At 39.4% G+C, this 72,089-nt stretch overlaps 3 protein-coding genes across 12 annotated transcripts in view; 1 reads left to right on the plus strand and 2 right to left on the minus strand.

Annotated features, from left to right (window-relative positions):
• Positions 1-205: 205 nt before the first annotated feature.
• tnk2a (tyrosine kinase, non-receptor, 2a) lies at positions 206-29,273 on the minus strand. Of its 3 annotated transcripts, XM_063874046.1 has the most exons (21): positions 29,078-29,273; positions 26,541-26,644; positions 21,380-21,542; positions 21,218-21,288; positions 20,831-21,037; positions 20,496-20,645; positions 20,313-20,408; positions 19,084-19,265; positions 18,838-18,964; positions 18,527-18,673; positions 17,529-17,623; positions 16,904-17,098; positions 16,126-16,217; positions 15,480-15,524; positions 15,153-15,388; positions 9,031-9,234; positions 8,337-8,956; positions 6,696-6,831; positions 3,830-3,925; positions 2,700-2,827; positions 206-1,476 (listed from the first exon to the last, which is right to left on the minus strand). In XM_063874046.1, exons 3-21 carry the CDS (start codon positions 21,540-21,542, stop codon positions 1,470-1,472), a joined length of 2,997 nt encoding a protein of 998 aa, XP_063730116.1. In that variant the 5' UTR covers positions 26,541-26,644; positions 29,078-29,273; the 3' UTR covers positions 206-1,469. The 3 variants fall into 3 exon arrangements, with proteins under 3 accessions (XP_063730116.1, XP_063730114.1, XP_063730115.1); XM_063874044.1 differs by lacking the exons at positions 26,541-26,644; positions 29,078-29,273 and adding an exon at positions 22,593-23,093; XM_063874045.1 differs by lacking the exons at positions 3,830-3,925; positions 26,541-26,644; positions 29,078-29,273 and adding an exon at positions 22,593-23,093.
• Positions 29,274-30,012: 739 nt separating this feature from the next.
• On the minus strand, positions 30,013-42,096 carry tfr1b (transferrin receptor 1b). The gene is given in 20 exon segments (XM_063912856.1): positions 30,013-32,095; positions 32,097-32,129; positions 32,549-32,698; positions 32,795-33,028; positions 33,265-33,355; positions 33,828-33,895; positions 33,989-34,056; positions 34,135-34,198; positions 35,014-35,099; positions 35,285-35,404; positions 35,499-35,668; positions 36,480-36,619; positions 36,742-36,837; positions 36,951-37,073; positions 37,223-37,307; positions 37,848-37,985; positions 39,061-39,259; positions 40,415-40,616; positions 40,772-40,806; positions 41,978-42,096. Coding segments are annotated over 19 exon segments (2,280 nt in total). The 5' UTR covers positions 40,805-40,806; positions 41,978-42,096; the 3' UTR covers positions 30,013-31,915.
• Positions 42,097-47,301: 5,205 nt separating this feature from the next.
• The window catches only part of sh3kbp1 (SH3-domain kinase binding protein 1), a 31,494-nt gene continuing 6,706 nt past the window's right edge, over positions 47,302-72,089 (plus strand). The window contains exons 1-15 of one of the 8 annotated variants that reach the window (XM_063912759.1): positions 47,303-47,531; positions 53,517-53,674; positions 59,267-59,381; positions 60,565-60,671; positions 62,227-62,365; positions 62,478-62,557; positions 64,065-64,154; positions 68,041-68,110; positions 69,135-69,229; positions 69,471-69,566; positions 69,679-69,730; positions 69,829-69,900; positions 71,265-71,400; positions 71,513-71,583; positions 71,726-71,832. In XM_063912759.1, coding sequence (XP_063768829.1) covers positions 47,528-47,531; positions 53,517-53,674; positions 59,267-59,381; positions 60,565-60,671; positions 62,227-62,365; positions 62,478-62,557; positions 64,065-64,154; positions 68,041-68,110; positions 69,135-69,229; positions 69,471-69,566; positions 69,679-69,730; positions 69,829-69,900; positions 71,265-71,400; positions 71,513-71,583; positions 71,726-71,832 — 1,392 coding nt within the window. In that variant the 5' untranslated portion in view covers positions 47,303-47,527. Of the gene's footprint in view, positions 47,532-53,516; positions 53,675-58,333; positions 58,425-59,266; positions 59,382-60,564; positions 60,672-62,226; positions 62,366-62,477; positions 62,558-64,064; positions 64,155-68,040; positions 68,111-69,134; positions 69,230-69,470; positions 69,567-69,678; positions 69,731-69,828; positions 69,901-71,264; positions 71,401-71,512; positions 71,584-71,714; positions 71,833-72,089 lie in introns of those variants that run through there. The other 7 variants (XM_063912758.1, XM_063912760.1, XM_063912761.1 and 4 more) reach the window with 7 other exon arrangements.

The following is a 72,089-nucleotide window of genomic DNA, read 5'->3' on the forward strand; positions in this document are numbered from 1 at the left end:
TGGTGAGCATGACTGTTCTAGAAACTGATCAGAACACCTCGGTAGGACATGGTCTTTCGGGGACTTGAACCGGTGATCTTCCAAGTCAAGTCAATAATAATAAATCAATTCATTAAACAAGATATGAAATTAAAAATAATGTCCAACATGATTACTTCAATTTAGCAGTTTGTTTATGACAGTATGGAAATAAACAAAGAACACATTTGAAAAGAGAGACTCACATTTCATTTTATTATAAAATGTTTGAGGCCATACTTGCAATTTCATTAATAAGCTGCTCCAATGTTACAACATATTGCTGTCAGCATCACATAAATCAAAAACACTGCAATAGCTGGCAGCCGAGCACAAAAGAGAAGGATGTCTGACACAGACCCAAACACAGAGAAACACAAGCATTTTTTAACATTTTTGCAATAATGGATTTGACATTTCTACTTTTATTGTCCTAATTGTGTCTGAGAAGAAGGCCAGCTGTAACCGATGGCCTCTGACATGCAGAGCTGTAATAATGGGAAATGTGTTATCCATTCCTATCTGTGTATTGTTCCTTATCATTTGTATGTGTATGATCTATATCTGCACAGACACACACGCACGCACACACACAGTTAAGTTGGTGTTGGCTGCTAAGCAAACATGCACACACTCATACATAGCAGTTGCCTACTTATTCAGTTGAATTGGATTACATGCTTCAGTAAGTGTGTATGATTATCATGCAGCTTTATTTTTCAAAGGAAGAAATACTCAACATCAATTTTAAAATGATTAAATATCTAACTTGTTCATAATGAGATGGTAGATATCTTCACATTTTGACTCAGGCATCTTATTGCCTATAGGGTTCCAGCTAAGATTCTCGCCTTTATACAGCCTTAAAATCTCAAATGATACAATAATAATTCCTGATATGCTAATAATCCATACCGGTATCTTATTCACTTCACAAACAAGACAAATTTTAGTCTGACCAGCAGTTATTGTGTCCTCAAAAATATCAGCTAGTGTGAAACACAGTAAAGTGCGATATATAATACAGCATCTTTACATAAAAACATATATCAGTAGCTGACATTTCCCTGATTTTACATCGCTTTACTAACAGCAGAAAGCATGTCCATATACAGTGTTTGTGTAAATGTAATTCTCTGCATGCACACACACACACGCAGTAGAAATTTGAAGTAGCTACCAGCAAAAAACAGCTCGTTATTCGGGTACAGTAATCACAAAAAGCATAGATAGCAACGTTTCAAGTAAAGTTCATTCAACAAGCTGCTCCGTGAGCAAATGATGAGCATGTGTGTGTATGACGCAGGTATTCACAGTACATTAGGTGAGGCACATACACGGCTTTATGTACCTCCATTCATTAAAAAGCATCAGTATGTCTCAAATGCTTGGAGAGGTGAGTCATGTGAGTCGGATAGTTGGTGATAAGCGCTCCGTTTGTCCTCCTGCTGTCACTTCCTGTGAGACACACAGACAGAGATGGAGTCATATGTGCAGCGTGGAAAATCTAACTGGAAATCTTTGTCTGGGGGAAAGTTAAAATTAGTATTTATTTCCCAACCACATTTGGAATGACATAAGACATCACTTTCAAAGCACTGATAACAGTTCTCCTTTTGGTTGGATTAAATGAAATGAAAAAGATTAATTTATGATGAAACGCACAGCTGGTGAACACAGTTAAGTTACATGTAAATAATATCCTGCTTTATTTTGTGTATACTGTAATTTCCCTTCAATAGTTTATAGATTTTTTAAAATTTCTATTTTGAGATGCTTACATTTTAGAATTGTTTATTTCCACTTGTGTGCAATGCCTTGTTTTTTATGCTGCTTCAATAAAAACATTTCCCTCTTTCGGATCAATAAAGTACATCTTATCTTATCTTAAGTATTTAGCATCCTTCAAAGAGACAAATATTTTCCTCAAGTGTCAGTCGAGTACCAACAATAGTGAGCATTAGATATTAGTTACCACCACAGACCAAACATGGGTCAATATTGCCAAACCACAAGCCTTTTTTTCACACAAAATAAGGCATTCAACAAATGATCTTACGAAAAAAAAGGCCACTCAATCGCCAACAGAGTGTATAGATGCCTCTGCAGACGCTTCATTCCTGGATTTAATTAAGGGTTTAATACATTGTTCTGAAGAAAATGAAATACAATTATAGTTGAGATAACTATAAGAGATCACATTATATTTGAACTTTCACAGGATAAGGCTGATTGGAAGAAATGAACACACTCACCAAGCCCACACATCCCCGACCTTCATCGGAAAAGTACGGTATGCAGTCAAACAACCAAAGATCTAAGTACTTTAAGTTATGTCTGTCTGTTAAAATAATTTAGTGGGTAAATTAAAAATAAGAACTAGTTTGGGATTCAAGGAAACGCAGTTATTTATTCATTTTCTGTCAAAAGTGAGATGAGAACATGTCTGCACACGTACCAAAACTGACTTCTGAGTAAGCTGAGTGCTGGCACAAGTGATCTCTATCTTCTTATCCAACTCTCAATTAGAAATTGAATGAGGGGTATTACGCAAACTTCCAAACTACTTCTTAAATAAATGCTATCAATTTAAATTAAGATTGTGTTACCATTGCTGAATCAAGCTTGGCAATATATTTTTAAATAAAAACAAAACCATAAAACAGCTTCTAAACACTTACTTGTTACGGTGTGGTCCGTACGTGTTGAGCATGAGCGTGCTGGCCTGCTCCAGGTTCCCCCGGCAGCGCTGCAGAAGCTCCTCACACTCAGATCTCGACCGCAGGCCAAGACGAAACAACTGCTCCACCTAGAACACAAACAGCAAGAACATGAACTTTAGGCGAGTAGATCGGCCAGTTGTTTGGTACTGACTGCTATTGTTTAAATACTTAATGATTTGCACTGTGTCCTATGTATTTGTATAGTCCTATATTCTCATTCTCTCAGGTGCGGGAGTACAGAACACATTCAAACTGGGCCGGATCTACCATATGGGCGACCTGGGCAATTGTCCAGGGGCCCTTGAGCAAAAGGGATAAGATTTTGTATTGTTCATTAGATGATACGGGCTCACAGTTACAGTATGTCCTTTTTTAAAAGCGCTACGCTCTCGAAATATAATACATTCTTATGATTCTTCTTGCTTTACTAACATGGTTTTATTGTTTTCTTTTGCACATCTTTTTATATTGTAACCTATGTCCATGTGTTTCTGTTTGGTCTATAACAGAAAGTTTTAATTCATTATTTCGTATTGTGTATTCTTTGGAAACTCTCTTGATATATTTATTTATTTATTTATTTCGAGAAGGAGGGAATAAACAAAGTGATCAGTGAAGGAGCATTTATGGTAAGAATCACACACAATTATCCAATAGTGCAGACTTTTTACGTGGTGTTACGTGTGCAGGCTTGGGGGGGTCCATGAACTCTCCGTGCCCAGGGGCCACTAGAGGTACTAATTCGGCCTTGCATACATAGAATACAAATACAATATAGTTCAACCTCCTATCATGAATGTCCTTGAAATTTCACAAAAAAAACGGGAGTCCATATAACCATTTCTTTTATCTGTGTTCATACTGACTAACTGATCTGTAACTCGGGCAGGTGGCTTTGTGAGCTAAATTACTCTGGGTCACATTTGCTTAAAGTATGGAGTCCAGATCAGTTTCAATATCATTAAAGGCAAACATAAAGCTTCACAAATGTATTCATCTTAGGTTACCTGGTGACAATATCTACTCTACAGGTGGAGTTTAGCTTTCAAGGTTAACAAAGTATTTATAAAACTGAAACACATGTGTACCTTTAAATAGTTTACTGCAGGCGGGATGCTCCAGTTGTGACTTTCCAGAGCTGCCTGACACTCTTCCAGCGTGACACCGTGTACTGCTCCTTGGACCTGTTAATAATGGACCTTTATAGTCATCAGACCATTTTTCCAAAGCCATTTTTTTATTAACCCGTTTAGGCCTAAAACGCCTGGAAAAAATGCCTGTAAAACCTATGGGCGATTTTAGAAGAACCCCCTAAAACCTGAAGTTTTTCTTGAAACTCAGCAATTGTGTCAACGCCTACTAGATTTTCTCAGCCTCTGTAGCAGATAGAAATTCTAAAAGTATTTGAGAGCTTACAGCTGTGGCTTTCATGAATGGCTTCTGCAGGTAAATCGACTTTCACCCCTGGGGTGCGGATGAAAAAACTCTGTGCATTAGAGTGGTAGTTCTCCGTCCTCCCCTCGGTTACAAAACCTTCAAACTCATGGTCATCATCGTTGTCGTCTTCAAACATATCTCGTAACCATAAATCCCGGTCGATTGATTCGACGGGTTCAAAGTCGTCAGCAATAATGTCATTAGCGCTGTGCAGATCGTCAATATTCACTACCTTCACTAATTTCAGAATTCCCTCCTTAGTAGACTAAGTCTGCCATAATTGCTCGAAAAAAATCCAAACAATGCCACGTGTATATTCTGATGCATTTCATTGGCTAAGAGGGAGATAATTAATGCAAAAACATACCAGAGAGCTCTTGTACCAGAAAATGCCTATCCGCTTTCCCGGCTTCAATGGTAGAATGACGCAACAGCGCCCCCGGTTTTAATGGTGGAAATGTCGCAACGCTTTGCTGGCTTAAATGGGTTAAACTGCACCACATTTACCCATTCACACACTGATGAAAGGTCTTCTGTACGAGGTGGCTCCAAATCTAATCTAATCTAATGTTTATTCACATACACTCTTCAGGTTCAGGTTATTTATTGGAAAAGACAAGGATCCATCCTGACACACATTCTAAAATCAACACAGACAAATCTCTAAATAGGCATCTGTGTGACACTGCTATGACGTATTCCTTTGTGCGATAGCTGCGGGAATAAAGCTGTTTGTATACCGATTTGTTCAACACTTTGGGACAACTTCCAGCACGAAGGTAGAAGCTTAAATTCGGAGTGCATCATTCAATATAGAGCTGGACAACTGCTATGAGGTACAGGGTCTCCAGGTTTAGCGGTCTGCTAGACCACTTTATGATCTGAGTTAGTGTTCCTGCTCTTGAAAAGGCACATTACCAAACCATGACATTAAAGAAAAGGGCAGAATTGACTCACTAAAAGCACGATAAAACATGATCATCATGGTATTGTCAATGTTAAAATAGGACTATACAAACGCTGGTGACCCCTTTGGCACACAGCTTTATAATTTCTCTCTGACATCGATGACTATGCCTTGAGCATTTTAGGGCCCAAAGACACGGACATGTGACTGGAGGAGCCTGGGAAGGAACTGCTGATCTTCTGAGTAATGGACAACATGCTCTATTTCCTATCATCAGATGTCACACCGGGGAATATTTTGTTAGGTATCTAACCTTTATCCCAGTCCATCACTTTCTCCTTTAATTCTCTCTCTCTTCCCATGGCACAGGGCTACGGCCTTTGGGCATTGAGGAGGAGCTCTGGCTCTTTGTTGTTGCCAGTTCATGACCGAGCACAAGCTGACCTTAGATGGTTTGTTGACCTCTGGGAGTCCCTCTTAACCTGTGCGTAGGTCCTGCTGGCGTACATTATTTGAGATCTTCAGCATTGGTCAGGCAACCGCTGTGTGACCTCGTGGCTGCACCACATGTCTTTGTCTACTCTCCGGCCGTTAACTTCATAATAAACCTTCAGTGTTTGCCATCAAATTCCAGCTCACCCGTGTTCTAATTGTGTTTCGACTCCATTGCTCCAGAAGTTAACATTACACTATGAAGTTATAATGAATGGAGGATGAAAGTTTAAAGAAAAAACATTATAGGATATGTAGAATGAATTGTCATTGCAAGTATTTAAAAGAATAGACAGTGAATAGGCTAATGTCTAAAAAATGTACTTCTCAGGAAGGTAACATGGTATAGCTTGTATTCCAGAGGTGAAGTTGTCTCAGATAACTCAACGATGACCTGCTTTCCTCACATTATCTGAATTTCTGTTAGGACTTATGTGGTCTACATTTCAATTATGTTTCCACTTGAGGCAAGGTACACTGAGATTACATGAAGCATGGCTGTGAATGTGTTATCAGGGTTCAATCCAGTTCATGAGAGAGGTAATCAAACCATTTATGAGAAAACTATTTTAGCTAATGGTCTAATATTTAATAAGAAGAAAGAAGAAAGAAGAAGGAGGAAGGAGAAGTCTGAGTGGTGGGATAAAGCCTAAAGGGTTGTGTGTCTATTATGTGTCTATCTGACAGGTCTATTAGGTTTAATTATTTGTGTGGTACAGAAACTAGTTCTATGGTTAACTACAACACTAAAAGGAAGTGTTGACGAGATGTTGGGATGGACTCATAGTCTATAATGTAATTATGCCTGTGTGGTTTGGAAGTCAGTTCAATGTTCATGGACAAAAGGGGGAGTTAGAATAAAGAAGTGTTGCCTAAAAGCTATTTCTTTTACAGAAAGGTTTACAAATATGTCTACAAAAGGGACAGCAATAACATGAAAAGCAGATGTGATGTTGCTTCACACAGCTGTATTATCATAAGGAGTGAATATGGTTAAAAGATAGTAAGTTAAAAAAGCCAAAGTGGCAAAGCGCTTGATGATTCCAACATGTTGTCTGATTTGTCTGCATGTGGCATTTCAAATAAATGTGTGCTTTTTATTTCCCTCTCTCTCTTACCTGTGTGACACCCTGCTCCTGTAGCATGCTGGGAGCTGCAGTTCGCCCATTGTTGTTGTTGTAGGAGGAGTTTGGTTTGGCTCCGCTGGGACGCTGAATCATTGGTTTGACTGCCGCCATATTAGCTGTTCCATACCTAAACACAAAAAGAGAGACAGTTTTTTGTTATTATAGATATATTTTTTGAAAACCATGCTATATGCATTTTCATTTCATCATCAGACAAATATTTAACAATGTATAGACTTGTTTATTATCCATATATATGAATTTTGCTTATATAATTGTGTATTTCATATATATACTCTGTGGATTAACTGGCTGCCTATGAACATTTTAGAATATAATCAAAAGCTCCAAATCAGCTTGTAAACGGACACTGACATTGCTTTGCCAGTTGTTTCTGTTTGAAAGGTTAGGTATAAACTTTGAATCTCAATTTAACCTTTTGATCTTGTTGAAAAAAACCTATATAAAGATCCAAAACGGTTTAAAAAAACGCTATTAATAAAAATATGGTGTATTTCTTTTATTGGAATTACACCTAATAGTAGAATACAGTTGCAGACTATTATTTTTTGTGTTGATTCTAATGATCTATTTTAAAAAACCTGGCAAAATAAAATACTGCATCTAAATAGTCTCTGATCAGTCTTTTTTTTTTTACCTTGTGTCTATAAAATACTTTTAATCATTATTTGTTGTCTGTTTTAAACTTATTGTTTGATTTAGTTTTGATTTTGTAAAAAGCAGTTGTAATAGGTATGATTTCATTTTAAGAAAAGGGAGAAGCTAGTAGCTGTTAGAAGCCAAATAAACAAAATAAATATTTCCTCTGCAGACTAAAAAAATAGGACACCTGGATAGATAACCTCATACTGTGAGAAATAATCAAAATTGTTCAGAAACTGTGATAAGACATTGTGGTTAAAGTGATTAAAGGCTGCTGGAGAGATGGGAGTGGCTCGGCCAGAGATTAGACAGCTGATCAGAATCAGGTAATAAGTCACTAAATAAAAGCATGGTCGTAACCTGGTTCTGGTCTCTTGCAGTAGGCTGGGTCCTGGAGGAGGGAACACCAGCCTGGAAAAGCCCTACCTGGCGAGCATTAGCGTTGACTCCTGTTCATATAGTGGACTGTTTTATGTTGCTTTTTGTGTTTCGTTTGGGACTGATTAGACCGTTTTTTGCACAACCTACCTCAACTCCTTCCATTTTTCCCCTGGGTGAGCAGAGTATACTCATAGTGGCGCCTGAACCGGGACAATGTCGGAAGGAGATGAGGTAGGTTGCTAATGCTCAACAGGTAGGGCTTTTCCAGGCTTGTGTTCCCTCCTCCAGGACCCAGCCTACTGCAAGAGACCAGAACCAGGTTACAACCATGCTTTTATTTAGTGACTTATGACTTGATTCTGATCAGCTGTCTGGTCTCCGGCTGAGCCCCTCCCATCACTCCAGCAGCCTTTACCCACACCCCGCTGCCACAGACATGTTTTGGGGTTTTTAATAATTTAGGAACAATTGGAATGAGCTAAGAGCTAAAGATTTAAAAGGTAAGTGAACTCAGAAAGAAATCCCCCTAAATGAGCAATTATAGCTAATAGAGAGCTAGTTGGACATTGTTTGATATCAGCAACACACCTTTCCAGAAAAGCTGGTCGCTCTGGCAACGGAGCCGGAGCAGAACTCTGGGAGCTGTCAATCAGTGAGGACAGGCCCCGCCCCTCGCGAAAAGCAAGAGGATCCAGTATGGAGCTGGATGAGTAGGAGGAACCACTAGCTGCCTGCCGTGAGGAATGTGATGAGGAGTGAGACGGGGAGGACACAAGGGGGCCCAGGAGTCCAGAAGCCCTGCGTGGGGAGCTTGAGATAGGAGGAGGAGGCAGGGCCACGGGGTAGGAGGAGAGCGGCGGCACCAGGGGGAGTGGAGAGGAGGAGCGAGAGCCTGGCTGAGAGAAGGCGTGGTCTCTGGGAGGGATCTGAGGAGGTTTGTCTTCAACGTCGCCCATAGAGATGGAGCTGGGGCGCGCCTGTGCGTGGGAGGTGAATGTCGAGGGGATGCGCTTAGACGGACGCAACGGGGGGACCGGGCTGCGAGGAGGAAGTATGGGACGGTCCTCCAGGCAGGAGGAGGTGTAGGTAGGGGATGGAGGGGGCAGGTAGATTTGTCGGTGGGGGCCAAAAGGAGCAAGGGTCATCGGGAGCGGGGAGGAGGGGAGAGAGCGGCCCGTTGACATGGGAACCTGAAGCTTCACCATCACCTACACAAAAAATAGAAATATTAGCCTGTGTCCACAAAGCTAAACTGAGACAATGTGTCCATCACTGTCTCTACCTCTCTCTGCAACTCTTGGAAGAGGTCAGCTGACTGCGACTCGCTCCTGCCCATCATACCAATGCTGGCCGTGGGCGTGGTCTCCTCAGCGAATCCCTTGTTAATAGATAGCACCTCCTGGTCCACTGATTGATCCTCGAGCTCCGTAGTCACCTCGTCATAAGATGGCTGAGGGAGAGGCCAGTCCAGGATGGACGGAGTGTCCTGTAGAGGAGAGGGAGGGATGATTGCAGATTCTGAGAGTCAGTGCTAAAGAGTCTCACAGAACTGGGTGAAAGTTATACAATATAAAAGCCGACATTGGAGTAGAGCCTCAACAGTGTCTCATGGGGCCAGCTTCTGTCACGATCTTAGTTTTTGTATTTAGTTTCCTGTTTTATTTAGACATTTAGGCCCGATTCCAAACCACACCCTACCCACTCCCACTCTGTGAACTCCGTCTGTAGTCGCACTCGCAGCTGAATGAGGCTCCTTTCTTCCAGGTGGAGGATGTGAATACAGCGGCAAGCTTTGGAACAAACTCCTCTCTCTCAAATCAGCATCTCTTGGTCAAAAAATAAAATATTAACTAAAATAAAACTCTAAAAAATCTTTAATACATTTTTAATAATTTTTTTTAAATTAATTAATTTTTTTTTAGGAAACTAAATACAAAAACTAATTAATATTTTTGGGTTATTACAACCTCTCAAATGCCCCTTCGCTCCAACCCCCCTCCCTCCCCCACATTTACAAGTAAAAATGACTTTTGCGACACATTCATCACAAGAAGTGTCGCAAAAGTCAAGGCCGCAGATTTGTCGATGTATACTGCCACAGAGCAGACTTGTGAAGTTGTAATGACTGATTTGAGAGGTTGTAATAACCAAATTGCAGTTGTAATGGAAAATATATTGAAAACATATATATTTTTCTTTCATCACTAAATTCATTGTTTTTCTACAAGCTACAAAACGTTTTTTTTTTCTGTGACTTCAAATTTCTTTTCACAGATGCGTGGATATTTTATACAAGTGTAAATGTATGCACACAAGCTCAGATCAGGTTTAACAAGCTCTCGCATTTTGCACCATATCTACCTTGATAGCTTGATATCCCACTCCCCCTCCACACTCGTTGGTTTGAAGCGGCATTTACTGTGGCGGACCGCCCACAGGAACGCACAGGCGGAGGGGGAGTGTGTAGGGGTAGTGTGTAGGGGGTGGTTTGGAATTGAGCCTTAGCCACAGTTTCTCCTGGTGTTGTTACTTCCTGTGTTTGCCCTCCTGTGTCTGATTGCCTCATTGTTGTCACCTCATGTTTCTGCCTCCCCTCCCCAGCTGTGTCTTGTCTTGTGATTAGTCCCTGTGTATTTAGTCTTGCTTCCCCTTGTGTTCTCTGTCATATCTTGGATGTGCTTTGTCTGTTCCTTTGACCTCCTGCATCCTTCTGGTTTATCATAGTTTTGTTTTCTACTTTTCCTTTTTGTTGTACTTTTCCTGCTTCCCCAGTATTATTTTTTTTGTAACAGCTTTTTGTAAATAAAATCTTGCTTTTTTTATACGTAGTATACCTCTTCCATATTCTGCGTTTGGGTCCTCTTAACCTCCCTAAAACCTGACAGCTTCAGACTGTATGTCGAAAAAAAAAGAGAACAATATCAACTTAACACAAAAAGTAAGGAAATCTGTGTTTGGTAGCTTATTTCTTTAAACTAACAATGCTTCTTGGCAATAAATCTTATACTGTTGGAAAGCCTGTTTTCTTACCTTTCAAATGGTGCCACAATTGTGAGGAACATGCATTTGTGGGAGGAGCCCATGAAAAATGTGATCTCCTCTGCCAAACAGGTTTTTTTGCTGTTGACTCTTTTGGTGTTGGTTGGTCGATTGGATGATTGAAGTCTGATGAAACAAGACATATTGGCAACAATATATTTAATAGCACTCTATTAATTTAACAAGCAGCCTGAGTGTGTGTGGAAGAACCACATACAGCCACAACAGCCTCTCCTCCTCATGCTGCTCACCAGCCTGGTCACACACTGCTTTGGGATGGCATCCCATTCTTCAACCAGCATTTATCCCAAGTCAGCCAGCGTGGTTGTGTTGGTCACTCTGGCACGGACAGCACGTACAAACTGATCCCACAAGTGTTCAATGGGGTTGAGGTCACGACTGCAGGCCATTCCCTCTTCTCAACTCCAACTCTATTGGTGCAGCAATCAGCAGAGCATTCTCCGCGTCCTCTCCACACTGTGACTCATTGCTGAACATAATGTTCCTCCACATGTTGATGCACGACAGTGAAGGGCAGTCAGGGCTGGCCAGCATGAGGAGGAGAGACTGTTGTGGAAGTGTGTGGTTCTTCAACACACACTCGGACTGCTTGTTAAATTAATAAATGGTTACTAAATCAATTGCTGCCAATATGTCTTGTTTCATCAGACTTCAATCATCCAATCCACCAAACAACACCAAAAGAGTCAACAGCAAAAAAAGCTGTTTGGCAGATATTTGCCACATTTTTCATGGGCGCAACCCACACACTCAGCTCTGCTGCTCCTCCCACAAATGCATGTTCCTCAAAAATGTGGCACCATTTGAAAGGTGAGAAAACAGGCTTTCCAACGCTATAAGATTTATTGCCAAGAAGCATTGGTACAACAAAGAAATAATCTACCCAACACAAATATCCTTACTTTTTGGGTTAAGTTTAGTATTGTTGTTGAATTAACCTTGGTGAGCACCATTAATCATATACCTAGAACATAAACGTCACAGCTCATCAAAAGAACTGGGTGAATTCAGACTGTGAGAAATAACAGCAGGACTGGGAGAAGCAAAGGCCTCTCCACATTACATAGTGACATATTTATGTAATAAACAAGTATGAACAACATATCAATATTGCACCCAAACTCAAACTTAGCTGAGATGATGTGAAAAAGCCTAAAAGTTAAGCGGGAATTTTACTGTGAAAAGTAAGCCAGTAAATCATGAATGTGCACCTGATTAATCAATGAGCGCAAATCCATTTCACTGTACCCACCTTGTACTCAAGGACAAAAGTGTATTCAAGACATTTCTTTGTCAAAAGCTGGAACACATCCATGAGAGAACACAAAACTGATCACATAGAGTGGGAAGGTATTTTAAGGTCATGTAAAGCCGGGGGAACAATTGCTTATTGTGTGGGATGGCGTAGGACTGGAAACCAAAGGGACTAAAGGTAGTGGAAACACGAGATCAGATGGCGTGCAAAATATAAAACCTCTCCTCATGCTATGATTACAGCTGTGGAAATACATTATGTGAAAGAGTACTGTATGTGCTGCTTTAGAAAAATGCAACCTTCGTTTCTGTCAAAGGGCGGCAGCAGTAGGAGGTGAGAAGCATGGATACTGTAATAAAACCTGGACTTACAGTGGGGCAAAAAAGTATTTAGTCAGCCACCAATTGTGCAAGTTCTCCCATTTAAAAAGATGAGAGAGGCCTGTCATTTTTATCATAGGTACACTTCAACTATGAGAGACAAATTGAGAAAATAAAATCCAGGAAATCACATTGTAGGATTTTTAATGAATTAATTGGTAAATTACTAAGTAAATAAGTATTTGGTCACCTACAAACAAGCAAGATTTCTGGCTCTCACAGACCTGTAACTTCTTCTTTAAGAGGCTCCTCTGTCCTCCACTCGTTACCTGTATTAATGGCACCTTTTTGAACTCGTTATCAGTATAAAAGACACCTGTCCACAACATCAAACAGTCATACTCCAAACTCCACTATGGCCAAGACCAAAGACCAAAGGAGACCAAAGACTAAATTGTAGACCTGCACCAGGCTGGGAAAACTGAATCTGCAATAGGTAAGCAGCTTGGTGTGAAGAAATCAACTGTGGGAGCAATTATTAGAAAATGGAAGACATACAAGACCACTGCTAATCTCCCTCGATCTGGGGCTCCACGCAAGATCTCACCCCGTGGGGTCAAAATGATCACAAGAACGGTGAGCAAAAATCCCAGAACCACACGGGGGGACCTAGTGAATGACCTGCAGAGAGCTGGGACCAAAGTAACAGAGGCTACCATCAGTAACACACTACGCCGCCAGGGACTTAAATCCTGCAGTTCCAGACGTGTCCCCCTGCTTAAGCCAGTACATGTCCAGGCCCGTCTGAAGTTTGCTAGAGGGCATTTGGATGATCCAGAAGAGGATTGGGAGAATGTCATATGGTCAGATGAAACCAAAATAGAACTTTTTGGTAAAAACTCAACTCGTCGTGTTTGGAGGAGAAAGAATGCAGAGTTGCATCCAAAGAACACCATACCTACTGTGAAGCATGGGGGTGGAAACATCATGCTTTGGGGCTGTTTTTCTGCAAAGGGACCAGGACGACTGATCCGTGTAAAGGAAAGAATGAATGGGGCCATGTATCGTGAGATTTTGAGTGAAAACCTCCTTCCATCAGCAAGGGCACTGAAGATGAAGCGTGGCTGGGTCTTTCAGCATGACAATGATCCCAAACACACCGCCAGGGCAACGAAGGAGTGGCTTCGTAAGAAGCATTTCAAGGTCCTGGAGTGGCCTAGCCAGTCTCCAGATCTCAACCCCATAGAAAATCTTTGGAGGGAGTTGAAAGTCTGTGTTGCCCAGCGACAGCCCCAAAACATCACTGCTTTAGAGGAGATCTGCATGGAGGAATGGGCCAACATACCAGCAACAGTGTGTGAAAACCTTGTGAAGACTTACAGAAAACGTTTGACCTCTGTCATTGCTAACAAAGGGTATATAACAAAGTATTGAGATGAACTTTTGTTATTCACCAAATACTTATTTTCCACAATAATTAGAAAATAAATTCTTTAAAAATCCTACAATGTGATTTTCTGGATTTTTTTTTCTCATTCTGTCTCTCATATTTGAGGTATACCTATGGTAAAAATGACAGGCCTCTCTCATCTTTTTAAATGGGAGAACTTGCACAATTGGTGGCTGACTAAATACTTTTTTGCCCCACTGTAGCTCCGCAGTCAGCCTTCCTTCTATTTGTGACCAAAAAGTTTCCCTTGGAAGACCATTCTAAAAGAGACTGTTAAAACCGTGAACTGCAATCAAGTTCATAATGGCTTTGTACCAAGTTCCTAAGCAACTTAGTCTGCAAGGATGTCTTCATTGTGATTTGTGTTCCATTAAATTCCACACCTTTTGTGAAGACACAATGTAGGCTACTCAAGGCAGGCATGAAAAACCTGAGCAAACGTTTCTTGTAGGTAATTACAGCGTCACAGCAGCATTCCATCTAAACTGCATCTAGACAAGTCCATCGATTTAAAGATTCAAAGGTGGGCTATATGCTATGAAACTAAATGCAGCAACTAAATTACAAGAATTAACATAATTACAAAGTCCAAAAAGTTGTACCGATCCAAACTTGCAGACGTTTAGCATCTAACTAGCACACTTTAATGTGTCATAAAAAAAACCATAAATCGAGGAATATATCATTTGCATGCCAACTAAGAGTCTTCACTTTTAGTTTTGATAATTGCGGAACTTTTTTTGAACCATAAAAAAGGGATTCAAACATTTGTCACGTCACAAGTCGAGTGGGTTTTTGAGGCCAAGGGGACAAAACACTGCGCATATTAAATGAGTCGAATACTGGAAGTAAACCCAGAAGCTAGAAATCTGTTTTGGTTTGGGCTTGCATATACATATCTCACATCCTAACTACTTTTCGACCCATTTCAAGGTTATTACATTGGCTCCCCATCCGTTTCAGAATTCATTTTAAGGTTATTGTTGCTCCAACGCTATGGAACTCTCTCCCTCCAGATATTCAGTCTGCGGTCTCTGTAGAAGCTTTTAGTAAAAAACTGAACTAAATTGGCCTTTTGGTCTCCTTTAGATGTGTGTGATGTGTTCTGTTCCTTCAGTTTGTATCCTTTTGGACTCTTCGTTCTATGTGGGTTTTTTTTGTATGTAAACCTTAAATTCTGGCACATGTTTTTATTTTATTCGTATTTCTGTGGTCTTATTTTTTCTCTTCTTCTTTGTTGTGAAGCAAACTGTAAGAGGTGCTATACTAAATAAACCTATTATTATTATTATTTTATTACTATTTCTCTCTCACAGTACCTTCAGTGTGTCCTCATCCGGCTGCCGGATGTCAGTAAGTGGCGAGGGCGTGGTCGAGCTGAAGCTGTCATCAGTGAAGTCGATGAGTGACACTTCACTTTTGGCCGAGCGCACACCGGACCCCTCCCACGGTCGCAGCTTGAGCCCCAGGGACACTCCGAGCTTCCTCAGGCCAGAAGAAGTGCTGGTGTCCTCTTCGTCGTCGTAATCGTCGATCACAGAGTCGTAGAATGGCTCTGGGACGCACATTCAAACACCAGTCAGAAAACTCAAGGATGTATTTAAATGAAAATTGTTGGTTGTAATCAATCACTGTGGAACACTTACTCTTCAGCAGGACAGCAGGTTGAGGCGGACGAGGAGGAGGTTGCTCTAAAAAAAAAAGAGTTTATACATTAGCTTTCTTCACATAGTGACTTAAAATGACTAAGAATTATGAGATAATTGCTCTACAGTAGGACCATTTTAAGCCAATTAAAAGGAGGTGTGAAAACACTTACTAAATTAAAAGTCCAGCAAATGCTCAAAACCTCCAAAAAGTATCACAATTAAATTGTATGGCATAATAAATCATTTGTTTGATATGTCACTTTCATGTGAAATCCATGTATTTCTTCAAAGTCCACCTTTCATGCGCTTTTTGACTATATCTTTCAAAGCTAATTCAAGATAAGCTTTCATAAGATGTAGGATATTTTTTCAACCCATAAAGAAACACTTAATACCTTAAAATCACAACATTTGGAGATACATGGCTTTTAATTAAAGATATAAATAAGTTGTAATTGGAAAAGTAAATAAAGCTGGGGGGATACAGTACAATATTTCCCTCTGATTTATAGCGATGTAGATGTATAAGTTGCATAACATTAAATATACTACATGAATCTGATGCATACTAAAGTAAGGCACTTGAGTAAGAGTTCTTAACATGCCACTAAATGTATGTTAAAAAGGTTTTGGATGAATGTACTCTTTGCACGGTTAGGAAGTTTGGTCGGCCTTGCGATGCCCGAGTCCATGCCAAGGACGTCAGGAGGGTCCATGGGGTTCCCCAAATACAGGCTGAAAGAGAAGAGAGGTAAATCAGGTTTAATGGAATAAACCTGTAGCTGCAAATACATTCATCTTTAGTTTATAAGACCAACTGTTTAAACTGCTATGGCCAATAAATATTTTTTTTGTTACCAATATCGACACTTTGCTAGCAGTCAAAATGCTTGAGTTTGACTTTTTCTATTATCGCAGCAGATGTGAGTTGCTCTGAATGTCAAGCCTGTTCCTATAAAAGCTTAACAAGTACATCATCTGTTGCTGAACTGACGCTCTGCTGCACTCCAGTGGAGAGGTACAGTAAAAGCAGTGCTACAGAATCACATACAGATGGTTCAAGCTTAATAGCATTGCAAAACATTTAGTGATTACTATTTGTAGTTTGATATGGTCCACTCTATCAATTGAAAAGTCATGATCTAGATCAGGGGTTCAAGACGCCGGGGAGGGTAAAAAGATGATTAAAAGGAACAAGAAGTAACAATCGATGACTTTTACAACATGCTTTCTAGTTTATAAGCTATTTTTTTCAGCTTTTTCTCACAAATATTGCCATTCAAGCTTCTAAAATACTTCAAATTGAACATTTAGATAACCAGATTGTTTCTCTGCTAGTATTGAACCCTAAATAAAACCATTCATCTATTCATTTACGTTATTATTTCATGTTGTGTGTGAAATATGTGTGTATTGTTAACCTGTCTATGCGATCTGCATGTCCCCAGCTCCTGTGAGGGTCTGTGTCTCCGTGTCCCGTGTGGATGAAGGAGTGTTTGAGCGGTTTGCTGATGTCGTGGACGGACATACCGGCAACTGACGTCACCACGTGACGAGGAAACTGACCGATACGCAGCGTCCCCCTGTTCTGTCCTCGCCACCAGTAATGCTCTGCCCTGAAAACACATACAAGGACATACAGAGACATAAAAAGGAGGTCTTTGTTTACCACATGACTGTAATCTGTGTCCAACATCATTCAGAAATAATGGGACTTTCCTAAGTGGAGCAGATTGTCTGAGTCACATGAATCTAAATGACGGCAAATCTAAAATTGCTTACTTGTGGGTTTTGATTTGGGCATCAATACCCACATAGTGTGTGTCTTAAATGAACCATTAACTGGCCAGCATTATGAAATGTTCAATAAAGCAAGGAATTCAATATCAACAAAAGCTGCATTTGTAGTCTTATAGGAAGGACCTTCATTCCACGTTAATGACACACACATAAGCATGACTTTCCAAACCACTCATTGTGTTAAAATACTGCTCTGTTAATGAGAATGAAATGAAGGCACATCCATGTGTATTATAACACACTGACCTTCCCTCGATGATGGTGATGACATCGTTCATTTTAATTTGGAGCTTGTCTTCCTCCTCAAAGTCCTGGAGCGCTTTCATGTCTGTCGGCATTGTCTGCGGAACACACACTTACAGTTAGAGGAAAAAAAGCTACAGAAGTCTGATGATTTATTACTGTCATCAGCAGGATCATAAGAGACACACACGGCCTGTCATTTTTATTAAATGGTGATTTATTTGTTTCCACTTGCTTTTCCTCTCTTGTCCTTTATTTGTCCGCTGCATCACTTTGGTGTCCAACTACTTTTGGAACTTGAAAATACATTTAGCGGAAATATGAGATGAAATGACTGCCATAAGGTACTGAAAAAACTAATGTGTAATTTAGTTTAATAATGTCAGCTAGAAGCCAACTTTATCTCCTCTACAAACCACAAAAACTATACAGTAGTTGTAGGACACTCTAGCTGAAAAGTGTACGTAATTGTTCTGGTAAAGCGAGCTGACTGATTCTTGTCAAACTGCACTTACATTTCAAATGTTTGCATTTTTCAACCTCTGATCTACATCATCGTCATAAATGTCCATTTATCTGGAACGTTTTAGGATGCTTGGGTTGCTTGACCAAATATAGGAGTTGTAGTGTGCAAGTGATGTTCATGTTACTTGAGTATCTATAAAATACTGAGTATATTTTAAGCTACGTTAAACTCCTTCTCTACTAAATTTCTGAGAGAAATATTGTACATTTCTCTAAATTCATATGTACTTCTTTAGTTATTAATTACTTCTCATGTTGAATTTTTTTGAGAGAATTTTTAATATTCTTAAAATTATATATTTTTAAAGGTACCAGAGCATTTGAAGTATTTTTAGTTAAGGACCTGAGTAATAATCTCCCTCTAATCTTATTTTGCACATATAACTACCTTTCTGAATGCACCTAAGATCAGATTTTAGTACCATGCACGAGTTTACATTATCAGTTTGTGCAAAGGGCTTAAGAATCAGTTTAACCTCCAGCAGGAAGTCTCTGAGGGCGATGAAGGTGGGTCTGTCCTCAGGTTTGGGGCTCCAGCACTGCAGCATGACGTTGTAAATATCCTGAGGACAGTCTTCTGGTTTACAGAGCCTCTCAGCGTCCACGTCCACCTTGTGGAGAATCTGCAAATGGACACATATTTAACATAAATAGTTATTGTGTGGGGAATTTTACAAATTGTGAGAAGCTAAAATTGTTTTTTGGGGTCTTTTTCAGAAATCAGCATATGCAAGAATTTGTTTTTTATCCAAAACTTTAATTTATGCGAGTGTGTTTACGCATGCACCTGGCTCCCATTAAGGCCCAGCCACGGCTCCTGTCCATGGGTGAACATCTCCCACAGAGTGACCCCAAACATCCAGGTATCCGACGAATGAGAGAAACTACGAGACTTCAGAGACTCTGGAGCACACCTAGAGAGAAACAAGGACAAAGATAAGAGAAACAGACACAGAAAATGTCAGAGAGAAAGAAAACTATGAATAAAACCCCAAAACTCTTTCAACCAGTGCGACCACAATGCTCCTCTCACCATGGGAAAGGGATTTTGTGGCCCTCCTCCATGATGTATTGGTCGGTGTGCGTTGGCAGAGCTCTCATCAGGCCAAAGTCCCCGATCTTTACTATTTCATTGGTGGACAGCAGGACGTTGCGGGCGGCCAGGTCTCTGTGGAGGAAACGTCTCTGCTCCAGGTAGGCCATGCCGCACGCCACCTACCCACGGACAGAAAGAGACAGTGGTGGAATGTAACTACAGTACGATCATACGTTTACATTTTAAGTGCTTTTTCTTTACTTGTTTATATCTTTATTCTTCTACTTCACTTTATCTCAGAGGGAAATAATGTACTTTTTAGAATAACACACAACAAACGTATATTGGTAGCACTGCTAGAGATGTAAAACAGTAAACAAAGAAGATAATACCCTTAATCGTCCCACAGAGGGGGAATTTACATTTGACATTTGACCCATCCTAGAGTTAGGAGCAGTGGGCTGCCATTATGTACGGCGCCCGGGGAGCAGTGTAAGGAACGGTCCTTGCTCAAGGACACCTCGGACACCTAGCATTTGGTCTTTCGAGGACTTGAACCGTTGACCTTCAAGTTCCCAAGCCAAGTCACTTGGCCATCAATATGAGCACAACTTAAAATATCTTTATCATATATTATAGCCACACAATAAAAGGGAAAATGTTATGACGACTGTTCGTTTTGATAATATTTCTCTGCTAATAGTTTCATTTTTCAAGTGAAGTGTTTAAATGCAGGACTTTAATTATCCCTTCATCAACTCAAGAAGGTACCGATTATTATAAGGGATGGTAAAATCAAGTCCTATGAGCTCAACTTTTTCTCTAGTTTGAGTTTTTATGTGTTCACTTTGACACATTCAATTAAAAGGGTCCGTACTGAAGTAATAGCTTTAACGATGTGTAATAACTCAAATAAATCAACAACTTAAAGGGGACCAAACAGTCAACAGAAAATGTCCAAGCCAGCTCCCCCTCTGTGTCATACTAGTTGCTGGCAAACATCAGGTGGACTAAATACAAACAAACCACACCCACTTGACAAACACCGGAAGTGATCATTAAATACAAATGTGTGCATGACCTTAAATAACAATAGAGACACATAAGTTGTCCTACAATATTTTCAGTGCATTTTACATGTATCTCTATATCATTTTCTTACTGGAATTGAGGGTTTATCACTTCCATTTCCCCCTATTCGTGTTTTTCTTTGGTGTGGAACTGACCTGTACAGCGTAGTTGCACAGAGAAGAGATGAGGATGTGACCCTGTCGCTTCCTTAAACGATCCAACAGAGAACCCAAAGGTGCCAGCTCAGTCACCTACACACAAACACAGACGGTATTCTGGAAATAAAACACTCTGCTCATCAATTTTTCTACTGTTTTGAGTAAGAGTGTGTGTTTTACCATCTTCATGGGCTGCGTGAGGACGATGCCGTAGAGCCGGATCAGGTTCTGGTGGCTCAGTGAATGCATGGCGTTCACCTCTCTGATGAAATCGTCCAAAGCATCAGGGTCCAACACACTGGCCTTCAGACACTTCACTGCCACCGACAACTAGAAACACAGAGGGGGAGAAGCATTGTCAGCTGGACAAAGAGAATAAACTGTCTTCAAATGTTGCCTTTGGACCTGTTTTGTTGAAATGTTGAAGAAGAGAACCAGAATCAGCCAAGATGAGCTTAAATTTCATACATTTTGCACACTTGTTTCCTTGTTTTTTACACTCTTCTGTGTCTCACCACTCTGCCGTTGGGTCCGGTCCACTCTCCTCTCCGCACCACCCCGAACGTGCCATCTCCCAGCCGCTCAAACAGCTGCAGCTCCGACTCTCTGATCAGGCAGGTGAGTGAGGCTGCCGGCTCACTATTGGCTGAAGACGAACTGGACGATGCCCCCTGAGGGAGGGGCTGCTGGGGGTCGGTGTCAGGTCGTTTAACAGGAAACACCTGCAAGCACAGGAGAAGAAACTGATGAGGGGTTTAATTGGATGTGTCATAGAGAGATAGATTTTTTATTTGATTAATTAATGCATCTAAACAAATCCAAGGAATTACATATTCAAGTAAAAAAATATGTATGTGATTATGGTTGTGTGTGTCTGTTTGCAAGACGGAGTGGTTCTGCACCTTGCTCATCCAGGACTTGCGTTTATAGAGAGCTCTTCTCCTCTTGACTGCCTCCCAAAGCCTCCGCTGACCTAACACAATCAGGAAAAAAAGATTTTGATGGAGATTTACAATCGTATTCTGTTCTAGAGTAAAACGGGAACAGGTGATGATGGGAAGTACCAGGGCGCCCCATGCCAATCTTCTCCAGGTCTTCATTCTTGACATAGTCGAAATGGGAGAGCCGCGTGACGTTGAGCTCGTCACGGATCCGCAGGAAGTACTGCTGCAGCTGCACGTCCGTCAGCAACTCCAGCAGCCACTCTGTCCCCTCCTCACTCTGCATCTGCACACACACATTTACCTTGTATCACCATATAAGATGCATTGACAAAAAGCCAGTGTTGAATACACATGGAGTGTGTGCCTAAACATGACCATTTTTGACATTTACAGGCGCTGGTAGATAGATTTATTTTAAGGATTTTTTATGTTTCCATACTCAATGCTAAGCTTTTCCCTTGAATTTATCTTTTTAGTCAAGTCCAATTTTTATTTCCACGAATCTGGATCCAAACATGATGTCCTACATTATATATCATAGGAGGAATTGATCAGAAACAATAAAATGTCCAATTTTTATTTAAAGCTGTCAATGTGTCCTTACTTTCGGGGATCTAGAATGTCAAAAATAGATCAATCTATACAAAAATCTATAGCATTATAAACGTTTATGCTCAATTTTCATTTGTATTATTTAAATGTTAAGAGTGTTATGTACAGAGAAGGACATTTTACTAAAGAAAAATGACATGTCATAGTTCTCTGATGGTCAAACAATTGAATAAAGACCATTAAGAATACATTGACATACTTTACAATTTAGGAATACATATAAAATTAGACTTGTGTCCACTAATATGATGCTGCAGTGCATGCTGGTGGTTCCCTACACAAACATCTCAATTGCTCACCATCACATGATCAGCACTGACTTAATTAAATTACCTCTGATCCTGGTTTGAACTCTCTGCTCATGTAACCTTTAACTCAAGATAACCTCCTTAAGGATTAACAAATCAAACCGCTTTAAAAGAACATAAAAAGATCGGATAAAAAAAAAGATTGATGATGATGCGGGTAAAAACATGTTAGCCTGGATTGGTTTAGCAGCATTTGAGGAGCTGGGCCCTAGTTGTGGAGAGTTGAACTAAACGATTGATTTGAATTAAAATCAAACTATAGCCCTGCAATCACAATCAATACACACATGATCACAAACACACTTGGATCCTAACACACACACACACCTCTTTATAACACTGATTAGCACAGCATCTGCAGACAAACACACAGAGAGAAGAAGCATCATGGCATGCCACAACTTCCCATTTACCATTTGTCCCCCGACACTCTCTCTAATCCTCCCGGCACTCTCCTCTTCGTCCTCATCCTCCCCCTCCTCCTTTCCTCTGGTGTAGGGGAGACGCTGGTACATATAGCTCTCCCCCATAGTGTGGCAGCTCCTCTCGTCCTTCGCCTTGTCTCCTTTTTGTGTCTAGCTGCTATTCAGAGGAGGTGTTAGCTCTGCTGCCGTGCTCTGAGGCTAGTTGGCTAATCTCCTCTCGGCTCCATGACCTTCTCTGCTAAATCGATACGCACATGCACACACACGGGGGCATCTGACGCCACTGTCTCCAGCCGTATCACCTAAAGCTATCTATAAAATCTTCCCTCCCACTGGGTTTTTCTCTCCCTGCTGACTCACGGCTTCCAGCGGTGTCGGACACCTCCATTCTACGCTTATTCTCCGCATCTCCTCCTCTCTCTCTAGCTCTCCAATCTCCTTCTGGTTCAGTGGCAGAGCCCACTGTCTGATGATAAATAATTCAGCAGCTCTAACAGGAGGATGAGAGAGAGAGAGAGAGAGAGAGAGAGAGAGAGAGAGAGAGAGAGAGAGAGAGAGAGAGAGAGAGGGAGAAATGGTTGAGGAAGGATGGGAGAAAATGCAAGAACAAATAGGTGCACAGATGGATGGGTGAATGGATGAGTGGCCATTAGCCAGGCTGAAGAGGAATAATAGGGAGACGGTTCCCAGCATAATTTGATGGATGCAGACGTGCAGATGGTATCACAGCTATGCTTGGCACCAACCCAAACAAGCAGAATATTATGGAGTACATTTAAACAAGGGAAATCAGCGTTGGAAGCATTCAACTGATTGCACAACCATTTTTAATATTGGTTTCATTTAGAAATATTTTTAGTTTTGTCATGCGTAAGTGGTTCTGGTCTGTGGTTTTGGTCTGTTGGTTTGACAAAACATGTCCTGGTCTTTCTTCGGATCTTATTGTTAAATAAACAATAAAACAATTAATTTAAACACTGTTCTATTTTATTTGAAGACCAAACAACAAACTAAAAAAATTAAGCCATACTGAAACGATTTTGGGGGGAAATCCATTTATTTAGCTAGTAGCTAGTTATGCTAAAAAATAACAAAGGCCGTCTGTTGTTTGGTCCATGTCTTGGGTCCAGACAAAGATATCTTAGCTACTATGGGATAGATGGCCATGGAAAAGCTACAATCAATCAGCGAAAACAATAAATACAAGGTCAACATAATATTAATATAATATGAATTATCCACTACGCTCCCAAACTGTGGAACACCCTACCAGGAAATATCAGAGGCCAACTTAGTCGACATTTTTAAACGACAGCTAAATACACATCTTTTTAGAAAACATTTATATTTGCGACACCACCATTTTAAATGGTCTTTTAGTCTTTAATATGTACTTACTTTTATACAATTTGATTTATTTTATAGGTAGGCTTAAAGGGTTTTAACTTATATCATTTATTTAACAGTTTTAATTAATAGCAACATTTCCTTTCAAGTTGGTCTTTCAATTTTTTAAATGTTTGACCGTTATTATAATTATGAAGTTTTGTTATTATTATCTTTTTTATTTTACATGTATTTTTACTTTTATTTTATAGCGTTTTATATTCGATTTCGAGAGGAATCATTATTTATTTTATTGTATTTTATTGTTACCTCAATGTGTCTCTCAACCTGTTCAAATGTTATATTTGGTTGCTATGCTGCATGTGTCTGAAAAGGTCTTAACATCTGATTTGAGGGGAATTTCTTGTGTTGCATGTGCTGTATGAAAAGTGCTATATAAATAAAGCTTTATTATAATTATTATTAAACACAGATTAATGCAACAAAAGGATATTTTGGCACCCAGATACACTTTCACAGTCAGACAACAGCAATAATGTGTTTTTTGTCAATATATTTTGTAAAAGCTGATTCACTGCTACGAATGCCCTCTAGACACGGCCCAAAAAGGCACATACAAATTGATCTGCCTGTTCTTGTGAGCTTTATTTGGAATATAATTATTTTAACTGATTTACTGTGAAAAATTATATGAAAAATGTGAGGCTTTAATTTTAAGCCTCCACTGGGCATTAGAATCAAGACATTTTAAATATTGAAGGCAAAGACAGGGTAACCCTCGCATATATATAATATATTCCTGTACATTTCACATGTGTGTTTATGTATGTGTTCATCCCTGGCCTAAATGAACAACAAAATCACAGCTTTCACTTTTATCGAGGCCAACGCTCTAAATATAGGAAAGCTAAATTTAGATCCACAGGCATGGGGTGTGGAGCACAACTGCTAATCTGTTGTCATCAAAGCATCTGATACCTGAGAGTCAGTCAGGACTGTTAGATACAGTAATGTGTTTCCGTATGATAAGGATGACGATTTATTGTGCATCCAGATTCCTGTTTTTCTTGGTTCACTGTCCACCCTCTTTGACCACTGACTAAATATAGACACCAAGCCGTTTTAGGGCCACGTTTTGTACTTTGGTTATATTTACAGTTTAAATATACAATCAAGGACTGTAATATCTCTGATATGCAATAACACTGCCTGAAGATGTAAAACGTTGTTCAATACACACTTTTCTTTCTTTCAATTTATTTACAGTTTGTATAAGGATTACCTTCTACTTCAATATTTGATATGGTCTAAAAATAAATAAAACGAGTGAGACAAATTGAGAAAGTTAATTAAGAACAGGAAGAATATATATACATGTATTTATTTAACAATAATGAAAATATATCTATGTTATGAAACAAATCATGTATTGCTAACGCCCTGTGCATGCGTAAATTGAATTGACACGGTAACCCCCTTCCCTCTACCCCACACGTTATTGTCCTGTTCTGTTATGTGTGTGAACATTGTCCTTGTCCTTATGTATGTGTTTGAAAAATGTACAATTATTATTTTATTTTTCGATATATTGTCATTTCAATAATATGTTAAGTGTACTCTTTTCACTTTAATCAAAACTTTACTTTCTCTGTTGTAATGCCATAAATGTCCCCGTGGCGGAACAAATAAAGAATTTCTGATTCTGATTCTTGCCAATTCATTGCCAATCGGGCAATTTTAGACTGTATTCTTAAAGGTATCACAAATGTAAGTTCAAGCACTCTACTTCGATTGGTTTAGAGACAGAGTTGTTCATGTTTAATATTTTTCGACTGAATTAATTAATTTAGAAAATGGTGTTTGTGTAACATTTGAGAAGCGGGAGTCGGATAAAACTTGGATTTTTTTTCTCCAGATAATTACTGAAAAGTGTAATAGATTATCAAGACAGTGATTGATTCACAAAGTTCAGTCAATTGTCTAATCGAATGGCCCAAAACATTTTGATTAGGAGAAACGTGCTGCAGCTTCAGAAACTATGCAAACTTTATAATCCCCAACTGTCACTCTCACAGAGTTTGCCTGTTCATAATCATAAGTGTTTTGTTTGTATATTACAAATGAATGTGTTTTGAATTTTCTACAAGCATTTTGTATTTGCAGAATTTTTTCATTAGCAGCATTTTGTTTCTGCAGCGCTTTTTGCAGAAGCTGTGCATGTTTTCATAACTGCATGATTCCTGTAGCTGCAGTGAGGCTTTCCTAATAGAACTGTTTTGGGCATTGTAGCACGTTTGCACCCGTCAGCCACCGTACAAATATATTGGTTGACTATTTGAGCCAAATTGGTTATTTTAAACTATTGATTAGACAATTAACTGAATTTTAATCAACCACTGTCTTGATAATCCATTGCACCTGTAGGCCACCGTATATCTGTCACTATAAGAAGAATATTCTTATAAAAAATAAATACATTTAAAAAAAGAAAACGTCTGAGGTACACTTATGAAGGCGTCAGTGTAGCCAGTACAGAAATGCATTCTTCTGCGATAATCTCTTACAGTATGTGTGTTTAACTGGTCCTACCCTGCAGAAGTCTGCCGCTTGATCAGGGTTTAAAGCTGCAGTCAGGAGTGACTGAGGTCACTGGAGGTCACCTGGAGGAGGCCATGGATGGAGAGAACCCGCATCTACATACACACATAAAACAAGCAGGGAAATGAGAATGACAAGCGCTCACTCAAATGATAAATAATTCAAGTAAACTGCTTGAAATATTCAACATACCGTGGACCAAATTTAAACAAGCTGAACCCAAGTCTCTATTCAGTGTCTTAAAACAACAATGTGACTAAAGAGTCCATAACGATTTTATCACAATTAATTCCAGCAGTGGCTCAGTATTTATTGACTGCAATCGCATACCGTTAAGTCAACCAACAGACAAATATAAATGACTGCACCTAGATTGTTCTCAATTACACTACTGCCCTCATGGTGGCCTCACATTCAACAAATCCGCCGGTCACCCATTGCTCCCCGGGCTGCCAATAGTGCAAACCGCTCACTGCGTACAGAATGGTTACAATGTAGAGAAACCATTTCACCTTAATGTGGCATTGCTGTTGAGCGGTCACAAGAAGAGGCTCATCGCCAGCAAAAAGAACAATTTTAGCATACATCCTTGTAGAGGTCGTTCTCGTATCAGGTCTGCACAAAAGTCGAGATGTATTTTTTTAGGACTTTCTGGAGGTCGAGATTCGAGTTACTTACTTCTGTTTCATTTTTAACGAATTTCAAATGTGTTTAGTGAAAGCAGTTTTGAAAATCTGGTTATCCGCGCCATCCCTTCTGCACTGTTCGTCCTTCTTCACAGCAACACAAGGGAGTGCTTTAACTACTTGAGTTTATGCAAAGAGGATAAAGCAGCCTCACTCATTTATATCTTTAAAACATTTTTCATAACTTTGGACTTTGTGAGATTCATCTGATTGCGTTTTTCAGTGAAAGACCTTGCTACAATCAATGGTAAAACCTTATAAGTTATACTGGCATGTTAAACTGCCTGCCTTAGATAGATTCACTATTGTGTTGTTTTGCTCGTCAAAGAATAAACATGTGACATCAACATTAAAACAAACATATTGTACACCAAAAGTCGCTGAAATCCAAGTCAGAATTTTTTGTGATGTTATATAAAGAGGAATCCCACGAATGATTTGACCTCGTAAAACGCAACTGCTCCAAAGTATAGCCAGAGTATTGTCATAACCTGACACATTTTCAAAAAACAGACTGTAAATCAAGGTGTTATGCAGTGAGTCCATTTAATAACGAAAATTGCAGGCATACCAAAGATGTCATATGTTCTTGCCAATTACAACCGCAGGTGGTCAGGTCCGCTGGAGGCTTTCCTGGACGTTAGTGCCTCGTTCTGTCCCCCTCGACTGCAGTCACGTGAAGCGTGGTAGTGGACTCTAATTGGAGACGATCCCCGTTTCCATCCTCCTAGGCCCTGCCTATGAGCGCCCTTGAACAAGCTCACGACGCATCTCCAAATCACCACAATAATTGCCTTCCACGGGCGCTGCACTAAAGCCGTTCACGCTTAGAACCCAATCGGCCAAAAGCAGGGTCAATTTCACTGTTGACATCTGTGTTGCATTATTGACCTTTATGAATAAGTTTCACTAGTGTTCCTTTTGATTCAATCAAAAAATAGTTTAATGTAAAGCTAAATATCTGTACTGTATATAAATTGACAAACAGAGATTGTGTATTTTGTCTAGGAATTTGTTTGGGGTTATAGAATCATTACTTTATATTCTTTTCAAGGTTTTGAGACGCCAATATTGCTAAAGACACAGCAGTGTTGAAACATCAGAAGTATTATCCAGCTGCACATTGCTGCACAGTGTTGTTGTTGTTTTTACACCAACACTAAGAGAAGTCATTTAAATACTTTTAGATTCGCATGCAAACAATTAAGGATTAACCCTGACACACATTTATATCTTAAAAAAAACATCTTTCATAACTTTGGGAGCTTTGTGAGATTTCATCTATTCGTTTTTTCATGATGAGAAGACTTGCAACTAAATCCAAATGGAAAGAACCAAATAATAGAATCGTTTAATACTTTGTGTGTGAGAAAATCTTCCTGGGCTTGAGATAGGATTGACATTGATAATTATGATTTGACTCCAGGTCCGAATAGAAACTGAAACTCACGGTGAAAAACATATTACACATTACAAACAAAACAATATCAGTATCCAGCAATAAGCATCAAGCTAAAAACCAGAGTACAAAATTGTGTCCACTGGGATGTTTATCATGGTAAAGAGCTGTAATCTCCACTGAATGGATTTGAATTGATTCGGCTGCTGCTTTACACTGTCAATGTCTGCCCTCCAAAGCTGATTAGCCTCAGCTCCATTATGTGTCAGTGAACATCTCACCACATCAGTTTATCTCCTGAACAAAATAGATCTATTTTATGGATTCATTTATTGTGTTTTGATGCAGTGCAACATGTCGCATTTATCATGTATCGATATCAAGCTGCAAAAGACAACCCCAGCATACCAACGATTGTATAGGTTTCTTGCAGAATTACCAACCTGCAAGGTGAAGACAGGTCCGCTGGAGAACAGTCCCCTTTCCTGCGGTTAGTCGTTGTCCTGCCCGCCGCTCTCAGCAGCTGCAGTCCGGCGTGAAGCCGCTGTGTTTATCGGGGAACCTTTTAAATTCGGCGGAACCGTTATCTCCCTCCTCCGTTTACTCCTGGATGCTCCTCAGTGCGCCTGTCCAAGTTAATGAGCGTCACTGTGCGTAACATCATCACGCTCACATAGAGCGGCGGAAGTGCTTTCCAAATCACCACAATAATTGCACTTCCTATTCGGACTCAGCCTTCAGACTAAAAGCACGAGTTCAACGCGATTATGAAAAGCCTAATCGGCACCAGAAACAGCACAGGTGTCATATAATTAAATATTGACACTTGTTTTATTATCTTCTTTTGATATAAGTTTCACTAGTGTTGCCTTTTTTGATATTAATGTCATAAAATGTAGTCTTAATGTAAACTAAATACTGTACTGTATATTTAAATCTTGAACCAACAGAAATTCGAATGAATACTTGCTCTTAAAAACATACTTTTACCTACTGATGACAATACATACCATTAGTAAGAAGTAATAGAAGTTTATAGCAGATACAGTCGGTTCAAAAATGTGTATAAACAGCGCTCCATTGACATATGGGACACATTAGCTGCTTCAGTTTACCACTTTTTGACACATTTTTTGCTCAACATGGCCTAAAATCCGTTTTCAAAACCACATCAGGCTTTTTCCCCCCACAAAGGTTTACGTGGCTGATATTTGTAAAGCAGCAATACTTACAAGACTTAACAGGGGGAACACAGCAGAGCTTTTGATATTCCCAACTTAGTCTAGTTTAGTACATGTTCACTTAACCAAAACACATTGTTAAAGTAGACAACATTTTTAAAAAATCTCTAAAATCAGAAATCAAATTAGACATTGACTGGATGCTGAGCCAAAAGGGTTTATTAGATTGTTCCGCTGAACATGGAGAGCACAGAAACATGAAGAATGAGTGATGAAACTTACAGTTGGAGTTACACAATGAAGCGAAAACTAATTTCCCAACCTTTCAGAGTTCAGTAACCTTTGTTTTAATTCTTGTAACATCTTGCAGGAAAGAAAAACAAAGGCTGCAACAATATCAAGCTGAACAGAAGGGATGCGTAATAATTACACGTAATGATCTAAATTACCCAGCTCTTGACGTTTTGTTTGCTCTTTAGCGTATTGAAATAAAGAAATTGGATATGAACTACATTTCATTGTGTTGACTGACTCATAATATTCTTTTTAACACGTTTCTTCTGTTAAATATCCCCTATTGCCATTTCAAAGGCAAGAAAACATTGTCAGAAAACAACTGTTATGGGAAGAAAATGGTCAAACAAAAAGTCATCAATCTGCAGCTTGGAAACCAAAGTGATTTTGCGGCTAAACCCGAAAAAGTGTGTACTATAGAAATGATGTACAACTACACCATAATAAGCAGTACAGTAACATGGAGTAAAGCGGACATATGCCATTGAGAAGCATGCAAAGAGAGTTGCGGAGTGAATTCACATGTAGGTGCACTTGTTGTACTTTTAAAGTCAGTAGGTTTGTTGAAAACTGTCATGAATTCGCATTGATTGGATGTAAATCAAATCTGTAATCCAGTTAAATCAGAAACACACCCACATAATCCAAAAATAAATGACAAACAAATAAATATATCAAGTATAAAACTCTGGGAAACACTGTCCCCGACAAGTTGTTCCACCGTCAAGTGAAATATGAGAGACACTGCTCTCGATAAATACACACACACACACACACACACACACACGCACACACTGGTAGGCAAAAACTACCATCACTGCTTTACATTATGGAAGACACTGCTCCCGATAATGGTTTTAATTATGGAAGACACTGCTCCCGATAATCGGTTTCAATTATGGAAGACACTGCTCCCGATAATCGGTTTCAATTATGGAAGACACTGCTCCCGATAACTTTAACATATTATACATTGTTCCAAAGTAGACTGTGCAACATAAATGGCTTTCTTGCAAATTAACTAATCATTACTCGTGAGGTTTAATAATATTTTTCCTTCAAGCGTATTATTTTTTTAGTCCATCCTGCATCAAAGTGCAGAATAAATACAAGTCTTAATTCATTTCTAGGCTAATTGTTCTATAAACAAGAATTTCCCAATATTCAGAGGCTTTAAGTTTTCACTCTGATACGAGTCTAGCTTTTGACTCTCAATACTTAATTTGAAATATCAGGGGAAATTTGTCATCACGCTTTATTTTTTCCTTTTAAATAACCTGCGGGGGGGGGGGGGGGTTGTTCCATTTTGTCAGCAACAGTTGAGGAGTCATTTCTGTAGCAGATGCTGCCGGGTGTTTAGACAGTATAACCGTCATAATTATGGAAGGCACTGCTTCCGATAACATCGTATAAAAAGACAAAATAATGATTTTATAGTGGACACTGCCACTGATAAATAACATAAGTATAAATAAGGTTTCTCAGTGTTTTGATGGCGAGAGGTCACAGCAAACGGTTTGACTTGAATGATGTGTCAGGAGAAGAGGAGGCAGACTCGTCAGCAGCATTATTATCAAGCATTTCAATTTGTTTTACATTTAAGAACGTGTTTCGTACTGTTCTATTACCTCCTGAATCTTTGTTGGTTTACAACTCTGACCCTCCTGCCTGTTTTTAGGGGTTGGGCTTAGACCTCTGATTGACAGCTTGTGCTAAAGTGCTGATGTTGGAGCTCCTTCTTCTTCTCCTACAGTAAACTGCATTTCAACAACACACACCACAATCACAACTTCCAGACTTTTTTCTTTAGATTTCTTCATCGATGTCCCAGATGTTTCCCACCATGGCGTTGGCACACCCCTGCAGGTTCCAGGTGGCGAGGGCCAGCTGGGTGCGGAAGTGTTCCATGTCGGTGGTCTCGGCGATGGAGGCCAAAGTGTGGGAGCCTCGACCCAGCAGGAGATGACGGAAGGGAGTTTCGACGGGGGGACACGTACGGAGAGAGGAGGCTGTGCTCAACCTGGAACGATAAACAAAGACTGTGATATAGCAGTAAAACAAAGCTACATTTTTACTGCGCATAGGAGAATACAATAAGCAAAAAATAAACGTGTTAGATTGTTTGATAGCAACAAAGAGAAACCATTTCATATAAGATATAGCACAATTTACAAAGCTCTGTAGACGGTGTAGCACAAAATCACCCAGCATGGAACCATCCTCATTTTACAATTCTCCATTGAATGGTGGCAGAGATTTGCACTTTTTAAATATCCTTTAACCCAACCCATTAATTAATTTGTACATTTGACCAGTTTTGTTACATAGAAATATATCCACAGGAAAGTAGTGCCGTCAACCAAAGCATTGAATTTGGTGAATAACTTTTTTAAACATGCATGTGACTACACAGCCGATGAGTCCCAGTTTGCGTCTCACCGTCATGATCCTGTCGTTGAGGATCCGACAGGCCTCCTTGTCGTTCATGTCAGTGTTGGCGATGTCATTTGTAATGCTACTAGCGGCTCGTGTGAAGGAGCTACATGCGCGGCCCAGCCACTTGGAATTCACTTCCTTCAGCTGACCGGTCTACAGAATAAAAAAAAGGTATCGAAATAAACACATTTCTAAGAACATAACATAAAAGCTTTAGCTGGATGGCAAAAGACAGACGGAGACACTGACCTGCGAGAGCTGGTTGATGCGTTGGAGGACCCGGTACCCAGCCTTGTTGACGACGCTGCTGTAGCGGCTCACGTCCAGGCTGGGATGCAGCATGTGGTCGTGAACCAGTCGCAGAGCCATCTGTCCGGCAAACTGGGCCGCCAATGCCGCCATTTCACTGGTGCGATTGTTGGTTTTGTAATCGAGGTGGTCCTTGCTGTCCAGGTTGGTGCCATAGTAGCAGTAAGCCTCCTCCTTAAGACATAATGTACATATTAAAACAACAAAAACACCAAGGAAACAAGATGTAACAAATCAGAATAAGTAGAGTCATCAGTAAATTGCGAAAAGCACGATTAAAGAATGTAGTGAACTTGTGCATGTGGATATAGGAGGTTTTGTAAATCTTAACAATGCCATCATACTTGTTGTGGGTAAATCTACACATATCCACAGTAATTATCCAAGGATTCTGTTGTATTCAGACTCACGTTGAGATTGATGAAGTGGAAAGAGATGGAGGGAATCCCCGAAAAGGCCAGGAAGGGATAGGCAGGGTCGTCCATTGACATTGGCTTTAGTCTGCACATATGGGAAGTTATTGTAACGTACCCATCTTTTTACAACAAAAAGTATCACAATTTCTTCTGTCTACAGCAAAAACAATGTGGTAGGGCTGAGGATCAAACCGGAAAGTTTGGTATTGGTAATTAAATAATATTTTGCTAAGTTTAGAATCCATTTGACTTAAGTAGTCTCTTGTCTGGTTGCTTATGTTCAGAGAAAAATTAACATGTTGGATTTCGTCATGAATTACAAAGCAATGTTTTACATTTCTCAACTAAAAGGCATTTGTATTTGTACAGAAACTCAAGTACACTATCAAGACCAATATCTATTTCCTAATAACACCCAGATTTAGACTTCTGTGGTTTCAAATGAGCTGTTAATCATTGTATTTCACAAAACCATCCTGAAACATGGATTGCATTAGTAAGCTTTTGGCTGATCACTGAACTAAAAACCTGGCTCTACATACTGCTCAATTACTTACACATTGGCCACCCATTTAGTTTTTCCCGCCATATCGTACACCGTGCCAGATCCAATAGGACTTTTCACCTGCATCGACGAGGCAAATAAAAGTTAGTATAAAACACAACTTGTTTGTAGAGAACTGCATGAACATTGAGTGAGTGGAAGTTGTGCCGTTACCGCTTTCATCGTTTTCTCAAGGAGGCTGTAGAGCAGCGGACTTGCTGAGGCCATAAAGCTCCCACTACCTGGTGAGGAGATATACTTGGTCAACAGACTGGAAAACAACTTGTTCCGTACAGAGATATACTTCAGGCTTTACTTACCCATGATCAGTCCGTCCAGGCTGATGTAGGTGAAAACCCGTTTGTCAATAGAAGACATGTAACCCTAGAAAACAAACATGTTAAAACACGTAAGTAATAGAGTGGCGCAGGAACGAGTCCTAAGACCTGGAAGTGAGTTAGCATTGAACCACTTCCGGTTCCCTCGGAGTTAATGGGATTTTTGGAAAATAACTCGAAATAAGGTCTGTGGTTGACACAAATTTAAGAGACGGATCACGTTTTGATTTAGAACATTAACTACATCAGCAGTGACCCCACTGGTTATTTTTGAAGAGTTTACGCGTCTGAACGATGGTTGTTAACAAGTGACTGAATAGGACTACAGAAGTTGCTGAGTACATTGCACGTCATTACGCCGAACACGTAAACACTCCCGCTAAGTTTGTCCCTGTTCTGCTTGAAAGCAAGTACCTGCGCTCTTGCAAACTCTTAAAACAAACGCTTCAACTTGTACAATTTGGAATGTGTATTTTTGAAAGTCAGTTGAAAGGATCTTAAGTTGGCGTGACGTTGAAGTCGTGTGACCCTGCTGTACTCGTCTGTAGTTCGTTTATAGCATACCGTTAGCATTTTGCTTCTGGCGATTCGATTTTTGATTCGAAAATTATAAAAAGTAGGGTAGACGTGGAGATTATCCGGCTGAACAAAACGTGCATTTATCAAACAGGTTCGTTTTCCACAGATCTTATTTTTAACGACACTCCAAAATCCTACGGAGAAACCGCGTGGCTTTTTTATGGAGGGAACCCATGCGTAGCTTACTTCCGGGTCGGCCTACAAAAATACGTCACCCCTGCGCCACTCTATGCAGGATAGATTTTATTTCTGGACGTCCACATAAAGGAATTTAGTTTCTACCTCCAACCACTCAGTGGCGCCAACACTTCCGTACTCTCCAGCACTCCAGCTAGCAAACACCAGGCTTCTCCTGGGCCTGAAGCCATCTGGGAAAGAAAAAAAAAACACACAGAGCATTTCATTTATTACACAGAAGAAGAAGCTGCAACAAAAACACCAACACTGTAACTGTTGGTCTACAACATTAGCTACAGACTTATTTATATTTCGGCTTAAACCTAAACATTGTAACATATCTGGGTATAGACATTTTTTGTGAGATATTTGTTACCTTTCTCCACCATCTCGCGAACCGCCTTGGCCAGCTCTGTCAGTACGGAGGTGCCAACGGTGGCTTTGGCATAACCTTCACCCCAGGCGTCCCTCTGCGCTCCCAGAACAACGTACTTATCTGCAGATTCACACACAGACAACCACAGATGTTAGACGTATGGTGAAGAAAAAATAATCCATGTGTAGATGGTCAGATAAGGATAAAAACATACCAGGATCAATGAATCCTTTGATGACTCCAAACACATTGTGGATTTCCTTGTCGACCAGCACGTTGTTCACCTCAACGGTAATGTTCTTGCTGCCTCCCAGTTTATACTCAACTGACAACAAGCTGCCTTTAAAACCGCTGCTTGCATCCGATTCAGGACCTCCTATATTTCTAGAGAAATCATAGATAGAGAAATGTGTGAGGAAGTGCTGTACAACACTGAACTGTGCCAGATTTTACTGCAGTATCTGTATTTAGTTAGCCAATTTAAGGGTGCTGCTAATATAACCTTTACGGCTGCTAACTGTAGCGTCAGCTAGTTAGCCGTTAGCTGTGCCAGGACTGGGAGCTTGGAGCACTGGCGAACTGTTGGTGTTTATAACGCAAGCACAGGAGCTATGGCATTTTTTTTTTATGCCTGGGGTCGGTGGGAATGCTGGGAGGGGGCAAGGCAGTATTGTGCAAGGGAACAAAGCGGGGCATGCCTGCAACACAACCCGGTAAGCAAATTTAGCTAGCGTGCTATTCCTGCGTAAATACACATTCTTGATGTTTGGTGGTGTCAATAAAAGATTTTTATTACGAGTAATGTATTTATAACCGAAGCTCGATTGACACTACAGCTGTCACTATTTATGACAGCAGGGTACAAGTGAGTTGAACTCCTAAAACGTATGAGCGCTAAACTGAATTTTAAATTGTGTTGCTTTAGCTCACCAAATAAATAGAAATGAACCCAAAGCAATATATGGTCAACATCAATAGTAGCTTTACCTTAAAAACATAAGAATATATGTATACTATCAGTACTTGGGCACAGGGAGAATAAATGTAAAATATAATGTAAGGCACAGTCCTGTATGTCCAGCATATTCTAATGAATAACCAGTGTGTGTGTGTGTGTGTGTGTGTGTGTGTGTGTGTGTGTGTGTGTGTGTGTGTGTGTGTGTGTGTGTGTGTGTGTGTGTGTGCGTGTCCTCACTTTAGAAGAGCTGAAGCCATGTTGGCGGTGATAGTCTGGGCTGGGATTTTAGGGAGGCCGGACGACTTTGTTGGGGGGAACTGAGTATGGTTGAAGGAGGGGAATCCAGGGGTGTAGGGGTCACCTGAACCCAGATGGACCTGAATAGGGACAAACACAAAGTCAAAACATAACATGAAGTGGTTTTAAAGAGAGACTTCACTGGAGTCTTGGTTTATTGGCTTTCAACTGCATACTATGTAACTATTATGTGCAAACGTACATGTCCGTAGAGAGCCGTATCCACTGGATAGCTGTAATCTTGAAGATCAGGATAGATTAGCACAGCACAGGCTCCCTTCATTGCACCATTATCCACCTGAAGAGAAACAATACAAATCATGAAAACAAGCTTGAAGTAAAGTTCCCAAGAATAAAAAAGACAAAAAATGGTAGAAAAAAGGTCTGTGAACGTATAAATTGTGCCGTCACCTGCTCTGCAAAACTGATTTTTCCAGCTCGGAGCAGCAACACACTGTCTTTCAGGTCAACGTTCTTCTTCTGCAGAACTTCCAGATCCTCCTGACGACCGTAGTTGCCATACACCAGCTTGCCCTGAAAACACAGTCAGATTGGCCGCTCTATTTAAAAAGCTGGAAACTAAAACCCTAGATTTCAGGCCATTTGGGATTGAAATGGGAGTAAATGTTAAAACGAAATAGGACATTTTAATTGACTTTAAAAGTAGGACCATATCAACTTACCTGAGCTTTCCCAGTAGCACTGTAAGCCAGATATCCTGTAGGCTGGAAGTCCTCTGAACCAAAAGTGACACGGTTTGGATGCTTGCTGCAGGTTAGAGGATAAAATATAAACAATATTTAGTTTGTCTTAGGAATCAAGAGCTTTCTTTCTACTGAGTTTGTACTAACAAAACATTCATAAATGTCTACCTTCTTCTGCCTTATTATCAAAACAAATGGTAGCTCATGTGCCTGTTTTGCAGTTATTTCAAGAGAGTAAAACCTTAAATTGGATTAAGCTGCAGCTTAAACAGACAGGGAAACTGGTTTTGCACCATAAATAAAAAGAAAAAACAAAACAATATCTGGAAATAGAAAAGCTGGAATCTGGCATTTCAAAATTGTGAAAAAAAGGGAGACGCAGCGAATAATTATTACATTAAAACAATAAAAACTTGAATAAAACATTTTGTAAGATTGATTTTTTTGATCATTATCACCTTAAGTTTTGGAAAAAACACAATACTCATAATTATTTGACTTCGATTAAAAAAGCATCCTAACACCAACTTCTTTAAAAACACTTTAAAATAAATATTGCTGAATTAAATTAGCACAATCGGGTAATGTATGATAAAGGACCAACCTGTCTGGAGTCTGCAGCTGAACATAGTGGATGCCGATCCAGGGATCCATCTCCTCCTTCTTGAAAAGATCAAGGATGGCGTTTGCCAGACTGTTGTCTTCATCACTTCCCGCTGAACGTCTGGGCCGATCAAAGTCGCTGCAGAGAAACAAAATCAAATTTCCTGCTAAATTTGTCTCCCCTCATTCTTCTACAATGACCCTTTCATGAATGGATCAAACACTTCTGAGAAGAAAAAGGCCGCCACATGACTCATCAAAAACTGTGCACTACTTGAGCCGTCAAATATTGTGGTACACTACCAGAAAGACTCTTCCAAGAGAAACGGAAATGTGTTGTTCATCTTTTTCCATTAACCTTCATTTGTGGTTGAATTAGATAAGATAAGATAAATGTCACAAACAAGTTGGCGTCGGTCATTTAAAAAAATATGTGTAACGTTTTTAAATCAACTTTCGTACGTGGTGACCTAACTTAAGACTTTACCATTATACCTTAGGCTTGGTGCAATTGTTTCCATGCATGAGAAAGACATTTCATTTCCATGAACATATCATTCAGCCCTGGCTTGGAGCTTGAGTCACGTGGCTTATTTTTCTCCCTTCTGATATGTCGTGAATGTGTTTAGACGAATATGGTTTGAGGGACAGCGGTAGGAAAGAGTAGAGCCCTCAGTTACTGTGGGTGTTTCTGTGGTGTGCTGTCATCCATTATCTTCATGGAACTGGTAGGGCTTTATCCCGGACACAATTAATCATTATGTGCCATCTTCAGTGGAAAATCAAATGTATTATTCCTCACCCTCCCACTGGAAGCAGAAGGCTTTTGTGACCAAAAAATAACCTGGCTGGAACAAACCATCAACACAAGGGCTCAAAATATAGGTCATTTCATATCTTTATGACTATCACAATATAGCATGGTTTCAGTAATGCTATATAAATATAAAAACATTAAAAAAAGGAGTTTCTTATTTAAAGCTTTTATGGTTTGATATATAGGCTACAAATATTCTACATTGTTTTAACTATATATTGTGATATTGCCCAATAATATGTACCACTAATAACAGCATAGCTTTGGAGGGACAATTTTTGTATGATTAGCAGGTTTGTTTGGTTGTTGGGTGTTATAATGTGTTCTCTTTTGTCTGTAACTTCGGAATGATGACGTTAAATCGTGTTTTAAATAGTGATGCACATGATCCGGATACCTCAAAGATTTGTCAAAGGCCTGGCTGGTGAGTTTCTGCGTGAGGAGTTGGGTCACTTGTTTCCAGTTCAACTGAGGGTCTGGAACCGATGCCACAACGGCTGCTGTTTCTTCTTTCGCATTTTCTATCACAGGCTCTGCAGCACAGTTCACCGGCTGCAGCTGAGTGTCACGGTGGCTGAGGTAACCGAGCAGGCAGCCTGAGGGAGGAATAGTATCGAGGCATGAGAACCGGATTGTGAAAAAAGTATCAAAGTTTTGAAGCAGCTTTCTGACTCTACAGCTTAACGGAATAGGACTAGATAAAATAACCACATCGACCTAGTTATCAAAGAGTTTGCAGACAACGCAGCTAGGTTGTTTGTTCCATAAATAACTTCTGCGGTTAGTGGTTGAGCTGAATGCTTGTCCTTTACTGCCTTGATGATACCCGAAATGTAAATGATCCCCCACTTGGTCTCTAAAATCAGTTAAAGATGTCACAACAAGGAGTTCAGGAGTGTTATTATTAGCATACAATGGAGTTCAGTGGTCTAGACCAGTGGTTCTCAACTGGTCAAGCTTCGGGACCCGTATTAAAAAACCAATACATCTATCATTATGAATAAATCTATTATTACCGGGCATATTTAATAATATTTAATGCCAATTATCTTTTGCTGCTTTGTTCTAACCTCTGAAGCTGCTGCTCCTCACAGAGAGAATAGGTAAGAGGAGAGTGGCTGTGTAAATTACTTTAAATTGTGGACAGCCTACACATGTTTTTCGTTATTATGAAAAGAAACAGAATCTGATGGGTCATCACGGACAAAATGTTACTGGCGACTCGTTCTGATAAGAGTCGCCAGTAACATTCATTAAACCGGGGTTCTTATTTCATTGCTTGTTCATTTCTATTTGAAATATGTATGTATGTTTTATTGATAAGATGATCATTACGTGACAGCAGTTTTCCAAACCGTTTCTGGTCTGACATTTCCAGTCAAAGGGCTACTGTGCACCATTAGACATTTCGGCCTTCAAAATAAAAGTGGACTTCAAAATAAAAGTTTGACCTTTTTCCGTGATGTTTTTTTTTCCTTGCATATCTGCGACCAACTGACCCACCAGTTGAGAACAAGTGGTCTAGACTGCTTTTTGATTATGTATTTTTTTGCAGTAATTCTTCAAAAGTTTCTGCTTGATTCAAATATTTAAAGAATTAAAGCAAAAATGGCAACTGATTCACTGGTATAAGCTTTTCTTTACATTAAAAAAATCGTATTTTTCCTGTTTTAATATATTACAACATTTAGAGAATGGATGAAAAAAGAGCAGCATAGTAACATGGGATGATAATAATGAGCATGGCCTACCAACGAAAAATATCAGCAGTATCCCCAGGGCCAGGTAGCAGATAGTCGCACGGTTTTGGAGTTGGGGTGCTGGCCTGAAACTCGGTGATCCCCCCTCCTGGTCGTCGGCCTCTGTGGCATCATCTGACAGTTTGACCTCAACATGTCTTTCTCCGTCCTCCGATGGCTGCAGAGTAAACCTGCTGTACCGCTCACTTTTAATCTACAACGAGGAAAGACAGGAGAAGATAAGAGTGAAAACTATGAGAGCCATGTGTTCCTAACCAACAGCTGCAGGGAGACCAAGTGGCTACAAAGATCTTCCTATTATTGAATCAAAGGGAGGGCCCTTCTAATGGTAAAATAACAAATACTTACCATTCGATTGAACGCTGACCTCACTCGCTCCATTTCTGGTGTTATTCCAAGAGAGAGGGGGACAGAGAAAATGAGTTTGTGAGTGGTAGGAATAAGAAAGGAAACAGAAAGAGAGAGGGAGGGAGTGGGGAGGAGGAGAGGAAGTGAGGCGGGTCAGGTTGCCATTCAGACGACCTTGAAGGGTTGTGATGGGTCTTGAGGGTAAAGATTGTTTTCCCTGTAAACAGTCTGACTGATCTACACAGTTGAGAACATTATTTCGTATACAGTATGTTCCTTTCTTTTTTTTTAAAGTCATAATAACTATATTATGTGTTTTAACTTTACTTTGCTGGAAATCAACATTCCTTGAGGCTCTGATTAATTGTTCTATTCTATAAACCAAACTTTTAGTTAACAGACTCAATGGTGCATGTGACCTTCATGTATTCTTTCCTCATCACAACAGAAATCTTTGTTTCTATTATAAACATGTCAGATGCAGACTTCAGAGAGTTGTCAGAAACAGCTTAAAAAGAAGTGTCTGTTCCAACTGACAACCCCCCCTGTTGTTTGAGGTAAGACTTAAGCAACATGATTGTGCCAAGCTTACCGGTTACCCAACCAAGTTCCTTATCTTCTGTAAGAGCTGAAGTGGGAAATAGCTTCAAATTCAAAATGAAGAGTTAGTATTCTAAATATCGTGACACCATGCAATCTCAACTCACTGATCTTAAAAGAGAATAAAAGGAATCCTCAAAAAACTCAAGACTCAATTACATATATTTTCCTTAAAAATAAACAGTGGTGAAAGTAAAATAGACAGCAAGTAAACCGTCAGGGAGAAGTGTAGGCTATTAAGCTAAATGCTGTCCATGCCATGACTCCACATTTCTTCTCTTGATTTCTCCTCATATAAATATTTTGGGTGTGGTGAATTAGGTGTTACATGCAGATGTGCAGAAAAATATATACACCTCCACACAACGCTTAAAAACCAGAATATAAACAAAATGACCAATATCTGTTCTGTTGATTCATAAAAGGGAACATAGAGGACAAGTGATATGTGTAGCATCATCTCGGAGTAAGCTAGTTAGCTGCATGTTTTGTGTCCTCCATCGCTTTTCGTTTGAGGGGGAGACGCGCTCAAAAGGAACAGTAGCTCAACATGGAGTAGACTTTGAAATGCATGAAAGAATATAATGCGAGTCAACGCAATCTCACCTTATTGCCGCTAAGAAAGCCCGCGCCCTCAGTGATCCTCTCTACCGTGTCCTTATGGTCATTAATAAAGCACTTCCGCTAACGTCATCTCGGCAGTCAGTTACGTACACATCCTTAAAGGTAAACCTCCTATAAAACTGTAGAGATGAACATGAACCCAAACAAGTTATTACTGAGGTACCGGATATTATGATACCATAAACTTGACCCTACAAAATTCAGGGGGAATGGTATATTCAACTCATCAGTTAATAAAATATAATATGTTCATCAGAATGCAAACCTGCTTATATAGTTATTTTGTTCAAATGTATAAAGAATGGTGTTGTATAACAAAGGACAGCTATGAGTACAACATACTTTATACTTTAATCTAAGTACATTTTGTAGGCAAATGTTGTACTTTTTACTCCAATACATTTATTTTACACATTTAGTTACTTTGCAGGTTTAGGTTATTAAATGCAAAATAAAAATCGACACACATTAAATTATAATATTATAGGTTAAGTTAATTAATTAAAATAAACCCCATATTTATCCTTTTCAATTTATGAACACATTAATGCACCAATATTTAAAAAAAAAAAACATGTAACTGAGTATTTTTACACTGCAGTATTGCTACTTTTACTTAAGTACTTCTTCCAACTCTATATATACAGTATACATACTGTATATATTCTATTGATACTTGTAAATGTTAAAGAATATATGCTGAAAGCAACTATTTACTTCTATTTTTATAGTGTGGGATTCATACTTTTGCTTAGAGGCTGTACGCTCATGTATTTGCTCCTGTTATGACTGGCCTTGACAAGTTAATGATTAAAATAAAAGCACATTAAACATTCAGTAATTTAATTTGAAAAGAATAACAAAAACACATGTGTAATATGATATTTCCCCCAAATACATTTCTATACAAATGTCCCTAGGAATCTCTTACAAAGTGTTTTAACATTGACTCTGCTGCAGTGTGTAATTCTGAGTTATTTAGTGGGTGGAGTGTTAGTACACAGTGTTTAATCCTGTTTGGTTTTCTATCTTCCATTTATTACCTGTACCTCACTCCTTTTTGACAAACAAGCAAGACAAGAGATTGTTGACATTAGCGTCGCCAAATATTAACTCTGATATGATGTATGATTAGAGGTGAATACATTCACCATGTATGAGGTGAATACATTCAATAGGTGACTACATTCTGCTAAAGAGCAACATTTAAAAAATACAATAAATCTAAATCCCCCAGGGGAGAAATGTCACTTCTAAATGCAGAGGAAGACATTTAGAGTAATTTGATCTCACTGCCATTATAGATGATTTCTTACCAGTCAGTTCAGAGCAGAACTTTGATGTAACACTTCAAGTGTGGGAAATAGGTGATTCAGTCTGAATACTGTAAAGTATGAACAGGATTTTTTTTATATACTTATTGAGACAATGCCCCAGGTGTCCGTGTATTTGTATAGTTTTCTTGCAAAATCTACTGAAACAATATCAAGTTAGGTTAAAAAATAAAACCGAATAGTAACATCAATTAATGGTTCTTGTCTGTTTCATTAATCAAAAAAGTTGCATTGTATAAACTGCAGAGACAAACAGTAACAGTCTTTTTTTCCTGCAAGGTAGATTTGTGTGGATATTTATTCCAATTTCAGCCCAAAAATAATCATTCAATGAAAAAACACTATTTTTCCCAACAGAAAAAGATACAATAAAATCAATTCAAGCAGTATCAGGATTTAAGTAAGAAACACATTTTTAACGTATCATTCTTTCGTTTGTTGATCATTTATTGTGAGGGTTTTGCAATCATGTTAGCAGCGGGAGTGTCTTAACCAAATATTTTAAACCAACGAGGGTGTTTGCGCACTAATCATTTTCATGCAGTCCCCAAAATAGCTTAAATGTAATGTTTCAAATGCTATCAAACAACAGCCATTTCCAAGCGAGGATTAGAGGTGCTAGACATAGTGTCAGCACTGCTGAGAGTTCTCACTGTGAGTGTGGTGGTGTGTTTCCACATGTACAGTAAGTGGCAAAAATTAATTGGGACCTACTGTAGAACATTGTGCAGTAGCAACATTGTCCCAGATGGTGTCACCTTAGTACTTTCTGTTAAATGTACCTTGCATCTCTGGAGACATCCACCTCCATCTCTGGATGTGGAAACAATTCAGTTTAAAGCTGCAAATACAACAGCACAGATGGTATGTAGGCTATGTAGGAGACTGTTCATTACCCTAGGTAGTAGCATCATACCATATATTTTGCATTTGAGGCGTTTTATGTAGAATTGACAGTAAGATCTTGTGCCTGAGTGGTTCCCTTCAAGAGCATGGCTGGTATATCTATTTGTTGGCTCTTGTGGGATCAAACCTGGGACAATGGGTGACAGGTTGTTTTATTATCACTGCAACCAAATGGTGTAAAAATTATAAACACACAACCATAGACCTTGGAAGGATGTAGTCAACATGACAAAACCCGTTTGACGAAAGTCTTTAGTTTGGCATATGGGCCATCACTGTTTTTTGGTGTGTATGTGTGTGTGAGTGTAGACACACAAGGATGGAGATACTGTAAGTACAATCCAAATGTATTTCTAGGCATCTAACATGTTTACAATAATTGTTCATGAACTGAAAAGAGTGTAAATGGATTAAAGTTCAAAGACCAAAACATGGACAACACCCAAGGTAGTAGTTGTCCATAACGTTGTCGAACTGTCAACCAAAGTACCATTTAAGTAAAAACGGATTGTCTATTTCACTTTGAATTGGACCATCATTTACAATACATGAAGTAGCAATTAAGGTAATTAACTCTGTACAATGTTTACAGAGTTAATGAATTGAGTATTTTCTCATAGACTTCCAATAGGAATTCCATTTGCAACTAAAACAGGTGCTTGCCTCTTGCTGTCAACGAGAAACCATACATGCTTATGGTAGCCACCTGCAAGCAATCTGAAACATAAAAAACAAAACAATGCTCTTAAAATTAAGAATGCACAAATGTTCATAGGGAGTACGTGTTCTTCATGGCGTTTGTCATGATGCATTGCCATGTTGCACCAACATGTTGATAATACAATTGTGGGCATTTTGCATTTCAATGTTTTAAAATGGCAGCTTTACTCAGTGGAGCATGCAGATGCAACCTCAGCTTGAAATGCAATGTTTCAAGATTGCAAAAAAAACTCAAGAGCAAATGCCTCAGTGCTCAGCCACAGGACATGGTTATAACCACACTTGTGGTCAAAATAGCAGATTAAACACAATGTAATTCTTCAGGAAAAAAGCAACTTACTGCAAGCTTGTCAGATAAGATGCTTGTGAAGCTTTCCATGTTTGTTATTAGTAGGGGTATGGTACCTAGTCAAGAACAGTAATGGGTAACCATTACTTGCCATAGTGACAGCACACATGTGGTATTGAGCAGTAGCCCTAAAACAACCTGTAATAAACTGTGAAGGAAAAGGGAAATATTTTGCACACTCTTTTTTATCTGACATAAAACAAGGACTACTTTAGATACTGAAAAAGTGATACAAGTTAAAAGATACTGAATTAACTTGATACTGCATATATAAACTTGCAGTAGACTCATACAATCCTTTACACATCAAGGTTAGGCATGTATTATCTCTTTTGCGTCACAGATACCTGAGATGCATAGTACAGGGATATGGAGACATTCGCTCAAATGAATTCCGTTGTTCTGCCCTCTGCTATATTGTATCATATTTTGCTGTCAGCAGCTTGTTCTGTGACTGTATTCTACCTAAATGACAACTGATTGTGAAAAGTATCTACATTTCTCATCTCTTTCTTTCTCTACTATCACTGCATCATTTCATAGCCCTCTTTCTGCTGCTGCCAGCATTCATTCTCGCCAGCATGTTAAATCCAGAGTGCAAAACAACACTGCAGCAGTGTGTGGTGTACGTGTACGTGTGTGATGGAGGATGTGTGCGTGTGTATCTCTATCGTTGTTTGATAATGTGACAAACATTTTAACAAGGTGCATCTGAAACCATTATTTTACATTAAATAAACACTTAGTTGAACAATTTGTCAATTTGACGTCGTCATGTGAGATATAACTTCGAAATCTAAAGTTGCTAAACTTGAAGACTGTGTTATCGCGATATTTGAGCTATAGGCTACAGGTGCCAGTCTTTGATCTTGAAAGGATGCTACCTTCAAAGGCTGTTGGAAACAATAATGCTATTAGTGAAACACACATGATTAAGCCTGAAAAATGTGATAAAAGTTAAAAGATACTGAATTAACTTGTTTCTTTCAATCATTTCAACAACAGAGAGCAGAAATAATTTAATATTCCATACATTACTTAGGTTCATAATGGCATATCTTTACGAGTCACAGGCATTTTTCCTAGTCTGGAAAAGAAATGATCATAATCTTTTGTATATAAAAATTCAATTCAATTTACTTTAATTACAGGCCTCGTAACATAAAGTTAACTCTTAAGTAGATGTTTAATTCCTGTTTTCTTCAAGTATCATTTGAATATCAATCACTAGCATAGCATGTATGACTTATCTTGTATCTTATGTTTTGAATCTTTGTTGTATTTGTAATATTATTGATAAATAATATCAATAAGAATAATGTTAATATAGTTTAACAAAATGAAAATGCATTTTTTTTAAGCACAAAAAGAAAAAATCAAGATTGAATATTGATGAATTTTGAAGGATGTCTTTGGGTTTTGGTCTGTTTTTCAGTCAAAATAATCGTTTTGGGAATTTTTATTAGATTTGGGGAAATGATGTATCATCAGATGCAGCTCTATTCCAATTAAGCATCTTACAAATAAATAAAACTACAAATAAATAATTAACATATTACAAATGCATTGTGATTCGTCCTCACCTGGGGCCAAGACAAAATATGGAAGGATTTAAATGACTTGAATTTACTTCTATGATACTTATTGTAGTTATATCATCAAGAAAGGTACTGTACTGTAAGTAAGTGGTGTCAGTCAGTGGCAGACAGAAAGTGAGGAAGTTTGTGGAGTTGAAAAAGCCAACACATTTTTTTTAATGAAACAGGTGATTGTAAATACCATGTATTCTGAGTGCCTGGTGCATGGTAAGACAAATAGCGTCACATTGCTGCCGTATACGGATTTGATGCAAAATGCAACTTGGGAATTTACGCAGTGTACCTGAAGGCAACGAGAGCGAGAGAGACAGAGAGAGAGCGCGCGCGCGAGAGAGAGAGAGAGAGAGAGAGAGAGAGAGAAAGAGAGAGAGAGAGAGAGAGAGAGATTTGATCATCAGCGCTTCTCTGTTTTCTAGGTCCTCGCTCTGCCTCCTCTGCCGTGTCACCGGAGAGAAAAAGGGGAAGGAATATGGTTTCATCACACGCTCCTCCCGTTTCAGCGCTGCTGTAGCGGATCTATAGCACGAGCAGGAGGCTGGGGCTCGGTCCGGCTCAAACCTCACACAACCACCCTCCCCGTTACCAACTAGCCTGCAGGAGCACTACCAGCACACCGGACACATAAATGGGTGAGTTGCAACGCTGTTCTTTGCTTCCAATTGAGAGAATGCCCAAAAATAGCCTCCAGCGCCTCTGCGCATCTGGATGGGCAGGAATAAACCCTCGGTCCAGATGCGCGCTGGGTTCAACCTCCTTCCTTCCTACCTCCCCCTCTCCTCTCCTCTCCACCCCAACTCACCTCCGCTCCTCTGACGTCGCTTCATACATGGCCGAGCTGTTCGTCAGTGACCGCGCGGCTTTGGCTTTTCTCAGCGTTTCCGATGCTTTATTCATGATTAGAAAGCTGCGCGTGGGTGTGAATGCGCGGGCGTGTGGATGCGTTTTCAGGAAAGCAGCGGGTCACAGTGATGAGTTGCAGATGTTGACACGTTTACATACACTCTCTAGCTGTCTGCGCATTGTTCTGCACAGTGTTTGACTCTCTCCAGCCCCGTGTCCCTGTGGAGGAAACAGGCCTGCCTGTGACATTCCTCTCATCATCGCCATCAATTCCCTCAGCGATGAGCTGTTCCAGACCTGAAAGGCATGGAAATTAATTGATTGCAGATATAGTGGGCGAGTAATTAATTCATTAAGTGTGTATACACATTTACTAATTAGCTCATGTCACAGATGCCATGCAGGGATGAAGGTGTTACTTCCTTTTTTCTTATACAGTATAAGACATTCCTATGGATACCTTGACAGTGTGTTTATATATGAATGTATGAGCTCTGCTGCATGTAAACAAGAAATGCACAGCTGACCTCAGGGTATACACTCACATACACATTTATACACAACCATCCAGGCTGGATGACCAATTGAGAAATTCAGGCAATTTCCCCATGGGCCTAGACCAGATTCACTGTGGGGTGTATAGTTTAATTAATTGCAAAATTAGCTGTAATGTGCATCACTAATTCAACTATTAGCTTAAAAGGAATAACAAGGGGCCTTTAAATAGGTCCGGCATATTAGCTAAACACGGTATCTAAAAGTAGTTTAACCTGCCTGAAAAAGGAAAAACTATACATGTTGTTGTATGCATCTTGCAGTCCTGGGCCCTTTTCATTTATGTTTTCTTCTTTGCTTGTTTATTTAGATAAAGTAAAACAAAATCGTACTTACAGTGAAAAAAGGTGTCAGCTTTGTCTAAAACGGTGACCTTCAGTCCCTCAGAATCTAAGTCAGAGGATTCATTTTGCAGTAACTCAAGTACAGACACATTGAAGAAGCCACATTTTGTATATCATAGGTAGTATTAACAGTCACATGTTTTCAAAAGATCTGACTTATCTGAGCCGTACTAAAAACATTGGTTTGCGGTCACTGTGTCTCTCTCTACCTACATTGAAAATATAAAGACGAATGCTCTGAGCTTTTATCTGGTGCTTGTCCAACACTTTCCTGAAAAGAGGAATGCTGGAAATTAGAAACATTCAAAGCAGTTTAAGGGAGTTCAAACACTGTGTCACAAAACAATTTCCTGCAATGCAACAGCATGATGAGTTGGGCAGAGAACAGTTGGAGTTTGACTTTAAATGTAGGGGGAATTTGCTGAAGTCTGTGATCTGATCCACAGTTGGAGTGGGTGGCTTTGACTCCCAGTGGGCTTATGTCCAGCGTGAATGTTTTACAGACCGAAAACACGCAGCTGCTCTTGACATCATCAGCGACAGTGCTGAAACATACCCACAACTAAACACAGGTCTGCAGTAAACCAGCAAACTGCAGCATGGATTTGCAGAGTTCAGTGTGTTTGTGTGTGTAGTTCCCTCTTATCTAAACTAACTGCAGCTGTTCAGAGGACACGACAGGTCAACCTGGTTCCTATACGGCACTGTGTTTCTTTATTGACCACTTGAGTGGGAGTTTTGTTTTGTCTGCATACTTCAGATAATCTGTTTCTTTTCTTCTCAAGGCCTCCTGTCTATCAGAAGCCCGGAAACGGAAGACACAACCATGACACAAGACCATTGACATTTAAGTTCATGTTTTGAGCTCAAGTTTCAGAACCAATACACCGCTAACTGATCACTTCAGCTCTGTAATATGAGATGATGGATAAGTCGAGCTTAAGTTTAAAATGAGTAATTCATTTATTTGTATAAACAGACCTAGTTATTGTTAAAGGTTCTGTTCCAGTTTAGTACTGTCAGACTGTTCATTTCTTTCACATGCTTGATCCAAACTAATGCTATTTACTAATGCATTTTTTTATCATTTTAGGAACTACATTATGCAGCCATCAGGCAACACCAGTCATTAGACGTTTGGTTTGTTTATGCCTGATGATTTAATGCTAAGACTAATATTTACCCAGTTTGAAACAAAAATCCTAAGAATTGTATCTAGCTTTTTAAGATTATAATTGCATACTTTCTGTAACAGCTTTATCACTAATGTGTTGTTGAGCAGCATAGGTAGTGTGCAGAGAGAGCCTTTTGTTGCCTGAAACCCGCCTGTGTTGCTAATGAGACTGAACCTTAGCTACTGTAACAAAGCGGGTGAATTCCAACATTGAGCTAAACGAGGCCCATTATAGCTTGTGTCTATTTTCAGTTTTACACTGTTTCCCTGTTTCAATTACATTTAAAATATATGTGTATATGTTATTTGATCATGGGCCTAAAGTAGTATTTGATGAGCATTGTTATTATCTTCACTCTGCACACATCGCGACCCCTACATGCAAGGTGGTACTTCTGCATCCACGGTCGAAGGGAACCAATGCTATTGTATTGGTTCTACCTATGTACCTTTAATAATAGAGGGTGTCTATAAGTGTACGTGTTCCTATTAAAAAAAATAATAATAACTTCACTCAAACAGGATTATCGCATTTCTTGGGGGCTGACTTCAGCTGTGAATTTTTAAAACGAGTCAAGCACTGACTATATAAAATAGGTTTACGTAGTCACCGTGAAGAGCGCAGCTTTGGATAAAAGTTTTAAAACCTTGACTCTGGCATTTTGGCCAGCAGTGGCTCAGTAAGTAGGGGCTTCGACTGGGAATCGTAGGGTCGCCGGTTCAAGTCCCCGAACAGACTTGAAAAATATGGAAAGTTGACTGCTACTTGGAGAGGTCCCAGTTCACCTCCTATGCCCTGCTGTGGTGCCCTTGACCAAGGCACCGGACACCTCAAATCCCCCCCTCCCCATTGCTCCCCGGGCGCTGTACGATAGCTGCCCACTGCTCCTAGTACTAGGATGGGTTAAATGCAGAGGACCAATTTCACTGTGTGTGCTCTGCTGTGTGCATGTATGTGACTAATAAAGAGGGTTTCATCCTCCGATTCTATCTATCTATCTTGGCATTCACTATCTTGTTTTGGAGAAGTTTCCATATTAGTATGGGAGTAGCAAGACCCAATATAATTAGCTTACTAAATGGCAAGTTACCAGCTAGTTCTGGCTTTGTTAGCAAAGTGCTATTAACGTTTACTGTGATAAAAATGTGGAATTATAACTTTTAAGTTTGCTTGGTACAAACCAACCCTGCTTTATCATCTATTTTGTCTCTATGGGACCATCATTTTCAAAATGTTGTATCTCCATTAGTATGTCCATATGTGTATTGAAGGAGATATAATCACTAGTGATTGAGACCACAAACCATTTGTTTACTACAATTACAGATAAAGTGAGAAGTAGTGTTGTTTATTAACAGACCAATATCCTATATGACACATTGACTTGGCTTTTTCGACCTGGAGGTTGCCCCTTGGTATAGCAGCAAGATATGGAGTCAAAATAAAGCACAGTATGTGTTGAAGATAATGAAGGAACAGGACACCCAGTTAAACAGTGTGTTTTTTAAATAGTTTTCGGACTAGAATTGAGGTATATCAGGCTTTGGATAGAAGGATAAAAGTTCTTTATAGCATAAGTTAAATAAGGGTTTAGGTCTTTCCAATGGTACTTGTTCTATATAAATGTTCTATGTAGATTGTGTGTTCGCATTTATTCCATCATGCGGTTTTGTACATCATATGTACGAATAAATGAAGGCTGCTTCAATTGTAAAATCATATCCAGTATATACTTTATATATTTTAAGGCTGGGTTTGCCCTCCTCAGGCAAAACTTCACACCAGACTGCGCTCCGCTCCAGAGCCTATCGGGTGTTCACGTTGTGTCACTTTAACTTGCACCCGTCTTTGCACTCAGTGGTGTAAGTTCTGCAGAGAGCCACGAGCTGTCATCTCCTTCAGTAGTGTATGTGTTGCTGACTGACGTGGATGGGTGGGTGGACTGCAGTTTGTGGTGCTGTTCTTCCACTCAGATGCACTGTAATGTGATTTGCTAGACAACCGCCACAAGCTATAATTTCACCGAGGTACTTTTCCTAACTGAGGAACCTTGCACTTCCACTCTCATGGCATGTGCTACTTCCCCAGATACATCACAGCAAAAATTCAATGGTATTTGTGCCACGTCAGTGTGTCATCTGCAGCTAATCTCTTTTAGATATCTCACGCCAGAACTATATCCTCCCCATCTGAGCAGCAGGCCAGCTTGAACTACAGTTGCCTGCTTTGTCTGCTAAATATTGATGTCTTATGAAAGCCCTGGTCCTTCTGGAAGATGCAAAGTATTTTTAGTGGTAATGGTGTTTACACATTTTGTTTGTATATCGGTGTGTATGTGTGTACATGTTGCTCTTGGTGCACGTCATACATATATGAACAAGTGAGGGATCATTTTTGGAAGGAAACCAATGTGTCTGAGTCATAGCTACCCCTTTCATACTGTAGTTCCCATGGTTACCCCACCCCCTAAAACTACCCCCCCCCCCTTTAGCTGCCCACACAGTTTAGACAAGGATCAGGCCTCTGCAGCCAATATATGAGTGTTTGCATGTGTGTGTGTGTGTGTGTGTTTGTCCGGTGTGAAAGGGTTAGAGTTAAGAAAGCTAAATGTGATATGACACATTCAGTACATTTTTCAAGTATTAGCAGCTGCTCGTGCGGTCACAAGGTGTTTTTGTGTGTGAATATATGAGTTGGTGTGTTTTGACATAATTTTTACAGAATTTATTTCCAAATAATCCTTGTTTTATTCCCCCAAGTGAATTTGACACATTTCAGTAAGGCATATTCTTGTTTTCTCTGTATGTTTCGACTTAATGAATTCAGCAAAATGTACCGCAAAGAAGCAGTTTTTTACTCTTCCAATTATTCAGGCACATCTATTTTGCCATTTTATAAAAATATTTAATAAGCTACGAATCAGCACTCACTGCATAGTTATTTTACATTAAACCGGTTCCAGCTGCTCAAAGAGCATAGCCCCTCTCTTTTGTTGTAAATATTTAAATGAGAGACTACAATTCAGTGTTTATCAACCTCATATTCAGCCTTTTTTTGCATACAGGACAGTTATACTTTTCTATCATCAGCACCGTATGCATCAATAGAACACTAAAGCTGGCAACAGTGATGTCAAGATGTTTATTTGTATTGCTATTTTTATTTTGTTCTCATTGTTCAACTCATCCACAGTTTGTGACGCTAACACATTATGATTTGTTGACATTTTATTTACTAACAGCAACAAAATATAATGTTAAAATTGTTGTTTACTAGGGTAATTTATTACATTTCAGGGTTGGGAAGGTTTGTTTAAAAGTGCATTCCTTTACTATTGCTAGTTATGTAAGGAAATGTAACCAGTAATCTTTCTGGCCTTTATTTGTTTGTGTGCTTTCTAGGAAAGGAGAAAACCAAAGAGAAATAACATAACAGTTTACTTTATCTCTGTGTGTTGCAGGCAGGGTACATTGTTTTTATATGACGGCGTATGTTTAGCTGCAGGGCCAGTACTGTGAATGTATTTGTCTTTCACTTTCAGCTTTGCATTACTTAATAAAACCAGTAGAATAATTTCATTGAAAACCACGGTCCCAGAGAGTAAAAGTAAAACAAATGTGACACCCCTGCTGTCTTTGACCTTTTCGATTTTGGTTTGTTGTTAACCTATTTTCTGTTCCTCATTCTCTGTGTCGCCCAGTGGATGCCGTGGTGGAATTCGACTATGAGGCTCAGCAGGACGATGAGTTGAGCCTGACGGTGGGCGATATCATCGCAAACATACGGCGGGACGATGGAGGCTGGTGGGAGGGGGAGCTGGGCGGACGCAGGGGCCTATTCCCGGATAACTTTGTCAGGGTGAGTTCGTATAATAACACCCCCACCTTGTTTTCTCTCCTGATTTTTAGTGTCCTTCACACTCCATAATCCCACCAGAGGCCCCACCATAAAAGCAGCAGAGTAAACACGCAGTTTCCAGTGTGACTGCAGGGTGTTTGTCTCAGGATGTTTCAAAGATGAGAGTTGGACATGTTTTAACACTTTTTAGAGTGGGAGAGTTTGGGGTTGAAATAAAGGTTTCATTCAGACCATTGAAAGATATAACCACATGCTAAAGATGAGTTTGTGGACTTTTCACCAAGGTTCAGAATACTGCAACAATGGGTGTGAATCCCACATTTCCTTTTTCAGAAAGTGAAAGGAAACCTTAAAAAAAAAAAAATCCCAGCATTTCCGAAAGGTCTGTGCAGAAGGAATTTCAGAAACTGTTTAACTATCCAACATGCATTTCTGATTTATTGGCATCTGGTTAGATATTTGAGGGAGTCCAGTAGATACTGTAGAAGTCCAAGCTTTGTCTAGCCAGAAAAGACAAGCTAAACATGTCTGGTAGACTTGATAATTGAGCCCATCTTACCACTTTCTCTGTCTTTTTTTCTCTTACTTTACTTTGCGTGTGATTGCTACACCAAGCCAATTTGTCAGATGAATGTGGTTTCCTTAAACTCGGACTGCGCTGTCCCCTTACAGCCATATTGTAATTACAAGATAAGAAACCAAAAACATCAGATTCAGAAACCGTGGTGCTTTCTTTAAACACCCAAAGCTATAGACATGTACATGTCAAATGACTAGATTAATTATGAACCATGTTCTAAAGTATAAGAATTATGCTTACTAATGAGAGCTAAAATGATAAGCATCAATGTGTCAATATGTAAGCAAAATGTAACATGCAGGTTTGAGAGTATAATGATAAGGTCTCCTCTATAATAAAACTGTGTGTCTGAGTTAATGAGAACAGGGAAGTATCATGTTTACTGTACCATAGGGGGAAGTCAAACGGTGTCAAAAGCCAAAAGCAAGAAGTAGCCGTTATATTTGGACTGCTGTCTGTCTATTGTCAGGTGGTACACCGTGCAGCCAGGCTTTATTACTGCTGACTGAATATCACAGCTCATTCATTGTCAGGGAGCCGGACAATGGGCCTGTGAAGTCTGACTGGTGATGGTGTATGAGTGGATGTGGATTTGTGTGTGTGTGTGTGTGTGTGTGTGCGTGTGTGTGTGTGTGTGTGTGTGTGTGTGTGTGTGTGTGTGTGAGTGAGAGACAGAGGAAGGCTGTGAGTAATGCAGTAATACCAGACTGTCACAAGACTGCCGTTTTGGTAATCAGTGACATTAAGCTTTGCAATACTGATGAATGTGTGTGTGTGTGTGTGTGTGTGTGTGTGTGTGTGTGTGTGTGTGTGTGTGTGTGTGTGTGTGTGTGTGTGTGTGTGTGTGTGTGTGTGTGTGTGTGTTTAGGAAGTGGGGGATGTGGACGGACTGGTTGAGAAGGGGGACAGGAAGTGATGGTATGCAAGCGACCCCTTCTGGTGCCGTCATGGCTGCCAGCAAGCACTACTAAGATTATTAGATTGAAGGTCATTGACTTGAGTTTTTTTTTAACTTAAAGACAGCTTAAACGGTGTTTTTATTTGCACATTTTGAACAGCTTAAGTGCTATTCGTGGATGTGAGCTTAGGCAAACAAACTGCTAATTATGTAAGCCAAGCATAGGTGCAGATGCATGTAATTGTCGAAGCCTTAAGTTTCCGATAGTTCAACTTGTTTATCTTGCCATTGATTTCTATCGCAGAAAGATTGCCTGACTGGGAAATGTCAAAAACCACACTCAATCAGCTGATCAAGATAAGGGGCCAACTTATTGCTTTATTTTTAAAACCTGCTAGATGTATTCTCTCAGTTAATTGATTCATGGCAACAGCTTAACGTCAGTGCTATCATCATCTGACATCTGTGGATTAGACAAGCATGTGTTGCAAATCAGAATCCCATGCGCTGCAGGGACAGAATGCTAAATACTGTACTTTATTCTGCAGAAGAGCAGCCAGATTTTTCTTGTTTGGCATAAAGCATGCTGTAGTGGACCCTCTTTATTTGGAACGGTTGAGGAAGTATCGTCCTAGGCCCATATTGTGGACTTCTGCTGTCGCTGAGCACAGGCTTGCGACCTTGGGTTGCTGTGCTCGCTGTGTTTTTGTCTCCTTTCCTGCCTGTTGGCTTTAGTGGATAAAAGTTGTTATAGTGCTTTACCTGTTTTATTTCGTTTTGCAGAAGGTGTTAATGTGCTCTCAGAAGCAGCTAAATACATGGGACTGGGTGAGAGATCTTCAGAATTGGTTTGGCCAAGCACTGTGTCACCTCGTGTCTGCAGCAAAGGTCAATTCTCTGGCCATAACTTCAGTGTTTGCCATCAAGTTCCAGTTGTCACGTGTTCTCATTGTGTTGGATTCTGTGCTCCAGAAGTTTCCATGACAGGAAGTACACTTTTTAACTGCTAATCTATAATGGTAATGGTTGGCTGTAACCATGCTTTTAATCTATGGTTAAAATGATGGTAAATTTCAGTCAAAGTTAACATCTGCAAAATAAATATTTTGTCTTAATAATACCAAAAATATCCAGTTACATAAACTGTAGAGTAAAGCAAAAAACAAAAACAGATAAAAGCAGATAATGAATCAAAATGGCTGCAGATATTTTCTGTTGAGCATCTTATTAATCAATGTTTCAATAATTGGAGCTTTAATTGGAGAATTCACTGTGTATGTTAACAAAACTAATCTTTATATCAGTGTGTAAAAGCCTTTCTTACTCTTTCAGAGTGACCAGTGGTAGAGTTGCGCAACAAGGATAAGGTTTATGAGAGGGAAAATACGATTTTGCGTAATATTTCCTCTGCATTTCAAAATGTTTGTCTCTACATTACATATTATTGTGTCGGGCTTACACAGTGGATAAGCTGCTACACTGCATTGTTTTGCATTATCTCTGACTGGAAGACAAAGGTCACAGATCTGCTTAGAGAGGATGCACAAAGCGGTGTTGAGCATTAAAGCAGTGCAGTGTAAACAACATACTTTTACACATTACACAGACAAACACAACCGACCCTGCAGTGGAAATTATGCAGGTGTTTCCTCCTCAGATATGATGAATCACGTTGTCTTCCTCTCCTCTTTTAAGCTGGGTTTCCTTTGACTGGGTTAACCATATTCCCGCAGGAGGAATTGCAGTAGAGAATGAATGAGGTCCAAGTAGTAACAAAGGCATCCAGGAACATTAACAGTAAGCTTTGTCCTTGGACTTCTTTAACTTTGCAAAACCATGCAGTCATTATAGATAACAGATGGATTTTAGAATTTATGTTTTACTGCTTTACACGAGGCATGAAGCCTAACAACTAAACACTGGAATCTGTAGGCTAAACAATGGCTGCTATGCAGATTTGTGTAGGTTGGCTTGTGTCTCTAATTCAAAAGTGTTGTCTGTGCTCAAGCATTTCTTAATAAAAATCTCAAACATGTTTTGCAGCACATAAGGGCATGCAGAGTCTGAGCAAGTCCATCCTCACTCAAACTGAAAAATCAATGTTTGCTTATCTATCCAGCTCCACATTATCACTGCATTAGCCTACTTAACAAACTAACAAAAGCTTTGGAGCATTTTACTGCAGGCGGAAAGCATGTAACAATCAGCTTAAATTTCAAGCCTATTCACACAAGAAAAAAGGTTTGGGAGCTACCGGGGTTATACAACCTGGCAAAGAGTGGGGCTGATATATTATGTATCCACTAACTAATAACGTTAGTAACGTAGATCTGGCTTCTAATCAATAGTTTAATTGCCCAGAACATACACACACCTCCAACAAAAGTGCAAAAATAGAATAATTCTGGAGTAATTCTGAATGAAATGTCCAACTTAAAATTAAGTCTTCATGATAGGCCGGATACTCCCAAAGGAAGCAAAAAATATATATATATTCCAGAAAAGCTAAAACACGTCAAAAAGAAGAAAAATATCCACAAAAAAAAAAGGTCAATGGCCACTGTCCAAAGGAAAAATAGGGGGGTGTTTTGTTGTTGTTTGTTCTGGAATAGTAATGGATATTTGTCCGGCCAACAAAACGTCTAGCGTGAACTCTGATGGGGACGTTCGCGAATTCCGAGACTGCCGACAGTTCGGGTCAGGTGAACACATAAATCATTTTTTTTTTCTTTAGTGATATGTCAAGTCTCCAACCTTTGAAGCTTTAAAATGGCTCTTAACTCAAATTAGATCTGCTGTTGTCTAGGAAATGTCTTCCCTTGTCGATATTTTTGGATCTCAGAGGCTCATTAAGGGTTTTACGCCACACCAGGTCATACACATCCAGATAGTGTGTGAGGGGTTAGATCTGTGAGTCAGTTTACCATTATGCTTGGCTGAGCGGCCACAGGGCCAGGGCTTATGAAACAGTGTCATGATGAATGTGGTGGGGAGATGTGAACCGTCTTATCTATTTTCTTGGTTTCCCTTCTCCGTGTGAGAGTCTCCCTGTTTGTTGTCTCCCCATCTTGCCTCCTTGTTGATTCTTCTGTCGCTCGGCGCATTTGTTTGCCTGTCTCTCTTCGGTTCTCTTGATCAGTTTCGCATGCTGTCTTGTGATGCGAAAGTCATGTGGACAGAAGGGAAGGTTGCAGCAGTGAAGGAGAGGGTGGTGCTCTGTTTGTGTGTTTGTGTTTGGACAAGCTTTACGAGGTCTGGCTGGTCGTCTGCAGGTAAACATTGAGGGTCACCTGGGTTACTGACATGTAATACTGCAGCTCAGTTCAGAGATTCAGTTTGACAATCTTAAATGTATGGAAACATACATGTCCACTAGACATATTTTAGTCATGCCATTCATTTTTGTTTTCAATAACTAAAGAATTTAAGAATTTTTTGATTTAAAATGATTATTTGACACATTTTTAAAAAAAATTTATCATAAAACTTAACACCATCATTGTAATCCTTTGGAAGTAACATGCTTATGTATATTTTATTTTGATGTGGGATTACCTTATACCTAATATTAGTGGTCTAATATGACAAGCAAAATCTAAAAATCTACAAATAAACATTGAATTTCAACTCAGTTACGAGATTTAATACGTGTCTTCATTCATAAAAAAATGTTGACAAATGTTTTCTTTTTTGTTCTTTTATTTTCAGATGATCACTAAACCAATTACATATTATCATCCTGTTAATGTCCTTAGACAATGTAAATGTATTTCATGATTGACATCATTTATATCTATCAAAAGCTTAAAGAAGCACATTTCACTAAATAAAGTCAACATTGGACAAATGTTTATGTTGTATTTAAATCAGATATAACTCATTTTGTTGTGCACTAGATTTACTGAGCTGTAGATATTTGGATTTTTTTTGTCATATTTTTTGGCAGTCTGTTAAGGTCAAGCTTTCTTCTTATACATTGTTTGAATAATGTTGCTATTTAGAGTTGGAGAATATTTTAACCTTTACATCTTAACTGATCTTTTTTTCACCGGATCAGAGTTTTTTTCATCCGTCCTGCCTTCAAACATCATCTCCGGTTTCTCTCTTATTATAGGAGATCAAGAAAGATGGGAAGAGGGACGGAGGACAGGCAAGCATGATCAGATCAGAACTCTCCAATGGAAGGACCAGCCCTGTGTCGGACCCCAGCGTACGACCGGGCAGGAGAGGTACTCTACACAAACAAATTCTGTCACACACATTCATACATGTTAATCATTAGGCAGCTTTAAGTCCGTCTCAAACATAGATCCTATTAGTGTAAGGAAGGATTTAGGTCAAGCATTCCTCGTGCACACACTTAATATCCAAACATATGCACAATGTTGGAATGCAGCTAGTACATTTACTCAAATGCTGTACTTAAGTTCACATTTGAGCTGCTTTTCATGCCACCACTTTCACTCAAAGCATAAAAATAATACACCTGAACTATTAAGTCAAATGATTACTCTTTTGACAGAAAACAAACTGGTACTTAAGTAAATGTTTCCTGTTGTCAGCTAGTACAATTTGAGCATGTGCTTTATGATTTGAATAATATTAATTAAAATAATTTAGAATTTGTCATAGGGTTTCACAAAATCAGCATATTGAAGATGGGAGAACTTCTGCCATGGTTTCACTATTTATTTATGTTTTAAAAAATCATACTGTTAATAGAGAAAATAAGTTAGTAATCCATAATGAAAGTATGGAGTATGGCATATAAGCATAGGGTACTTAAAAAAAAAAAACAACTTCCAAATTAAAATCTGTTTTATTGTACATATTTCATAAATTATAATAATGTGATTATATAATATAGAATACAACATGTGCATTGTGTATTCTCTGCATTGAGTAGAAGTTACTTTTAATACTTTTTTAATAGATGCATACTTTTCAATCCAGGAGTTTGACTCGTAATGGCGAGTTTTAGCAGCAGTGACACCATGTGGTCAAAAGTAGAATCGCAGGACTTTTTAACGCCCCAGCTGGAGGAATGAGTGGAGAGTAATGAGCAGGCTAATGAGTGTTAGACAAACAACTGCAAGGCCATGGGAAGAGTTTGGTGTTGGAGACGGTTAGTAAGTCTGTCTCCTAATTATATGGTCAAAGGTCAGCCTGTCTGTCTTCAGCCATAAGGGCTTTTAATAAGTCAGGGAACACCTGCTCACTCACTGTAAGTCATGGATTATGGATAAGTGCTGGAGCCAATCATGTTGCATTTAAGGCTTGAATATGTTTGTATGTACATTTGTTCTGTGTGTGTGTGTGTGTGTGTGTGTGTGTGTGTGTGTGTGTGTGTGTGTGTGTGTGTGTGTGTGTGTGTGTGTGTGTGTGTGTGTGTGTGTGTGTGTGTGTTTGCAGTAGAGCAAATCCGTAAGCGGAGGTGTAAAGCATCGTTCAGCTACGTGCCTCAGCATGAAGACGAGCTAGAGTTGAAAATAGGAGACATCATTGAGATCATAGCAGAGGTAAGACTGATCACATTTCCCTGGACTCATAATGGAGCTATTACATTTAAAATCAGCCGGTTAGACTTTAACGGTTCACTCTGCAGGATTTAGTAGCATCTAGCAGTGCGGCTGCAGATTTCAACCAATAATACCACTTTGCTAACCCCTCTGTATCCAAGCGTGGTAAGGCCCTTTAGTAGCAGTGTTTGGTTGTTCCTTTCTCTGGCCTTTAGAAACATGGCCGTGCAACATGGCGGACTTTGTGGAAAAGAAAACATTTGGTAACACTTTACTTGAATGGATGTTCATAAGACTGACATAACATTGTCATAACCATGACATGACAGCTGTCTTAAACATTAATGAATACTAATGACAGTTGTCGTTAAGTGTCATTCGGTAAGTTATTTCACTTTTGATGCAAAGGTGACATTGTTTGAGATGTCCTTGTTATGACAACTTGACATAAACCAAGACAACAAAACCTGTCATAAACATGTCATAGCAGACCTTACTGTCAAACTTAAGAAAAACGTTTATATGTCATATATGGATGTCTGCTTTGCTTAAGTTTGACAGTAAGGTCTGCTATGACATGTTTATGACAGGTTTTGTTGTCTTGGTTTATGTCAAGTTGTCATAACAAGGACATCTGAAACAATGTCACCTTTGCATCAAAAGTGACATAACTTACTGTCATGTCATGGTTATGACAATGTTATGTCAGTCTTATGAACAGCCATTCAAGTAAAGTGTTACCAAACATTTTGTTCCACATTTGTTGTGCATAAAAAATGAGCAATTATTCTCAATATATACCCCAGTCACAGGCACCTGAGAGGTCGGGATGGGTCATTATGTAGCAACACATCAGAAATATTTTTCAATGTAATGCATTAAATTCCTCTATTTGAGGGACAGAAAGCCGTAGCAAAGATTAGAGAACTGGAGTGATGTGATCCGCCTTAGTAAGGGCTCCAATAGCAGCCTCGCTGAATTGGCTGCAGCTGTCTGATTGACTTTTAGCAAGACGTGCGAAGACACCAACACAGTAATCAAAGACATTCTCAAAGACAGCACGAGTCAAAGAAACTGGACGTGCGGAAGTGACCATCATTCATTTTAAAATGTAATGCTCTACCAAAATGACCTTTTCTCATGACTTCCTGTTCAGCCTGATCGTCTTCACATTAGAGAATTATACATGTCATTGAATGAAAAGCACAGGTGTTAGTAACAACATCTGATTAAGCTTGTTCTAAATGTCCTGGTATTGTGCATGTTTGCTCACAGTGATGGCTCACTGGGATGTAATGGAACCATTGTTAACACAATTAGTTCCTCCTTTGCTTTTCCTGCTATGAAAAGTTGAACCGTCTGCTATGATAAATGTATAGTGCTGTTCTAGTTTGCTCAACTGCCTCTTATAGGACCTTTATGCAAAATTAACCTAAAACCTGAACATGAACGTGACTCTTTTGAAAGTCAGTGCGCATATCTGTTTCAATCTTTGTCTTTTGGTTAAATCTTTGGTTTCTTTGTGTGTTCTGTTTTGTGTCGTGTGTGTGTTTAGGTAGAGGAAGGTTGGTGGGAGGGATTTCTAAATGGTAAAACTGGAATGTTTCCCTCAAATTTCACCAAAGTGGTCCAGACGGATTCGGAAACTCATTCTGTAGACACTTCGCAAGAGGAGCTGCGCAGTTCCCGCACCAGTAATGAAAAATACAAATAATATTTCTACTAAATGTACATTTGCAGCAGCTCTGCAGCAATTGAATGTGTTGTTTGCTGTGTGTGTGTGTGTGTGTGTGTGTGTGTGTGTAGGTAAGGACAGCCCAGGCAGTGAAAGTGATGGAGGTGACAGTCGGTCGGAAACAGGGTCAGGAGAAATCCAGCCTAAGAAGGTAATCTGAAATGTACCAAATAATGAGATGATGATGTTAATCACTTATCTATGGAGGCATCTGAATCTGTCCTCTTCTTTTTTTCTCCGTACTGCATTCGTTGCAACAACAAATCATTGGAATGCTTTACACAATCATGTAGATCATCAAAATAAATGCTTTTTTAGGTCTGCTGAAAAATGATTTCACTTGTAGATTTAGTTGGAAATCCATCAATTTTCCTTTATTGCAATGGACTTTACGAGACGTACACAAATTCCTCATCACCCATTGATTTGTGGGCTACGTTTTTGTTAGTTATTAATGGAGTAATGTATTATGGAGCTATGTATTATGGAGCTATGTATTATGGAGCTATGTATTATGGAGCTATGTATTACGTCGCGTAGTGTGTTGTTTTATCAGTGTTATTTTAGTTAAATGAAACTATTGATAATAAACGAATAAAACTTCCACATTAGTTTCCCTTTTCAGACCTTTTATTGCAAAGCACTTTGAAACTGTAATTGAACACACAGATAACGTTATCATTATTATGCTGTGCAGCCAGACGTGATACTTTACTTGAAGGGTTAGGGTTGAATACATTTAGTTTACTATTATTTCCAAGGAAAAGGGAAGTGAAATGATTTTATCTGATTCATGAAGTGCGTTTCGCACATCTGTGAACACATTTTCAGTTGATTATGATTCATAATGGAAAACCAGCGTAGAATGTGTGTGCAAACTGTTTGGTAAATCAAAGTATTTTTCGGGTTTCATCCATGCTCAACCCTCATATGAATCCTATGCACACTGTATAAATGAGGCCCCCTGGAATCTAAGGCTTTTGTAAGAGGCACTTACTGGAATAAGAGAATACCATCCAACTTTACTCATGTCATATGTGCTAACCGCTATAACTGCCAGGTTCCTCAACTCATCAGAATCAGAATTCCTTTTTTCTTCCCACAGAGGGGAAATGTACGCTACATTTTGGTGAATGTGACTCTTTCACTAGAGGATCATTTGATTTTGAAGAGATAATATTTAAATCTATGTTTTAAGTGTCAAACTCTTGAAACGTGTAGGCCTGTGCAGTGGAGAACATCAGATGTGGTCAGCTTGAATTCAAAGTGGATAGAACTTTGAATCCAAGCTGATTCTTGTAAAAAAGTAGGAATATTTAAAGGTCCAAAGTCACTATCTATGGATCTTCACTTATGGACCGTTATCAGTTTCATCTAATTGATGCAACTGGTAATGTTTTTGTTAATAAATAAATAGAAATCATTCTTAAATCGAAATATTTCTTTGATTGCAACTGTATTTCGCTTCAGCAATTATTTTGGTTTTTGTGATCCCATTTAAATCCAACTGAATACAAGCCACCCACAAAGCAGGCTACAGCACACACGTTCAGAGCCACCAGGGGTCATTGTTTGAAACTGGAAACATAGATTTTTGGTCAAGTGTTCCTTTTACGTCCTGCGTTGGCTTTCATTTCATCTTCTTGTTTCTCCTGTAGGTCCGTGGGTTTGGCTTTGGTGACATCTTCAAAGACCAACCAATCAGGCTCAGGCCACGCTCTATGGAAGTGGACTCAGAGGTGGACAAGGTGAGACAAACACGTACTCAGACACACGCACACTTGCTTCATACATTTTTTTATGCTGTGATCATTGTATTGTGAGCAGTGAAGGAAGGAAGTCCAAATGTTGGCTCCTCCCCTTCCTTTCTTTCAGTTAAACAGCACAGGAAGCGGTTTTATGTTGACACACACACACACACATACACACACACACACACACACACACACACACACACACACACACACACACACACACACACACACACACACACACACACACACACACACACACACACACACACACACACACACACACCGCACATCCTGCAAGGATTTGACAAGCAAAGCAGAAGTGAGAGCTTCACAGGGCGGAGAGAGAGAGGGAGAGGGAGACAGGAGGGGAGGTTATACAGTTTTTCACTGACGTTTACATATTCACACACACTGTCTCCTGCTGCTACCGGAGCTGATGTAGCAAAGCTCTGTCTGCCTGTGGGTGACTGGAAGCAGAGGAGAGGACGGTAGGGTCAAGTTTTATCCTTTCCTGTTCACTCTCTTCATTCAGGGTTTTGCCTTCTTCACGTATTTGATTTGTTTTGTATTCATTCTTTGTCTCTTAGGTTCTTCTCTCATCCTCAGCTTTTCTTTCTGGCTTAAACTACAAGATAAGGAGGCAGGAAAGCTAATATTTGGTGATAAGGATTACAAAGTGTGTGTGTTCGTAGTCAAAATGCAAAGACTACCTGCCTGTCAACCTGCCACAAATCATGCTTGTGGGGAACACACCAAATACTTTTATGTATATGATTATTAAAAAAATACGCGTAATCCTAGTAGAGGTAATCTGGCAATGCAAAAGTCAGCCTTTTAAAGGTCGGTTTAAGAAGAAATGTAACAGTCAGATATCTGAAAAGCATATAAAACTAAAATATCTTCATCAGAAGACACGAGAAAGCAGAATAACTTTTGGGGTATATTTTTATAAAAAAGTATTAAGAACCCTTTAGTCATCAAAAGACATGCAGTCTTTTTTATTTTACATTTCTAGACTTGTGTTTTTCTAAACCTTCATTAAAAACACCTGCTTTCTGCATGATGCCTAAGGACAACCGAATGTCTTACATCACCAACTACACAAAACCTGAAATGCTCATGTCATGTTCAGCCGAATGACACTGAGGCTTCACCAGAACCCTTGTGATGCTGCTTAATGTCAAGCAGATGCCGAGGATAGCAGAGGAAGATAGTAAGAGAGATAGAATAGACCAAATTAATTAAGGATGAAAACAAAAAACTTCCCCGTAATCCATTTTAAACCCTGCGGTTCCCACAGACATATACGAGTGTGTGTGTGTTTGTCTGAAGGATGTTTGTCAGCCTGTCCTGCTGAGGGGGAGGCTGTGATGTTGCTTTATGGTGGGACGAGTCTGTGCTCTCTAATGAGGCTCTGGAGGAGGTGACAGCAGAAGTCATGAGTCATGCAGAGCCATGTCAATTCTATAATTACATTGACAGGTCTCCTGCTTTTGAATTGGGTTTTATTATTTTTAACATCTTACTCTCATTCTGGCAGAAAGGATGTTTTCAGCCTTTCCTCCAGATCTTTTTCTATGAGATGAGTCAGAGTCACTCAGTCTTGTGATCAGCTGAAACAATTCTACAGCGTGACATTTAGGAGGGGTAGTCATTCCTTAAGGAAGGATCCTCCACCAGGCCTATTCAATGGTAGGACAATATGAAGAATGTTCCTACATATAAACTGAATCATTTGATAAAAGGTGTTGCTAATATTTGAGCTGGCTATTGACTTCTGGATTTTTCTGTTATACAATAACCATCAAATATAGATATTTTTTTTGTTGCTTTCTTGATTATAGTGAAATTAAAATATCCTCGTAGCCTTTCAAGGACTGTATAATTTATTCAAAATTTCGGTTCAAATTACTGGGCAATTATTAATATTTATATGACTCATTTAGTTTCCTTTCAAACTCATTGAGTTTACAGTTTTTCGTTTAATCTCACCACTCTTATCAGCATGGTTTCATGGGTGCAGGCAGAAGTACAGCATCTGCTCATGACCAAAGCAGCAGACAAAGTGCACATATGCAACCATTTGCTATCATCTTAGCCATTATACAGTGACTGGATAAGATGAAAATATGTTGATTTTGTTTGTTTGAGTCAATGTTGTCTTGCCTATAACTTGTGTGCAAAAAAGTATGTCATTAGAGGTCACGCCCATGAGCTTGAAACTCATTGAACAAAATCTGCATTTGCAATGTAAAAAGTTGTATTTTGTCATTAAAATGTACTTATTTGAATACACCAGGCCACACAGCGCAGCACAGCACCTTTGTGCATTTTGATAATGTTTGTTGTATACCTTCCTTGTGAAACCTACAATAAAGGTTCAAATGTAAGCCTAGTTTTCTTGGCTCTGGAGACACTTTAAAATAATGCAGCTCTGAAACAGACAGAAGTACAACACAGTCAATGCAGCAGTGGGATCATGTGTGGTTACTACTACACTAAATAAGAACCTTGTTCCCTTTTTCCTTTTAAAACTAAAAGTGTTGATAAATTTAACTGTCTGGATCGTTCAAAAATAGATGTATCTCTGTCTGTGGCTTCAAGAAACTCGATTGGTCAGTTCCTACTTCCTATAAGAGACCATGGAACATGTGATGCTCGGACATTGAAACGTCTCTGTGATGTTGTAATGATGTCTCATTGCTTGTGGCACCACATGGGTCTCATTAGAGAGGAGGAGAAGGGGAAGGGTGTAGTGAGAGGAGAGAAGCTGGCGGGGGAGGTGCTCTGGGGTTTTTTTTCTCTCGGGCCAAGCAGAACAGAGCACAGCTGTGTCTTCGGGACAGACCGGGTCTTGTGAATGTGTGTGTGTGTGTGTGTGTGTGTGTGTGTGTGTGTGTGTGTGTGTGTGTGTGTGTGTGTGTGTGTGTGTGTGTGTGTGTGTGTGTGTGTGTGTGTGTGTCTGTGTGTGTGTGTGTGTGTGTGTGTGTTTTCCTGTGTAAGAGCCACCCTGGTTCCACAAACAGTGTCAAGGGATCCACTCCAGCCCCAAAACAACGGATCCTTTAACAACCTATAGTACACTCTCTCACACCCACCCTTCACAAAGTCTAGGTTTTTTTGTTATAAATACAGTCTAATTAGCTGGTTAGGTTTGAGCTATGGGACAGTAGTGTTCACTGGAGAAAAGTGGATGTATAAAGTTAATGGTTTAATTTTGTTAGTGTATATTTCTACATTTCGGGGTCCACTACTTTGGTTGGTATCGAAATATCTCAACTATTGGACTGATTGCATCCCTTTTTGAATAGACATTTATGGTCACTATCGAATCCTAAGATCTGTGGTGATACTCTGACTTCTCTTTTAATGCCATTATGAGGTCAATGTTTTGTTTTAAGTGAGATTTGTCATCAGCTTTTGAATTACTATCAAATTTGGTTCGGACAAATATGTATGCTTTCATTTTTCATCTGTTTAGCGACATATTTATACCTGCCCTACTATATCCTAATCTACAGTAAACTACGGTGTTAGTCACTATCATGCATTGTCATTGTCAACTAAAAGAGACATAGTGGCGGCTAACGTTGCTAACGCGACTCCTGTTTTTTATTGATTATACAGGAAAAAGGGAGAGACATTTTTAGCACCAATGCTATTGAGCAAGCTCTGCTTTTATCACACCATCCACAACTGAGTCAAAGCATGTCACGTTATCCTCAAGAGACGTCTAAGCAAATCTTCATGGCAGGCACAGGAAGTTCCAAACTGAAACAGAGTGGTTTTAAATGTAGATTGTAGACAGCTCTAGTTGTAAGTGCATGAGGATGGGATTTGTGTGTGGAACTAAAGATGTTCTTCCAACTGTCCCTCACAGGCCAACGACGACAAAGCAGCAAGTGTTGCCTCGGAAACCATGAAGACTGAACCTGATGGCAAAGCCAAAGGTGATGTTACAACTTGTAATAATTGTAATAAAAACGACAATACAAACAGGCTACATTTCAGTACGGCATTCTGAGGATACAGAGAGACTTGTATACAGTCCAGCATTTTTTTTTTAAGGCATACCAAAGTTTTAGATCACTTCCTACCTTTCATGCAAAAGCTTTCCTTTGTCACAGCATTGTGTTTTGCCAAGCAACCGCTTTGAAAATACATGTTGGTGATGTGTTCAAGCAGTGATGAAGGAAACTGAAATCCAGATGCCAAACAATAAGTAAAGAAAGAATTGTTTTTTATTTTGAGCCGTTTTATAAGGAAATAGTTCCATGATCTTCTTCCTTCTTTGTATGTATTGCACACACATACATTGTAAACCAGTGTGTAAAAGCGATGCTATCAGAATATAACATATAAGTGTTGTATCTCATCCTTCCTGCGTTTTATAATAGCTAAATACAATGGCTAGATTAATCATTTACATATTTAACCAAGTAACCGGTAACAGATTCTTATTTGTTTATTAATGACATGGTTGAAGGCCAAATGTTAAAAGGTTTCTTTTGAACATTACAAAATTGAAAAATGTGGTGCAGTTGTATAATCAAATATGTAAATATTAAAATTAATGGGAAGAAATAGAACAATATATGTCAAACTAGCTGTAAAGTAATGAGGAAAATACAAATTCTTGTACATGGATGATATAGTTATGTATTAATATAATTAAACACATACATAATGTACACAGTAACTACATTATTGGTGTATTATGTGGTTTATTCTGCATGAAAATGATTGGGAACGAGGGGAAGTGAAATGGCAAAACTACCTATTCCAACTCAAGAAGTATTTGATGTTAATTCAGTTATTCAGGGCCATTCTTTGTTCTTTCCTACTTTCTGTTGCTGGAAAATTCTCTGACATGTCATTCTCTCAAGTTTGTCATGTGGACAAAACTGTAAAACTCCCACTCTCTTGTATCCGGTTCTTTAGTTTTTGTTTGACTTTATCTTAATTGATCTGCAGGGCTGGAGCTATGTAAGGTGCTGTTTCCATATGAAGCACAAAATGAAGATGAGTTGTCACTCAAAGAGGGGGAAATCATCAACATTATCACCAAGGTAAATCCTTAAGCGTGTGTGTGTGTATGTGTGTGTGTGTGTGTGTGTGTGTGTGTGTGTGTGTGTGTGTGTGTGTGTGTGTGTGTGTGTGTGTGTGTGTGTGTGTGTGTGTGTGTGTGTAATCACTATTTTATGCAGGTGTGTCTCCTTTGATTTTGATTTCATTTGGTTAGCTAGATTTATTTGCAAAGGTAATAACAATTTGTATTCAGGTACACATGAAATACACTTTTTTGCTCAGGAGTGTGCTGATGCAGGCTGGTGGAAGGGGGAGATCGGAGGAAGGCAAGGTGTTTTCCCAGACAACTTTGTCAAGCTGCTAGAAGTGGAGAAAGGGGTAATTTTACCATAAATGCAGAAGTCGTCTGCTTAGCATGAAGCCTTGAGGTGTCATGACACGACATGACACATTCTTAAAGTGTTGCTAATGTTTCTCTGTGTGTTTGCAGAGACCAAAGAAACCACCTCCTCCAAGTGCACCATCAGCTAAACAAACCACAGGTACAGTAACACTCACACATTCTTTCCTCTCTTATATTTTTATCAACTACAAAGAGAAAAAGAAAAAGAAAAAAATCTGTAAAAACTCTGACCTATAGATAGAAAGACAGAGGTCAGGAAGGTTCCTCCTGAGCGACCTGAACATCTGCCACAGAGGGACCAGGATCGAGGTACAGTCTACTGCGACCCCGCTCACTTTCAGCCTGCGACTTTCTGCTCCTCTGTTCAGCTGGCGATGAACAGATCGCAAACTAACATGCTCAATATTACTCATCCGGCATCTGATCTGTTGGTTAGCTTCAAAGTATAAGTTGGAGGGGACGAAATGTATGCTTTTTACAGTAAATTAGAACAATTCCGCTGCAGTGTTCTGTTGTAACAATAGCAGCAGATAAATAACTTGCAGCATGTCATAATTAATTTGTGTGCAATGAAAGTTTTCGGCCCAAACAATGGTAGCAATAAGTGTGAAACTTATACCTAAAAAAATAAAAAAGATATATGGGACCAATGCTACACACACAATATTCGACCCCAGTAAGGACTTATATCTTCACTTTACTCTGCTTGAGTTTTAATAAGCGGGGTTGGAAGAAGTACTTACTGCATACAGTCTTTACTTAATTTAAAGTGCAAAACAACAATGTTGAAGTCTAGCCTAAATGTACTTTATTATCAGCAACAATTGATCTTTGACAAACAAAGGATCATATAGGACATATTTAGATGTGAATATTAATGCATACATAGCTTCTTATTGTTGATGCTGGTCCGGTGGATTCTAATTTCAAAAGGCCAAAAACAAAACAAAAACCCCTTTCTCCACGCTTGTGCACATTTGCGTATCTTGAGTACCTACTGAGCAACGACTTTGCAAGGTTTTGTGGGATACTACAAGTCATTCAGACTTCCTGTCACATTCAAGGTCATTAAAACACACTCCCCCCCAATCCGAGTATCTCCATCAACGGCTGGAAAACTGCTTTTGCAAAGGTGCACCATTCACAAGCGATTCAGAGCAGACTTTTTGTAAGGAACATCAAATATTTAAAAAAGACATTACTCTCCTTCTTTCAATAATGATGAAGCCGTTTTACAGATTTTCTTCCAAGGTGACTTTACGGGGACGACTCTAAAATAAATTGTTAAAAAAGTACACACACTCCAAAACAAATTGGCTCTCATTTAATTTCATATAACACATCAACACCCACCTGCTCTTCCTGATCCCTTGTGGTCTTCATCACCTTCCATTTTTTTCCCTTCCTTCGCTTCTTTTAACTCGTGTTTTTGCATTCTTGGGTAACTCCAGACATTTATAATAGAAAAACCTAATTTGGGTTTGCTTTACTCCTTCTTGGTCAGATGCAGCTACATTCCTCATTTCTACTCACTCCTTGTACTCACCCTATTACACATGTCTTTGTGTGAGTGTTTGAGTCGCACCTCTGGCTATTTACAGCTATGTGTGTCTTGTCAGTTATTTTTCCCTTTAAACATCCATTTGTGTGTATCATTTTTTATATGTGCTTAGGTGAAGAGGTGAAGCTTGGAGACATCCCCAAACCCGCCCTCCCATCTCTTCTTCCCAAGAAACCCCTCCCCCCAAAGACAAGCACCTCCTCTTCCTCCCAAGCCCCGCGGCGTCCAGAGAGACCGCCCAATCTGGCGTCAGTACACACACACATACACACACAATCATTGGCTCTTACGAGAACAAAAAAAACCCATTCACTTGTAAGCGTACACAGCCTAATGTTGTTGTATGGTTTACCTGCTCAGGTATGAAAGCCCTAAATCTGAGGGCGGGGCTTCGACACCAGACTCTGCCACTGACAGGTCACATGAAGCTGGTGAGTTTGACCGACAGGAGTATCGCCCAGTGAGATCAAGATACGGTGCCTCAGTAACTGGCAGGGCGCTCTCTTTGTATCACGTGAAGCTTTATCTGCTGCTAATCAGATGTGTTTGTGTTTCTGATGTGTGTTTGTCCAGATGTGGACCTGGATGTAGTGGTGGCTTCAACAGAGAAGCTGAGTCATCCGACAGCATCGCGGCCCAGAGTCACAGACCGCCGGCCTCGCTCACAGATCCTCTCAGCTGTGAGTGTGTTTAGTCAGCCTATAATGAAATGCTGAATTGTTGAATATGTGGATTATGTTCACCATTGTGTCACATCAGAGAAAACTCTTTTCTCAGGTAAAAGTAGTAATACAGCAGTGTTATTTATACCAAACTTCTTGAAATCAAATGTTGATTCAAATGAACATGCATATGTAAAAATACTCCTTATGCACAATGGCCCATTTTCGATAAATGGCCATTACATAATAGGTTTATAATTATTGATGCTTCAATG

Source organism: Eleginops maclovinus, chromosome 21 (genome assembly GCF_036324505.1).
Source record: "Eleginops maclovinus isolate JMC-PN-2008 ecotype Puerto Natales chromosome 21, JC_Emac_rtc_rv5, whole genome shotgun sequence".
Taxonomy (NCBI): Eukaryota; Metazoa; Chordata; class Actinopteri; order Perciformes; family Eleginopidae; genus Eleginops; species Eleginops maclovinus.

Excerpts from the sequence above, each read along its gene's own strand:
- tnk2a (XM_063874044.1), bottom strand. The coding sequence starts at position 22,709 with ATGGGGGAGAGCTATATGTACCAGCGTCTCCCCTACACCAGAGGAAAG. Across the intron at positions 20,646-20,830 it reads CCGGACCCAACGGCAGAGTG|TTGTCGGTGGCAGTGAAGTG; the intron begins GTGAGACACAGA and ends CTGTGTTTCTAG. Across the intron at positions 9,235-15,152 it reads CGGATGAGGACACACTGAAG|GACACTCCGTCCATCCTGGA; the intron begins GTACTGTGAGAG and ends TCTCCTCTACAG.